Below are 72,089 nucleotides of genomic sequence, written 5' to 3' on the forward strand. Positions count from 1 at the left end.
CGAACAAGAATGGAAGCTGGAACCAAGATACACCACCTTCTAGGCCGTTATTCTAGAATGAATGAGCTGATGTTAATAGAATAAGGCTTGCGATAGATCAGGCAATAAGGATCCTCAACTAAAGCACAAGGGAAAATAGTAATGCAACTGATGGATTGACACCAGGGATAATGGGGAAAAGTGAGATTGAGGGAAAAACAGACGAATACCCTTGTCAGAGCATAAAGTGCATGGTTGACCTGGCAGCAATTGACTCAACTCCAGAGGGGATGGGGACAGTATGACTCGAAGCCAAAATGGGCAACAAAGGATGAATTGTATGCAAATATGGATGGAATACTATGACATGATATGATGGGACATGAAATAGACTCCAAGAATGCAAGGGTGACTCATCATGGATGCTTTGAACAAGGGTGACTCGATGATGCTGCCACACAGACTAGGCCCAGTGGGGACCATCAAAACATGAGTAAGCAATGGTTACTCATGAGGAAAATTGACACATGGTACAACAAGTATTCAGAGGAGAAGGACCTCAAAGTACAAGTGTCGCTTCGTGATGAAATTTGATTTTGAGAGGCCACGAAGTGACCTTTCATGAAAAAATGGTTTCCTCGTGAAGCGTCAAATCATCAGAAACTAAGGAAGAACCATTATAGAGATCAATGAGAGCTTTCCAATGGTGCTGACAGTTCAACAAACTAGAGCTATGGTCTAGTGGCAATGTGCAACAGAAAAACTATGAGTTTTCCTATAAAAGAGTGTTTTCTTTGTTTTCTCTCTAATTTGAGAGGAGGAGAAGGCCCTAAATCTTGTGGAGATCATAGCAGACAAATCGACCATCGGAATCAGGATCTACAACTTTCGGGAAAGTAGCCTTACTTGTCTAAATATGGTCTCAATGCTTCTTGGAACGATGGTTCCTGGTGAAGAATTAAGGGAACATGAAAATGAGAATGAACTACTAGAGGAGGTCTAGAATCATCCTTGCTCACTAAGTCAAACATGGGGACTATGTGGACATAGAGTAGAATATTTGAAGATATTGTAGGTTTTAACCCCGTATAGAAATTACCTGCATACGAATTCTAAAACACAGAAAATAAACAATGCGAGAGCATAACACATAAAACACATATACACATAGATTTTCCCCTGGATCCTAAAACCGGGACTACCAGCTTGATTTTTCATTATATTCCTTTCAATGTTATAATACATATTTATACATGCCGAAGCATCCAATACCATGGACCGAAAACTATTGCGTCCAAAACCATGGACTGAAAACCATAGGTAGGTTCGCGCAACCTAATATAGGGTCCAAAAGAGGAAATTTTCCCAGGGCGCTGCCCCAGACCCTGTACAAGGGGGCTACCTGCCCCCCTCAAACCCCCATGACAGGGGGGCTGCCGCACCCCCTGTGACCCCCCTCGCTGCGCAATCGGCGTAACGAAGGGGGGGCTCCGCCCCCCACCCCCCTTTAACCCCATGGTTCACTACGTAGGTTAGTCGTGGAAATAATATAACACAACCCAACATTCTCCCACTTGTTGTTTTCTTTCCACAAGGGGCCACAGGAGAGCTTATTCATTTTTCCAGCCTTGAAATGCCCATTATTTCTCTACACCAGGAGAACTTCTCAGAGATCACAGATTTTGTCAATGCATCTATAGTATTCTTCAAAGTGTCCACCTTTACCAGCAACACCTTTTTGTCTTCTATCATATCCCTCACAAAGTGATACTGAACATCAATGTGCTTTGTCTTTGAATGATAAGCAGGGTTCTTTGCCAAGAAAATTGCGCTGTGGTTGTCACAGTCTATCCTTATAGCTCCTTGTACTAACCCCATACTTGAACACAATCTTTGCAACCAAACTGCTTCCTTTCTTGCATGAGTGGCTACCATGTATTCTGCCTCTGTAGTTGATAGTGCCACTATAGATTGTTTCTTACTCATCCAACTAACTGCACCTCCAAATAGGTTAAACACATACCCACTTGTAGATATTCTCTGATTCAAATCTCCAGCCCAGTCTGCATCAACAAAGCTACAAATATCCAAAACTCTGTCCAATCCTGGTCTTCCTTGGTAGCACAAACCATAATCTCTAGTGCCATGCAAATACCTAAAAACCCGCTTCACTGTTGTCCAATGCTCCTTCCCTTGTTTTGACATAAACCTACTCAATACTCCCACTGCATATGCAATGTCTGGTCTAGTACAGACCATTGCATACATCAGGCTACCGACTACACTTGCATATGGAACACGAGACATATCCTCTTCCTTTTCTTGTGTCTTGGCACACTACTTAGCAGATAACTTTACACCTATAGGAATAGGAACCTTCACCAGTTTACTATCCTGCATATTAAACCTCTACAATATTGTCTCAACATACTTCCTCTGGTTTAACTAGAGCTTTCTCTTTGCCCAATCTCTTTTAATTTCCATGCCCAAAATATAGTTTGCAGCACCATGATCTTTCATGTCAAATTTGGAGGACAATTGGGTCTTCAAATCCTGGATAATTTCTTTGTCATTTCCAGCAGCAACATACCATCCACATACAAGACCAGATAAAACCAATTAATTTAAAATACGCACAGTGATCTGTTTTGCTTCTAGTGAAGCCAAGTTCCCATATAAATGTACCAAATTTTTGATACCACATCCTTGGTGACTATTTTAACCCATATAGAGACTTCTTTAACTTGCATACCAGTTATTTCTTACCCTTCACCGCAAAGCCTTCAGGTTGCTTCATGTAGATCTCCTCTTCTAGATCCCCATGAAGAAATGAAGTCTTCACATCCATCTGTTCTACCTCAAAATCAAAAGTAGCAGCAACAGATAAAAGTAATCTAATAGAAGTTACCTTGGAAACAGGAGAAAAAATATCACCAAAATCAATTCCCAGCACCTGGGAATAACCTTTTGCTACCAACTGAGCTTTGTATTTCTCCACCTTTCCTTCTACATTTGTCTTCTTCTTAAACGCCCATTTGATGCCAATGGGTTTCCTTCCAGCCGGCAACTCCACTAGATCCCAAAACTCATTTTTGTGCAAAGATGCCATTAAATCAACCATGGCCTCTTTCCAGAGTTTTCCGTCCTCTGAATCTACTGCTTCCTTCACAGTTCTGGGATCATCATTAGTAATAGATAAAGCAAAATTTAAATAGAAAGAATATGGACTATACCTTTCTGGCTGCCTTCTTTCTCGAACTGATCTTCTCACACCTGGAGTTTGTGGCTCTTCATCTTCTAATTCCTCCTCTACTGTAGAGTCTGATTCTTCCTCCTTTAGGTCAAACTCTATCTTCTCAGGTTCCTTTGGTTAGACTTCATGTTTAATAACATCTTTCACCTCTCTGAACACCACATCTCAGCTGTACACAACCTTCCTTGTTTCTAGGTTCCAAAGCTTATAACCCTTTAAACCATCCTTATACCCAATAAAGATGCACTTTTCAGATTTACTATCCAACTTGGTTCGTTTCTCCTTTGGAACATGTACATATGCATCACATCCAAATACCCTCAGATGTGAAAGAGAGGGTTTCTTACCAGTCCATACCTCTTATGGAGTCTTATCCTCTAATGTTGATGAAGGTGATCTGTTGACCAGGTAACATGCTGTCTCCACCGCCTCTGCCTAAAATTCTTGTCCTAACCCGGTACCACTGAGCATGATTCTTGCCCTTTCTATCAACATCTTGTTCATTCTTTCTGCAACTCCATTTTGCTAAGGTGTATATGTAGTAGTCTTCTGTCGTGCTATACCACACTTCTTACAGAATTCTTCAAATTCCTTACTGCAAAACTCTCCACCATTATTAGTCCTCAACACCTTTATCTTCTTCTTTGTTTGGTTTTCCACCAGAGCCTTGAATTCTTTAAACCTATCAAAGACTTCAGATTTCTTCTTAAGGAAATATATCCATGTATTCCTTGAGAAGTCATCTATAAATGATACATAGTACACAGAATTACCTAGTGATGGAACCTTCATAGCTCCAAACACATCAATATGCACAAGCTCTAATATTTGTTTCGCCCTCTTAGCACCAGAGGGGAAACTCACCCATTTCTGCTTCCCATATACACAATTTTCACAGAAATCAAAATCTAGAGAGCTATTACTCATACCTTCTACCATACCTTTACCATGAAGTATTTGAAGGCCCTTCTCTCCAATATGTCGAAGCCTTTGATGCCACAACATGGTCTTCTCTCCAGAGACCTCTAGATTTTCTGCTCCACTTTCAGGAACCACAAAACTGTTGCACCCATCAACAACAGTGCTACCTTGAAGCTTGTACAGAGTTCCAGTCCGAACTCCCCGCATCAATACCAGTGCTCCTCGAACCATCTTGCAGGTATCCTTCTTGAACACTATTTTTACACCTGCATCATCCAACTTGCTTACATAAATCAGATTTCTGGCTAATGCAGGAATATGCAAAACACCCGGAAGTGTTCTAACCCTACCACCTTGCAACTTCGACTTTACTTTTCCACGACCAACAATTCTAACCTTCCTTTCATCCCCTAAGAAGACATCACCACGATTGTATTTATCATACTCGTAGAACCACTCTCTATGAGAATTGAAGTGAAAGGATGCACCCGAGTCAACCAACCATGCCTCATGATCTACATGTGTACTTGAAGATGCCAAGTACACATCCCCACCTTCATCTGAGGTGGTTTTCACCTCTGTAGAAGGAGCATCATCAGATCCCTTTCCTTTATCAGGAGCTTTAGATTTACAGTCCCTTTTGTAGTGCCCTTCCTTTCCGCATTTCCAAGACACCACCTTTACGGTTTTCCTGGAGATTTAGATCTCCCTCTAGATTTAGATCTCCCACTTGATGACTTATATTTGTTTCTGTTCTGGGACTGTCCTCGTAAGGACAAGGCATCACCATTCTGGCTCTCCATATTTTTCCGTCTCATCTCCTTCGTCAGCAAGGATGAGACTATTTCATCAAACTGCAAGACAGTTGCATTGCTACCTATTGCAATAACCAGACTATCCCACGAATCTGGTAGAGAACACAACAAACTAACGCACTTATCTTCATATGAAATTTTGATATCAACAGATGATAACTGACTTAACACAATATTAAATGCAATAAGATGCTTTGTCATCGAGTCTCCATCTTTCATCCTTAGGTTATACATCTTTTTCCACAGTAACAATTTATTCACCAGAGAATCAGATTGGTACAAAGTCCCTAACTTGTCCCACAAGCCTTTGCCGTAGCTTCCCCTGATAAATTCAACAATACTGAATCTAAGACACACAATCGTATTGTGCTCTTTGCCTTCTGATACAACTTCTTCCATCCTTCATCGGTCACCCCCGTTGGTTTAGTACCCGGATCTACCACGATCCATTGATCTTTATCCACCAACAGATCCTCCATCTTGATTTTCCACAACTCAAAACTCTGACCATTAAATTTCTCGATCTCTATCTTTCCACTGCTCGCCATCTTCTTTCACCACCAGAATTGATCCTGCAGATCTCCCACTAAATAGGGTCTACCACAGGCCCGAGCGAAACCCCTCAGCAAAAAAGGCGTCCCCTTGAAGCCAAAACAACTCTGATTCCAAATGTAGGTTTTAACCCCGTAGAGAAATTACCTTCATATGAATTCTAAAACACAGAAAATAAACAATGCGAGAGCATAACACATAAAACACATATACACAGAGATTTTCCCCTGGATCCCAAAACTGGGACTACCAGCTTGATTTTTCATTATATTCCTTTCAATGTTACAATACATATTTATACATGCTGAAGCATCCAATACCATGGACCGAAACCCATGTGCGAAAATCATGCACAAAACCATAGGTGGGTCCGCCCAACCTAACATAGGGTCCAAAACCAAAATTTTCCAGGATGCTACCCCAGACCCCATAGAGTGGGGTTATCTGCACCCCTCAAACCCCATGTGACCCCCTCGCTACGCAATTGGTGCAACGAAGGGGGGGCTCCACCCCTCCTCTAACCTCCCAATTAACTATGTGGGCTAGTCGTTGAAAGAATATAACACAACCCAACATAATCTACCTAACTTCATGGTAGAAAAAGAGACATGAAAATTAAAGGGATGTGCTACGAGAAAAATTTCTTGAGGTAGAGTGAATGGGGATAATTAGGCAGGAAATGACCTTCAAAATACTCCAAATAAATGCCCCCTTGCTTAAGTGCAGGGGTGATCAGTGGTAGACATAGCTTCCATGGTGTCCTCATCAGGTGGGGAGATGGGAATTTGAGAGGAAGACTGACTACATGATGCGGTGGCATTACCTGGTGCATCAACCTGAGAGAGAGGGCTCACATAATCATCATCTGGAATGGTAGACGTCGAGCTACTAGATGGAGGATCTACAAATGTTGAGACCTGGGATTCTGTCAAAAGTGGTTTGATAGAAGTGCACACAGAAACCTCATAAAGGTTTGTCTTCGAGGAAATCAAGGATGATGACAGGTAAATGATATGGCTTGTGGTGTCCGTCATCTCAACATTGATGGGAGGGATCACAATAGTGGGCCCAGAGTCTCCCTGTTCTATTTGACTTGTGGTACTAGAATCCATAGGTAGAGGAGTTGATGATCCACTATGAGTGGCTTCGTATTCACGAATTTCCCCAAGGCAATTGCGAAATTCATTGAGACGAGGGAAACAATGAGAGTAGTGACCATAAAGATCACACAGGGCACAAGGGGGGTTTGTGCACATCCTTTTGAGTTTCTTAGGTGGGACCGGTAAGTTAACATGGACTTCTGGAATATTCGACTCAGGGAACGCTTCATGAACCAAAGGTTTAATTTGAGGAAGTTCATGACAAATGTTGGTGGCATGCCCAACAACTTGACACAAAGTGCATGGGGGTGTCGGCTTTGGGGCCTTAGGGGCTAGAGGAGGTTGGGGAGCCTTGTCCTTGGGTTCTTTCCTTTTAGGTTTGCCCCCCTATCTGGATGCTTGGACAAGATGATTTGGTTCCTGTTGAGGTTGTAATGGAATTAAAGCAGCGACAAGGGTCATGGGGACCTGTTGAATAGGTTTCAAAACGTGATATGGTCTTGGTCGACCAGGAGAAATGTTTGCAAGGGGATCGATGTACCATACTAAGATCCCTAGAGTCATGTTAGGAAGGACCAGTGAAGCCATGATAGGTATAGAAAAAATTCCCAGAGGGGGGGATAAGAAAGATATCTGGCTGGGAGTATAATGTCCCAGCGGAATAGCTCCTAGATGGTTGAGACTTGGAGGAACAGTTCTTGGTGGGAACATAGGAGAGGCACCCACAAATGGAGGAGGTCTTGGGGTAGTAATTCTAGAGGGTTCAGCTAGAAGAGAAACAAAAATGTGCTGAGGAGATGGTAGTTGGTCAGATGTACCAGACTTCTTAAGGGCATCTTGTGACGCTTGTAACATGCAAACACTCATGGAAGTAGGTTCTGAAATGGGAGGGGGAGGACCAGGGAAAGCACCCAACAATGAGGAATCCTTATATACTCTAGGTAAGACAATGGTGCAAGGAGTTGAATACTGGTTGTCGGACATCAACGAGATAATGGACTCAGGGGAGGTCACAAATGTCAGCTCGTAGTAAGTCAACTGGTTGATGGTAACGATCTTCCATTCATGGGGGAAGCACATCTTGTGGAACAGATAGATGCGATAGTTGACATGGCATATGTGTAACTACGACCTAAGAGAACATTGTAATCTAAAGGGGCATCAATGACTTTGATATCGACATGGATAGTCTTGCTCGCAAGGGTCGCTGGACAGTTTTGGTACATGCCAAGGGGCTGGGAGGGTTGTCCATCCCAAGAACGCAAAGTGATGGTGGAGGGGGACAACTCGGGTGACTTAAGTTGTTTCCAAGCAAGAGTGGACATCACATAGGTGGATATGCCTTCGTCAATAATGCATCTGGAGATGATGGCATTACAAACTCTAACTGGTATCTGGAAAGCAACCGATGAAGGCAATGGGGGTTGCACTGATGTATCAACTTGGAAAACAATCAAGCGATCATCAAAAGGATCCACTACACCCAAGGAAGTTAGTAGAGCTTTGTTTTGGGAAGGGCGGGACTAGAGGACTTCCAGTGTTGACATGGCGACAGGTGATTGCACCAAGTCGTCTACTATATTGTATGTATGAGAAGCTTTGTTAGAAGTCACATTGCGACATAATGTCCCTTTTGGGATCTTGGGAATCGCCTAAAATTTCGGTTGATGGATATGTAAAGGACCATTTGGTGTCGTAAGAGGCTCAGCGGATACTTTGGTTTTGGACTCAGTAGCTGACGAAGTGGAGGGCTTTTCATATTGATGCAACCGAGTTTGTAGGTTGATATTGGAGGGGTTAACCTCATCAGAGTTCATCATAAGAATATGGTAGTCACCGGGACTAGAAGGTTGGGGGAGATGGGCTACTTGACCTGGCTAAGTTTGAGCAACAAAAAATCTTACCGAGGGAAAGGATTTGTGAGAACTACCGATTGAGATGGCGTAGGACTTTGAGGTGATTTTTGACCTCTAAAAGCGGCTTGATCTTCCCACATTTGGTGCATTTGGGGTAAAAGGGGACACTCATGTGTATAATGGCCATGTACACCACACCATGCACAAGGATTGTTCATAAGAATAACCTTGTTATGCTTGGGCTGGCTGCCTTGTTACTGATTGTTAGTGTTAGGTTGGTTCCCCTTGGATTCACTAGGCTGGTTACTTTAATTACCTTGGTTACCCTTGTTACCCTTCCCCTTATTATTTTTCTTCGAATTTGGGGGATTGGTAGCACTCTACTGTGCAAACACTTGATCTTGAGGGGGCAGTGGTTGTTGGGGCTGAGGATGCATGGGAGGCTGCGACACTAATGCTTGAGGGGTTGGAGCACTCAACTGTGCATAAGGAGGAGCAACAATTTGATAGACGGGTTGGGGCCCTAGAAACATGTTGCTAGTAGGAGGGGCATAAGTGTTAGAGGAATTTGTGCCCCCCTACGGGTAGCCATAAATCTGCCGAGTATATGGCGAAGAGTGTGAAAGGGATCCAATGATACCATTGATGGCCTGAGATGCCCCCAGTGCATTGGCACTTCTAGGATGAGGGAGGTCTGGAATGATGGTATAGACATAACCAGATTGTGCATAAATCAGAACATATCCAAGGTGGTTTGGAGAGATTATTCCTTGGTATGAGGAAAATGGGACGCAAAATATTTCCCAATGGGGGATAAAAGGCTCCTAAGAAACCAATCTAGGTAGACACGGTCTTTGAAAAGTAGGGCACAACATGTGCTCCTCCTTCGTTGCCACTCTTGAAGATGGTCAAAAAGGCGAGTGGCGGAGGACTAACGGAAAGTGGTCAATAGCTCCGTACCAGTGTCATACCAGAGAGGCAACTCAAAATATGAAATGAACGCTTTAGCAAGGATCACGAAAATGGAATGAGATGCGGAGTGCTGGTCAACATACCATTTTGCAGTGTCCCTAGTGAGTGTGTGTTGGAAGAATAGAAGATGAATGGAGTTATCGGTTATGGCGTTGGACAAACACCACATGTGGAAGGATCAGACATGGTTGGTAGGATCCTCTCCAACATTACCCTAAAACTTCAGGATGTCTGAAGGAAGCTCAGTCAACATAGAGGGCCAACCAGCATCATGGTGTATGGGGTCGTTTATCAACTGGTTAAAATATGGTAGACTTAACCTAGCCATAAAATGGATCATGGGGGCTGTCAAAACGGTTCCTGAGACTATTCCGCTTGATGTGACCACCAGGATAGAACATGAGCCAACACCCGGTTGGGTTCCTGCACCAGCTGTGGGTGCAGACATGGTGATGATATGTAGTGAAGAAGGCTCGAAATCAAATGAGGAATTAGAAGAACCAGGAAAATAGTTGGTGTGGGGACTTGGAGGGCTATGAACTCGAACCCGATGGGGAGGGGTAATATGCCCGAGTGGAAATTGGGGGTGAAGGCCTAATAGTCTCCGCGATAAAAGCCTTGGTGGTGCAATGGTGGTAAGACACACGTGACACAAAAATGGTGAAGGGAGATTCAACAATATATCTTTGTCACGATGCAGGGAGATAAATTTATTATGTTAAGTCTTAGCTTGGTGGTGTAAACCAAATGCCCTTTGCTTAAGGTGTGCTTGTGTGTGTAAGTGTATTAATTGATTAAGCCCAGATCGGGTTTGTAAAAAAGAAAAAAGATTGCTGAAAATAAATTGAAATTAATAATAGAAAATGAACAACAAAACAATTAACTAAACCCCACCCAAACTGGGTTTGCAAGCACTGTACTGCTTGGTGGCTAAATCGATGGAAAATACACTAAAACGGTGAAGAGATCTAAATTTCCATGTGACTGGGATCAAGTCACACGAAGCTACTGGAAAGTGGTGCAACAACAACAAAAAACTAGAGGGGAAGATCGTTGCAAAAAGATAGGGAGATGGGTGAAACACCTAGGGAAACCAATGGGACCCTAAGACAAATGACCAAACAAGTGTAAATGCAACACAATGGTTGGTAACAATCTATCTTAACATATTTGGAACAAAAAGGTATAGATCTAGAAAATGTGGCTCAAAGTGCTGCAAAAACTCAAACTACTCACTCAGCGAAACTCCTCCTAGAAAGGTGAAAGTGTACTAGAAGCCTTAGGGGAGGCTAAATTCGACTTCGATGAGTAAATCAGAGTTTATCAAGACCTAAGTGGGATGAGACTGAGGTCAGACAACCCAACAAAAAACTCTATGCAAAACCCAGAAACAGATATGTGAAAAACCCTAAAACTTAGAAATCGTAGGTACTAACCTATTTTGCTATAGGGATCACACTTTTTGGGCTGAAAGGTGCGTTTTGGACCCTAGATCACATTTTTTGGGCTAAAAACTGCGATTTCTATTCCGTGGATCCCGGTCAGCAAATCTCAGAAAAAAGTGTCATGTTTGTTGCGGCTGGTTCCTGTGACCTACATAAATGAGCAAAAAGCTTGCGGAAGTTAGAAATTTATTAGATCTAGGGTCAAAAAACTCAGAAACATTAAGAGAATTGAAAAAAGAAGAAACCCTAAGTTGAAAACCAAAGGTCACCCAGGTTTCTAGATCTGAAGTATGAAAACCTAGTGGAGTCGCTAATTTTGTATTGGGGACCCAGGTTTCTGAATCAGAATTAATCCCCAGTGGAGTCTCCAATTTTGTTGTAGTGTTTTATTCTCAAAGATGTACGAAAAAAACCTACTTAAGATTGTGGATGACAAACAATCTCAACACTATAAGTGGCAGCTAAACATTGTAGATCTGCACCAACTGATAGAAACAAAACCTGCCAAAGTTCAGATCTATGCCACAATCATAGTTAAACAGCGAAAAGAAAGAGTAATAACTCCAATCATCTAATGGAAACCATATATGTAAAGAATAATTTTATTATAACACATGTGAAGAGAACAGATAAATGTTACCAGTACCTCTCTATGGGATTGGTTCTTGCTATCTTCAGCCTGTGTAGAGTCTCTCTCCTCTATAATGTGTAAACCCAACAAAAACATGGTGTGCGGTGATGAAAATAATCAGAGTTACAATAATGAGTGCAACAATGAAAATGATCAAAAGTGAATAATAAATGGAAAACTCTTCTATTTATAACACAATATTGAGTTATCCTCGAATAACGAGCTATAATAATATATTATTGATCCCATTCTTGGAATAACCACTTGGAGTATTTTATTATATTTGTTTGGGAGGGAAAAAGTATTTAAACTTTTATTTAGAAAAAATAAATAAATAAATAATTTATTTATCATCTCAAGGAATTAGTTAAGGAATAATAAACAAATAATGATTTATTTAATTATTCCTAAGACATTTAGTCAAATTTGACAAAGAATAATAATTAATTAGTGATTAATATTCTTTGAGAAAAATAAGATAATTAATGATTTATCTGTTTATTTTTTATGATTGGGTCAAATATGACAAGGAATAATAATAAAATAATGGTTAAATTAATTATTCCTAGAAGAAAATCAAATAAATAGTGATTTATTTAATTATTCTTCATGGGTTTAATTATAAATTACTTAACAAAGGTGGTTTATTAAATAATTTCTGATGGTGAAAGCAATTTTACTATGGTAAAATTAGCTTTACATGGTGTACTTCGATCCATCTAGTAAATTAGGCTAGATGATCAATTTTTTGGTGATAACAGGTACCCCTTAGATCAGGAATTAATTTTTTCGTCCAACGAGTACTGTCGCTTGAAATTTGAGTAAAACCTTAGGGATATAAGTTGAAAATACGAGTTGAAAAAAGGTTTTATTATTTTTATTGTTTTTTAATATTTTTACTTTTTTACTCCAAAAATGGTGAATCATTCCCCATGGTTGACATCATCATCTTGAATCCTATTGGTTCTTATAAAGTCTATTTTGGTTGTACATTTTTCTTAGGTGGGCCATTTCAGACCTCAAAATTCTCCTAATTAGTATGTGCTTGTTTCTCTTGTTGTGTATGTGTGTGTGTTTATTTATATTGCTAAAAATTATATGTTTTTGATGGTCACATGAACGGTTGCCAAGTTTAAATGTGAAAGTATAAATTGGTAGAAATTTTTTAAATTAGCCTTAATATTGATGCATCCCCCTCTCAGTATTAACATTTTTCCTAACAGATACAAGGCATACATCAGTTGACATCAATGGACACACTAAAATGCTAACAAGCTCTCGCTTTGCCAATGATGTCAACCTAAAAATTCCCTCTTGAAGATAACTTTTGAAGCTAAGCACACACAAAACTCTCCCCCCCCCCCCCCCCCCTCCTCTCTTTGACGTCAATGACAAGGGGCTATACATGGAAAGACAAGATACATAAATATGACAAGATACATGGCCATTGTTAACATACTCCCCCTGAGGGGTTGCATCATACACTCCCTCTAAGTTGTTGAACACACCACCCTTGCATACATGAGAAGCTATACATCTTGGAGAAATGGGAAAGAAGAGGCAAGAAAAATAGTTCATAATAAAATGAGGTACATGTGGCCAAGCAACCACCAACGACTCTCCAAACATTTTGCAACTAATTTTTTTCTCTTGAGCCAACCTTGAGATGGTAGCTATCTCCATTGAAAAACACCTCAATGCCTCTGAAATGGAATCACACCCATATGATCTCTATGATATTTATAATGCTCTCTTGGAAGTGGCTTATTGAAGATGTCTGCAATTTGTACAATTGTGGCCACATCCTCTAACCTTACAACCATTTTGAGCACCTGATCTCTTAGAAAATGATACTTGATTGGTATGTGCTTTGTCTTTGAGTAAAGAATCAGGTTTTTGGAGATGCTTATTGCACTTTTGTTGTCAACCATGATAGGAAGGGGATCAATGTACTCAATCTGCATGTCTTGAAGAGTTTGCTCCATCCATAGTATATGAGTGCAATAGGTGTTTTCTACTATATATTTAGCTTAAGCAGTGGATAATGAGATTCAAATTTTCTTTTTTCTTGCCTAGGAGACCAAGAAACCTCCCAAAAAAATGCTGCTCCTAAAGTGCTTTTCTTGTCATCAATACTACCAGCCCAATCCACATTAGTGTAAGCAATCAAATTTAAATTTCTACCTTTGGGATACCATAAGCCACAGTCAAGAGTGCCTTGAAGATTCAAGATTCTTTTAACTACATTTACATGACACTCGTTGGGATTAACTTTAAATCTTGAAACCATTCATACAACTTGCATTATGTTAGGCACAGAAGCAATTAGATACAATAATATGTCAATTATTAAACAATAAATGGACTAATTTACTTCTTGAGATTCATCATCTTTACTTGATTTATAGCTAGTCACCATAAGTGTGCTCACCGGTTTGCAATCCTCCATGCCAAATTGCTTCAATTTATTGCTATGAAAATTCCTTTATCTGTTTGAGTAACTTGTAACCCAAGGAAAAAAGTTAGCTCACCCAACATTAAGATCTCAAATTCCTTTTTCATATCTTCTGCAAATTTGTGTCCCATCTCCTCCGAATTGCTCCCAAAGATGATATCATCTACGTACACAATAATAATTAGAAAATTATCACCTTCAAATTTGATGTATAATTTTTTTTTTCATTGATCCATTTTTTAAGCATAGAATAAGTTGTGTTTCGAACTCTATGTCATCATAATTACAATTGGGCGTTTTGAGCTGGCGCAGGAGTGGAGCACGTAAGGGGAAATATGTTCGAGCATATAGCGCCTGCAGATGCTATGTTTTTGAAGGTACTCATCCTGCCATCTCTGTTGTGAATGATATGGTTTATGTATGGGACTAGTGGTAAGGGTGTTTTGTTTGTGTTTTTAACGAAATACCGGTTTGGTTTGTTTGTGTTTTTAACGAAATAAATTGCAGTCTGTTTTGCATGACTGGAAGGACGAGCAGTGCGTGGAGATTTTGAAGAAATGTGACGAGGCTACAGCGGGCAACGGGAAGGTGATAGTTGTGGAAGCAATTGTCGAAGAGGAAGTGGGGTGTGTTAAGCAGATGGTATTGAGGTCTGACATTGAAATGATGGCTTTCACCGCCGGTGGAAAGGAGAGGACGGAACACGAATTCAAGGAGATCTTCCGTTTAGCGGGTTACGGACGTTACGTCATCACAAAATTGCCTTCTTCCCCTTTTAGTATTATAGAGATATTCAAAGCTTGAATGGTGTAACGTATCGAAGTTAAAAAAATAAGAGTCAAGCGGTGGTAACGTCACCGCCTCTGTCTGGTTCTTGTATTTTTTCATAAAATTGCAGTAGAGAAAAGTTGTTTTAATTTTCAAGATTTCAATTTTTTAGTCGTCATTTTTGTATTTCAATTTATCAAAAAATCTGGTCAGTTTAAGTTTTTTCTTTTTGTTTTTAGTATTGCCTTCTTCCCCTTTTAGTATTAAAAATATTATATATGTATTTAATATAATTTTATTAAAAAAACCGTAAAATCTATCATTTTTTGAAAAATATATCCACTTCAAACTATAAATCTTAATATAATTAATAATTTAATTATTAATTAATAACTAAAACATAAATTTCTCATTGCAGATTTCGTCTTTTCACTGTATCTCGTTGAATGTGCACTTTGTTCGTCCAGTTAAAGGTTGTACATTCCACTGAATCCAAAACAGACTCGAAGAAAGAAACACACCCAAACTTTAAATTATAATTTTTGATTTCTTTACCAATGGGGAAGAACATTGAAGTGTACCAAACATAATTACCAAATTTGAAAAAAATAGATTGAAAATATGGAAAAAAAAAAAATCAGATTATAAATTTTGCAAATATTTATAAAAAACTTATTATTCAAGTTTACTGTTTTTAATAACTTTAAATTTATTATCTTTTATTTACTATTTTTTACAATATAATTTTTTAATATATAATTTACTATTTATTATACTTTTTGATATAAAAATGTCTGTTTTTACTTTTTGATATTAACAGCTTTTTACAAAATTAAACAAAATTTTTAATTTTTTCCATTTTAATATAGAAAATTCCACTTTTTATTTTGTAAATATTAAATTTTATATTAACAAAATTCTTTAACAAATTACCTTGCAGTTTATTTTAATTTTTTAAATACTAAAGTTTGACGTTAATAATAATCGGTAGCTAACTCGAATAACCGAATTTTAAGCCGAACGAACCGAACCGGCATATTTTCGAACTTTTCAGACCAGTAACGCCGAACATGGTAACTAGGCTTGAAATGACGACATACCAACTTTGCTATTTTCATAGTTATGATGAATATCGAAGTAATGATAAAATTTTAGCTTAATTTTTCAAATATCCTTTATAACCCAGTTACAGTATATTTCAATATTATAAATTAAAAATGAAATTATCTTAATTTGGTATTTTTTTTTTTTAACTTTGAAAACCTGGGCAGAGAAACAAAAATCCATTTTTGTGAATTGAAAAATAAATAGAACAGTTTCTTGATTCATTAAATACCATATTGTCACACTCCCTTTCCAAAACCAAAATTACAGTCATAAAAAAAAAATTATGGTATGGTTATTACACGGTTAACCTTATATTTGTAATCTCCTAGTTAACATGCACTTGTCATAGTCCATCTAACACATATCCACAAGGAGGTTAGCGTAAGTAATAAGGGTCGAATGTTCCTTATTTGGTACCAAGGATATACTCCGGTTAATAAAGTTCGACCGCACGCTGCCCAAAACCTTTGTTAACCTTATATAATGATACAGCAATTACGAAAGGACGGCATTCATTTGAGTTTACTGCCATTTGGCAGAGCATTGCGCCAGCTCACCACAATCTAGACCAGGTGGCTCCTTATCACGTGAAGGCCATGTGGTCTGGGAGGGTTGACCAACCCCGGGTTTTGTGCACAGCTTCCCGCCCACAATTGACGATGGAGATCACTCGACACCATCGGACGGTCTGGCTTCACTTAGGGTTTCATCGGGTGTATAAAAGTGCCAGGGTTTCATTTCATGGATCATTTGTTCATTCGTTATTCATTGACCTCCTCCGCTGGTTACGCTGCAACATCCAGGCCCCTTCGTTCTGCACCGGATCGTCACTCCTCTGCCTTCTCCAGGTTTATCACGCCTCCCTAACTCATTTATTTGCTGGTAATGCTTCACTTCGACTTGTTTCAGTGCTAATATTTCTCGTTTATATCCCACTGGATGAATAATAATCCGACATGGTTCATTTTGAACGTTTGCTAGGTTTTCTCTTACACTACAGCTCGCATGCATCAACTGCTGAAGGATTACGCAAGTCTGTTTCAGGTATGCCCCTTAACTCCCCGAGTTTTCTTCTGTCTGTATAGTGCGTTTCAGGGTTATGTTATGGCTGAGGCAGCCTACTTCTACCTGTGTCACAGGTGGCTCCTGGACCCATCCTTATGCGGCTATGTTTGACGGCCTTTCTGGAATGGTCGTTTTCTGCTGTACCTAGGTTATGGCTTTGATACTTAGATTCTTTTTACTGTTAAGCTCTGTTCCAAACTATGTATTCTGAAGCTTAATCATACCTAGGTTGATTCGGTGCTTTGTTGTTTACGAACAAGTTACACAGTTGTATAAACCCAACTTTATTCATCGTATTTAAAGATGTGGTTATCATGGCGGACTGGGTTTCCAAAGATCCCTGTTTCGGACTGAGTTTTATAATGGAAGTTCTGTTTTATTTTAATGTCTCAACTCCGTCACTAGAGAATGATATCGGTTTGTTTTCTGTTATTAATATTCACATAATTGCTATTATGTTAATCAGCGACTATTCATAGCCTCGCTGCGACATTTGATGTGTCTGGTCACGGTTAAGGGTTTCATATCTAATCTGTTCTTATAGAATAAATATATGCCTCTGATTAGTCTCTGTTACTGCTAGGCTATTTCTATTCCGTGCCATGTAGATTATCAAGCTGGTAATGAGCTCTTATATGTACTGTGGTTATATCATTGTTCGTTTGCTTCACAGATTTAATACGCTCTGGTTTAAGGTTCCTCCGAGTTAAGAAAACCTATGATTTCTCTACTGTATTGTTTTCTATGGCAATGCTTTCGGCCTACAGCGAGAGGATAGACTTACCTTCATTCCATGAAGGTGTAGCCTATCCCTTTCCGCGCACAGTCTCACCATATGTGTACTCATATGTCTGGTTTATGCGTTTATTGGGTTTCTGGTATCTGTCTTTCGACATGAGATTTACTTCTCGAATGCATTGATATTTCTTCATTTCTTTCTGCAACTAGGGATTGATATAAATGTTCATTTCAGCAACTAGGGTTTGATATAAATGTTTCTTTACTTCCGTTCTTCACTCGCCCGAAATACTTACACACATAACTGGAAGTAACTAATGTATGAAATGCTATTCTGTATAAACTAATATATTATCACAAATACTGTTTAACTGGTTTGGACGCATTCATAATTTCCATCCTTATAGTTCTGTCTCTCTTTAATTACTCTGTTGATTAAATGTACACCACAAGGTTATCTCATCGGCTAAGAGTTATCAGACACTTCGGTGTCGGATTGCCTATGCCCTTGGTTAACAGCCCACTCGGCCCTTATCTACTCAGACCTTTACAAGCAAGGCTAATATCTTCCTGGTTAAACTATCGAGGAAATTAGCCTTTCTGTTATACAGATTTCCTGTGTTATTTTGTTAAATATTTCACCTGAATGTCTGAGACATGGTTTCATTCTATTTGTTTAATAATAACAATCTCACTAAGCTTCTATACGGTAACTCTTTAGTAAAGATATACTAAGTACTTCAATACTAGAACCTTTCTGAACTTAAAGTCTAAGATGCGTACCTGGTACTCGATTGCAGGGGTATATACTGTTTTCTGTAGTCACCTGAGAGTTTTCACTCTTAACCGCCCAACCTTGAGATCCACTACGCTGGATTCTCCCCCCTAGCCGTCTTGCAGGCCTGCAGCCCTCAACAAGACTTAAGCACCACGGTGCTGAGTTATCTGATCACAACCAGACATAACCCGTTTTACTTTCGCTCTGCAACTCCTCTCTCTGGAATCTCACCTCTGCCTGTTCCCAAACAGCCCAGAGGTCTCCTTCCCCAACCCTCTTCAGGGTGAGAGGCAGTTGTCTTTCTTTTTCAGTTTCTTAACTGATTCATTTCTTTTAATAGAAAAGCCTCTTTTAGAGGCTGCCAGCATTTCATTCCACACATGTGTAAAAATAATTCATTTCATTTCTTTTAACAAACAATAATGTCTTTTAACAAAACAAGTTATCACCCAAATTGTTTTTACTGCAGCATTTACCGGAAATTACAAGTTACCAGGGTTATTACATCTGCCCCCCCTGGGATTGGACGTCGTCCCGATGTCCATTCTTACTAAAAAAATTAGGATAAGCTTTTCTGAAAAGTTCCTCATCTTCCCATGTAGCCTCTTCAGGGCTGTAATGCTGCCACAGTACCTTAATTTGGGTAATAACCCGTTTCCGCAGCCGCACTTCTCTCCGGTCGAGAATGCTCTGTGGTTCGATTAGGACCCCGCCTTCCGGTTCGACCTGCAAACAACCAGCACTTAGTCAATTTTCATTAAGCTTGGTTGTATAATTAAGCCAATTGAGGTAATTCTTACCCGTACATCTTGCCATTGGATGACATGTCTGGGGTCATACACATACTTCTTTAGGACAGAAACATGAAACACATTGTGAATCTTAATGTGACTGGGTAAAGCAAGTTGGTAAGCCACCGGCCCCACCCTAGCTAGAATCTGAAAGGGTCCAACATATCGGGGAGCCAGCTTGGCGCACCCACTCCACTGCAGTGTGCTCCTTCTAGTTTGAATCCTTACAAACACATGGTCGCCCACGTTATGTTCTGCAAATCTTCTTTTCCTATCTGCGAAACTTTTCTGTCTGTCTTGTGCAATCTTTAAGTTCGCTCGCACTTTCTTCACCATCTCTTCCATGTCTTGTAACATTTCCGGACCCAAACTCAATTTATCCTCTAACCCACCCCAACTTGAGGGTGTGCGGCACTTCCGCCCATACAACACCTCAAAGGGACTTAACTGGGTGGAGGTATGATACCCATTATTATAGGCAAATTCCACTAAATGCAAATACTCCTCCCACTGATTAGGCTTGAGCATCACGTTTGCCCTTAACATATCCTCCAATACCTGGTTGACCCGTTCCGTTTGGCCATCAGTTTGCGGGTGGTAAGCTGTGCTGAAATTCAGCTGGGTACCCAACTCAGCGAACAATGTTTTCCAGAAAATAGATGTGAACTTCACATCACGATCCGATATGATTACCTTTGGCATTCCATGCAAGCGGAACACATTTTGCATAAAGAGGTGTGCAATTTGTACTGCCTTGTAGGTCGACTGCACAGGTATAAAGTGTGCTGCCTTACTTAGTTTATCAACTATGACCATAATAGAATCATTACCCTTTCTTGTCCGCGGTAACCCGGTTATAAAATCCATGGAAATGGTTTCCCATTTCCATTCCGGGATAGGCAAAGGCTGTAACAGTCCCGCTGGATGTTGGTGCTCTGCCTTGATTTGTTGACATTCCAGGCATTTTGCCAAGTATTCCACCACTTGCCTCTTCATCCTTGGCCAGTAATACTCTTTCCTGAGTGCTGTAATCATCTTTTGATATCCTGGATGTCCAGCATAATGACTGGTGTGAAATTCGTCCAGGATCAACTTCTTAAGATCATCGGAATTAGGTACATACATTTTCTTGTTGAAATACAGCAATCCAACATTATCCAATGTGTACTCTTGCTGTAACTGTCCATGGTCAGACTGCTGTATCTGCTGCTTCAGCTGCTGATATGCTGAATCGCTGTCCGCTGCTATTTTTATTTGTTCTATTAACGAACTCCGCCACCGGCTGGCTGAAAGTTCACACAAACAATGAACTTTCCGACTTAAGGCATCTGCCACTCGATTTTCCTTGCCCTTTAGATGTTTTATATCAAAATCAAAACCACTAAGAAAATCTGCCCAACGACCTTGTCTCGCATTCAAAGTGGGTTGATTGAAGTAATGCGTTAAGCTATGATGGTCAGTCAATAACAGAAATTTCTTTCCGAGTAGGTAATGTCGCCACATCTTAAGTGCATGAATTACGGCAGTTAATTCCAAATCGTAGGCAGAGTATCTCTGCTCGTGTTCCTTCAACTTCCTTGATTCATATGCAATTACCTTACCTTCCTGCATTAATACTCCCCCCACGCCCTCTTTGCTTGCATCAGTGCATACCACGTATTCCTTATTAGGATCCGCGATTCTCAAGATGGGGGCGGTGGTGAGTAAGTGCTTCAAGCGGTCAAAGCTTTGCTGGCACTCTGCTGTCCACTTAAATGCCCTTCCTTTCTTTTGCAATGAGGTAATGGGGTAGGCTATTCTTGAAAAGCCCTCCACAAATCTTCTGTAATAGCCAGCTAGCCCCATGAAAGATCTGATGTCTGAAACATCCTTGGGCGTAGGCCACTCCATAATCGATTTAATCTTCTCAGGGTCAACCGCAATTCCCTCATTTGTAATTACATGACCCAAATACTGAATTTCCTCTTTAAAGAAATCACATTTGCTAAATTTAGCATAAAGCTGATGCTCTCGAAGGGTCTGCAACACCAATCTAAGGTGTTCCTCATGTTCCTGCTGAGAACGAGAATATATCAATATGTCGTCGATAAATATCAGCACAAACTTGTCCAAAAACTGGTGGAACACGCTATTCATCATACACATAAAAGTAGCGGGTGCATTGGTTAAACCGAAGGGTAGCACTACGAATTCGTAGTGCCCGTAGCGTGTTCGGAATGCAGTTTTGGCAATGTCCTCATCCTTGATCCTGATCTGATGATAACCAGATCGCAGATCGATTTTGGAGAACAACTTTGCTCCTTTCACCTGATCAAAGAGTTCGTCTATTCTGGGTAGGGGGTACTTGTTTTTGACCGTGAGCTTGTTCAGCTGTCGGTAATCTATGCACATGCGAAGGGTCCCATCCTTCTTCTTCACAAATAATACTGGAGCCCCCCAAGGTGACACACTAGGTCGAATGTACTGTTTATCCAGCAATTCCTGGAGCTGCATCTTTAATTCCGTTAACTCCGGAATGCTCATCCGATATGGTGCCCTTGATACTGGGGCTGCCCCTGGTATCAACTCAATAGTGAAATCTATGTCCCTCCTTGGGGGCAGACCCGGAATATCTTCAGGAAAAACATCTGTGAACTCCTGCACCACCGGTATGTCATTTATTGCAGACATCTTATCTTTCTGGTTCACATAACCAACTTGTACAGCGTAAATCTGGCATTTCTTTCTCACACATTTGGCCAGCTGGGTTGCAGTGATAGGTCGGATCTGAACAGGATGCTTAATTCCTTGTAATTCCTGCTGCTGGTCCATATCATCTTTATAGTATATGGTCTTGGTCTTGCAATTTACTAATGACCAGTGCTTTTCCAGCCAATCCATGCCAATCAGAATGTCATAGGATCCCAATGGAAGTACATTCAAGTCTGCTGTCACAGGCTGTCCAGCTATACTGAAAGCGCAATTATTAACTTTCGCTAGAACTCGCCTTTTTGCTCCCGTAGCTAGCTGGACTAGCCATGGGTTTTTAAATTTTTCTGATGGTAACTTACAATATTCCACTATTTTTGGACTAACATAACTTAGAGTAGCTCCTGGATCAATAAGCACAGCTACAGCAAGGGTTGAAATCTTACCTTCAAATTCCACCATGGAAGGTTGATATTCTGCCTGTCGGTCCTCCAATGCCGCATTGATCCTCGGTACGCTGCGTGCCACATCCCCTACAGTGGAAGCTTCATGGACTTGGGATATCTGATCTGTTCTTTTTCGCTGTGGACAGTTCCTAGCATAGTGCGGCCCCTCGCATACCCAACATTGAACTGGAGGTCTGGTTCCTTCCACCTCTGATTTAGCAGGGAGCTCACTCATCCTACTCTCGTTTGGCTTAGAACGGAAAATACCCTTACTTGTGCTTCTATTCAACTGCCCTTTTCCAACCCCTTTGCCACCATTTCCGCGGCTGCCCTTGTTGCTTCCGACATTTCTGCTACCTTTTCTCTCATTCCATTTCCTGCCTGGATTTTCTCCCTTTTGTTTGTTCTGCTGGTAGCAAATTCTGGCTTTCCTGATTGCCTCATCCATGGTTCGGGGGTTATCAAACTCAATTCGTTCTCTTATATAAGCTGGCAGACTACTCACAAACCTCTGCACCTTGGCCTTCTCCTCTTTTATGTAGGGCACATAACGCAATAGTGAAGTAAAGCGATTTATGAATTCATCCATGGATTGTTGTCCTAGTCGTAAATCATGAAATTCTCGCGCCTTCTCATCATAAAAGCGCTCAGTTAAATACCTCTCCTTGAAATATTTCTGGAATTTTTCCCAGGTTATACTCTGCTCAGTTACACCTTTCACGATTTTAATTTCTTCCCACCACAAGGTGGCTTTGCCCTGCAACTGGAAAATGGCCAAACGGGCCTTCAGATTTTGGTCATATTCATACAATTGGAAATATTTATTAATATTGATCAGCCATGCTTCCGCCGCTTCCTCCTGCTCCCCATCGAAAAGCGGGGGCTTGATTTTACGAAATTCACCCTGCAATTCCGTTTTCTGTCTCTTGGTAGCCTGCTGCTCTTGTACATTGTCAGAATGATCTTCATGTTCTTCTGAAAACTCAGGAGCGTAGTTCCGTTCCTCAGTGCCCCTTCGTTGCTCTGCACTAGGACTGGGTAAGGGTGGATTTTGTTTTTCAGATAAGCTCTTCAATATTCGTTCTTGTTCCATGGTTAATCGTGCATTGTCTTCCCGTAAGCGTGCCATCTCACCTTTCAGTTCCTGAACTGTTTGAAGTATTGCTTGATTAGTACTGTGTGTCTCAGCACCAAGCTGAACCCACATTCCTGCATTATCTGCTGGGGTGCTGCCAGCTCCCGGCATATCCTCCATCTTACTGTATAACTGTCAGCTGTTGAATGTCTCAATATGCTCCTGGTTACACAAAAACATGATTAATAACATTGTACTGTATACATGTATAACATAACTGTTCTGCTGTTCCCATTGTTGTTCCAGAGGTCTCAGCTTTGGAACTTGGCTCTGATACCACATTGTCACACTCCCTTTCCAAAACCAAAATTACAGTCATAAAAAAAAAATTATGGTATGGTTATTACACGGTTAACCTTATATTTGTAATCTCCTAGTTAACATGCACTTGTCATAGTCCATCTAACACATATCCACAAGGAGGTTAGCGTAAGTAATAAGGGTCGAATGTTCCTTATTTGGTACCAAGGATATACTCCGGTTAATAAAGTTCGACCGCACGCTGCCCAAAACCTTTGTTAACCTTATATAATGATACAGCAATTACGAAAGGACGGCATTCATTTGAGTTTACTGCCATTTGGCAGAGCATTGCGCCAGCTCACCACAATCTAGACCAGGTGGCTCCTTATCACGTGAAGGCCATGTGGTCTGGGAGGGTTGACCAACCCCGGGTTTTGTGCACAGCTTCCCGCCCACAATTGACGATGGAGATCACTCGACACCATCGGACGGTCTGGCTTCACTTAGGGTTTCATCGGGTGTATAAAAGTGCCAGGGTTTCATTTCATGGATCATTTGTTCATTCGTTATTCATTGACCTCCTCCGCTGGTTACGCTGCAACATCCAGGCCCCTTCGTTCTGCCCCGGATCGTCACTCCTCTGCCTTCTCCAGGTTTATCACGCCTCCCTAACTCATTTATTTGCTGGTAATGCTTCACTTCGACTTGTTTCAGTGCTAATATTTCTCGTTTATATCCCACTGGATGAATAATAATCCAACATGGTTCATTTTGAACGTTTGCTAGGTTTTCTCTTACACTACAGCTCGCATGCATCAACTGCTGAAGGATTACGCAAGTCTGTTTCAGGTATGCCCCTTAACTCCCCGAGTTTTCTTCTGTCTGTATAGTGCGTTTCAGGGTTATGTTATGGCTGAGGCAGCCTACTTCTACCTGTGTCACAGGTGGCTCCTGGACCCATCCTTATGCGGCTATGTTTGACGGCCTTTCTGGAATGGTCGTTTTCTGCTGTACCTAGGTTATGGCTTTGATACTTAGATTCTTTTTACTGTTAAGCTCTGTTCCAAACTATGTATTCTGAAGCTTAATCATACCTAGGTTGATTCGGTGCTTTGTTGTTTACGAACAAGTTACACAGTTGTATAAACCCAACTTTATTCATCGTATTTAAAGATGTGGTTATCATGGCGGACTGGGTTTCCAAAGATCCCTGTTTCGGACTGAGTTTTATAATGGAAGTTCTGTTTTATTTTAATGTCTCAACTCCGTCACTAGAGAATGATATCGGTTTGTTTTCTGTTATTAATATTCACATAATTGCTATTATGTTAATCAGCGACTATTCATAGCCTCGCTGCGACATTTGATGTGTCTGGTCACGGTTAAGGGTTTCATATCTAATCTGTTCTTATAGAATAAATATATGCCTCTGATTAGTCTCTGTTACTGCTAGGCTATTTCTATTCCGTGCCATGTAGATTATCAAGCTGGTAATGAGCTCTTATATGTACTGTGGTTATATCATTGTTCGTTTGCTTCACAGATTTAATACGCTCTGGTTTAAGGTTCCTCCGAGTTAAGAAAACCTATGATTTCTCTACTGTATTGTTTTCTATGGCAATGCTTTCGGCCTACAGCGAGAGGATAGACTTACCTTCATTCCATGAAGGTGTAGCCTATCCCTTTCCGCGCACAGTCTCACCATATGTGTACTCATATGTCTGGTTTATGCGTTTATTGGGTTTCTGGTATCTGTCTTTCGACATGAGATTTACTTCTCGAATGCATTGATATTTCTTCATTTCTTTCTGCAACTAGGGATTGATATAAATGTTCATTTCAGCAACTAGGGTTTGATATAAATGTTTCTTTACTTCCGTTCTTCACTCGCCCGAAATACTTACACACATAACTGGAAGTAACTAATGTATGAAATGCTATTCTGTATAAACTAATATATTATCACAAATACTGTTTAACTGGTTTGGACGCATTCATAATTTCCATCCTTATAGTTCTGTCTCTCTTTAATTACTCTGTTGATTAAATGTACACCACAAGGTTATCTCATCGGCTAAGAGTTATCAGACACTTCGGTGTCGGATTGCCTATGCCCTTGGTTAACAGCCCACTCGGCCCTTATCTACTCAGACCTTTACAAGCAAGGCTAATATCTTCCTGGTTAAACTATCGAGGAAATTAGCCTTTCTGTTATACAGATTTCCTGTGTTATTTTGTTAAATATTTCACCTGAATGTCTGAGACATGGTTTCATTCTATTTGTTTAATAATAACAATCTCACTAAGCTTCTATACGGTAACTCTTTAGTAAAGATATACTAAGTACTTCAATACTAGAACCTTTCTGAACTTAAAGTCTAAGATGCGTACCTGGTACTCGATTGCAGGGGTATATACTGTTTTCTGTAGTCACCTGAGAGTTTTCACTCTTAACCGCCCAACCTTGAGATCCACTACGCTGGATTCTCCCCCCTAGCCGTCTTGCAGGCCTGCAGCCCTCAACAAGACTTAAGCACCACGGTGCTGAGTTATCTGATCACAACCAGACATAACCCGTTTTACTTTCGCTCTGCAACTCCTCTCTCTGGAATCTCACCTCTGCCTGTTCCCAAACAGCCCAGAGGTCTCCTTCCCCAACCCTCTTCAGGGTGAGAGGCAGTTGTCTTTCTTTTTCAGTTTCTTAACTGATTCATTTCTTTTAATAGAAAAGCCTCTTTTAGAGGCTGCCAGCATTTCATTCCACACATGTGTAAAAATAATTCATTTCATTTCTTTTAACAAACAATAATGTCTTTTGACAAAACAAGTTATCACCCAAATTGTTTTTACTGCAGCATTTACCGGAAATTACAAGTTACCAGGGTTATTACACATATCGTATTATTTATTCAATGGACTAAGCAACATGCAATATTAATGAACTTAATTTCATTAAGTGCACGATATAGATTTCAAATTTGAAACACTCCATTATGGTTTTTGCAATTCCAACATTGGTTTGGTTTCAAATATTTTAACAAAGAATGTTGATAAACAGGAAAAAAAATGTTTGCTATTTTCGACAAGCAAATTACTTGGAATTTTTATCCATCAAATTTTATTCCTGTTTGCCTATATACCACCCATTAAACAATTAAAGGCTGCTTGAGCTGGTGAATAGAAACTACTTACGTTATACAAGGTTATTAATCATTATTTTTTAATTTAATTTTATAAAAAAATTCCAATATATATTGAAAATTTCGTATAGCATTTTCCCAAATTAACCTAATAGAAACCGATCAATTTGTGTAACTAAGAATAATATCATTAAAATAGATCAATTTGTGTAACTAAGAATAATATCATTAAAATATTATAATAATTGATATATATTTGTTGTTTTATATATTTTCGGTACGATTGTCATTGGGTAATTAAAGACCATAAATATCAAATACTATGCCTTAAATTAATCATTAAGCAAAATTATTGTTTATATTTTATTTTTATTTGTTAAATGCAGTGTGCACGGATATAATGCTTCTGAGAGGTAAAAAAAAATGATTTTTTTGTTCTTGTTTATCAAGATTCTTTGTTAAAATAATTGAAACCAAATCAACATTGGAGTTGCAAAACCCATAACATAGTGTTTCAAATAAACTGTTGTATCCAACTAACTGTTCTTAAACCCATAAGATATAGTATTTAATGAATCAAGAAACTGTTCTATCCAACTTTTACTTGCACTCTTCATCAAATTTTATGAACATTTAGTTTTCAATCCATAAAAATGGATTCTTGCTTCTCTACCCAAGTTTTAAAAATAAAAAATAAATGATAAATTACGATAATTTTTTAACATTTTTAAAAGTAGCCAAAGTTAAAATAAAAAAATTAAAATCTATAAAAGTCGCATTTAAAAGTAGCCTAGGTTAAGAGTTCAACCGTTTTTTCCAGTGTGTTTTGCTGCATTGCTCTGACTCTTGTGCTCAAAGTCTTATAGATTTTAACTTTTTGATTATAGATTTAACTTTTTGATGCATTGCAGTGTATTTACTTCCCATTAATTTAACAGTCAACTTAACTTTCTCTTAAAAAACCGCATTGAGAAAGTGTTTTGATGTTCTCTATTTTTTTATCTAACCTCTCTTAAAAAAACCGCACTAAGAAAGTTCATGACAATTGTTGGTGGCATGCCCAACAACTTGACACAAAGTGCATGGGGGTGTCGGCTTTGGGGCCTTAGGGGCTAGAGGAGGCTGGGGAGCCTTGTCCTTGGGTTCTTTCCTTTTAGGTTTCCCCCCTGTCTAGATGCTTGCACAAGATGATTTGGTTCCTGTTGAGGTTGTAATGGAATTAAAGCAGCGACAAGGGTCATGGGGATCGGTTGAACTGGTTTCAAAGCGTGATATGGTCTTGGTTGACCAGGTGAAATGTTTGTAAGGGGATCGATGTACCATACTAGGATCCCCAGAGTCATGTTAGGAAGGACTAGTGAAGCCATGACAGGTACAGAAAAAATTCCCGAAGGGGGGGATAAGAAAGGTATCTTACCAGGAGGATAATGTTCCAGCGGAGTAGCTCCTGGATGGTTGAGACCTGGACGAATAGTTCTTGGTGGGAACATAGGAGAGTCACCCACAAATGGAGGAGGTCTTGGGGTAGTAAGTCTAGAGGATTCAGCTGGAAGAGAAACAAAAAGGTGCTGAGGAGATGGTAGTTGGTCAGATGTACTAGAGTTCTTAAGGGCATCTTGTGACTCTTGTAACATGCAAACACTCATGGAAGTAGAATCTGAAATGGGAGGGGGAGGACCAGGGAAAGCACCCAACAATGAGGAATCCTTATAGACTCTGGGTAAGACACTAGTGTAAGGAGTTGAATACTGGTTGTCAGACATTGACAAGATAATGGACACAATGGAGGTCACAAATGTCGGCTCGTAGTAAGTCAACTGATCGATGGTAACAATCTTCCCTTCATGGGGGAAGCACATCTTGTGGAACACGCAGATGCGATAGCTGACATGGCATATGTGTAACTATGACCTAAGAGAATATTGTAATCTAAAGGTGCATCAATGACTTTGATATCGACATGGAAAATCTTGCTCGCAAGGGTCACTAGATAGTTGTGGTACATGCCAAGGAGCTGGGAGGGGTGTCCATCCCAAGGACGCAAAGTGATGGTGGAGTGGGACAACTCGGGTGACTTAAGCTATTTCCAAACAAGAGCGGACATCACATAGGTGCATACGCCTTCGTCAATAATGCATCTGGAGATGATGGCATTACAGACTCTAACTGGTATCTAGAAAGAAACCGATGAAGGCAATGGGGGTTGCACTGATGTATCAACTGCGAAAATAGTCAAGCGATCATCAAAAGGATCCACTGACCCAAGGAAGTTAGTAGAGTTTCCTTTTGGGAAGGGCACGACTAGAGGACTTCCAACGTCGACATGGCGATAGGTGATTGCACCAAGTCGTCTACTATACTGTATGTATGAGCAGCTCTGTTAGAAGTCGCATTACGACATAATGTCCCTTTTGGGATCTTACGAATGGCCTAAACTTTCGATTGATGGATATGTAAAGGACCATTTGGTGTTGTAAGAGGCTCAGAAGATACTTTGGTTATGGACTCAGTAGCTGACGAAGTGGAGGGCTTGTCATATTGATGCAACCAAGTTTGTAGGTTGATAATGGAGGGGTTAACCTCATCAGAGTTCATCATAAGAATCTGGTAGTCACCAGGACCAGAAGGTTGGGGGAGATGGGATGCTTGACCTGGCTAAGTTTAAGCAACAACAAATATTGTTGAGGGAAAGGATTTGTGAGAACTACCGGTTGAGATGGCATAGGACTCTGAGGTGATTGTTGACCTCTAAAAGCGGCTTGATCTTCCCACATTTGGTTCATTTGGGGTAAAAGGGGACACTCATTTGTATAATGGCCATGTACACCACAACATGCACAAGGATTGTTCATAAGAATAACCTTGTTATGCTTGGGCTGGCTGCCTTGTTGCTGATTATTAGTGTTAGGTTGGTTCCCCTTGGATTCACTAGGCTGGTTACTTTAATTACCCTGGTTACCCTTGTTACCCTTCCCCTTATTATTTTTCTTCAAATTTGGGGGATTGGTAGCACTCTACTGTGCAAAAACTTGATCTTGAGGGGGCAGTGGTTTCTGGGGCTGAGGATGCATGGGAGGCTGTGGCGCTAATGCTTGAGGGGCTGGGGTGCACGACTGTGCATAAGGAGGGGCAATAGTTTGATAGACGGGTTGGGGCCCTGGAAACATGTTGCTAGCAGGAGGGGCATAAGCGTTAGAGGAAATTGTGCCCCCTTGCGGGTAGCCATAAATCTGCTGAGTATATGGCGAAGAGTGTGAAAGGGATCCAATGATACTGTTGATGGCGCGAGATGCCCCTAGTGCATTGGCTCTTCTAGGATGAGGGAGGTTGGGAATGAAAGTATAGACATAACCATATTGTGCATAAATCAGAACATATCCAAGGCGGTTTTTAGATTTCTTCCTTGGTATGAGGAAGATGGGACGTGAAATGTTTCCCGATGGGGGATAAAAGGCTTCTAAGAAACCAATCTAGATAGACACGGTCTTTGAAAACCAAGGCACGAAATGTGCTCCTCTTTCGTCGCCACTCTTGAACATGGTCAGAAAGACGAGTGGCGGAGAACTAACGAAAAGTGGTCAATAGCTCCGTACCATTGTCGTATTGGAGAGACAACTAGAAATATGAAATGAACGCTTTAGAAAGCATCACGAAAATGGAATGAGATGTGAAGGGATAGTCAACATACCATTTTGCAATGTCCCTAGTGAGTGTGTGTTGGAAGAGTAGAAGAGGAATGGAGTCATCAGTTATGGAGTTAGACAAACACCACATGTGGAAGGATCAGACATGGTTGGTAGGATCCTCTCCAGCATTACCCTCAAACTTCAGGATGTCTGAAGGAAGCTTAGTGAACATAGAGGGCCAACCAGCATCATGGTGTATGGGGTTGTTTATCAACTAGTTAAAATATGGCAAACTTAACCTAGCCATAAAAGGGATCAGAGGGGCCGTCAGAACGGTTCTTGAGACTGTTCTGTTTGATGTGACCACCAGGATAGAACAGGAGCCAACACCTAGTTGGGTTCCTACACTAGCTGTGGGTGCAAACATGTTGACGATATATAGTGAAGAAGGCTCGAAATCAAATGAGGAATTAGAAGAACCAGGAAAAGAGTTGGCGTGGGGAATCAGAGGGCTATGAACTCGAACCCGATGGGGAGGGGTAATATGCCCAAGTGGAAACTGGGGGTGAGGGCCTAATAGTCTTCGCAACAAAAGCCTTGGTGGCGCAATGGTGGTACGATACATGTGACACAGAAATGGTGAAGGGAGATTCAACAATATATCTTTTTCACGATGCGGGGAGATAAATTTATTATGTTAAGTCTTGGCTTGGCGGTGTAAACCAAGTGCCCTTTGCTCAAGGTGTGCTTGTGTGTGTAAGTGTATTAATTGATTAAACCCAGATCTTGTTTGTAAAAAAGAAAAAATCTTGCTAAAACTAAATTGAAATTAATAATAGAAAATGAACAACAAAACAATTAACTAAACCCAACCCAAACTAGGTTTGCAAGCACTGTATTGCTTGGTGGTTAAATCGATGGAAAATACACTAAAACGGTGAAGAGATATAAATGTCCGTGTGACTGGGATCAAGTCACACTAAGCTACTGGAAAGTGGTGCAGCAACAACAAAAAACTAGAGGGGAAGATCACGTGCAAAAATATAGGGAGATGGGTGAAACACCTAGGGAAACCAATGGGACCCTAAGCCAAATGACCAAACAAGTGTAAATGCAACACAATGGATGGTAACAATCTATCTTAACAGATTTGGAACATAAAGGTACAGATCTAGAAAATGTGGCTCAAAGCGCTACAAAAACTCAAACTACTCACTCAGCAAAACTCCTCCTAGAAAGGTGAAAGTGTACTAGAAGCCTTAGGGGACACTAAATTCAACTTCGATGAGTAAATCAGAGTTTATCAAGACCTAAGTGGGATGAGACTGAGGTCAGACAACCTAGCAGAAAACTCTATGCAAAACCAAGAAACAGATATGTGAAAAACCCTAAAACTTAGAAATCGCAGGTACTAACCTATTTCTCTATAGGGATCACACTTTTTGGGCTGAAAGGTACGTTTTGGACCCTAGATCGCACTTTTTCGGCTAAAAATTGCGATTTCTATTTCGTGGATCTCGGTCAACAAATCTCAGAAAAAAGTGTCGCGTTTGTTGCGGCTGATTCCTGTGACCTACATAAATGAGCAAAAAGCTTGCAGAAGTCAGAAATTTATTAGATCTAGGGTTAAAAAACTCGGAAACATTAAGAGAATTGAAAAAATAAGAAACCCGAAGCTGAAAACCAAAGGTCACCCATGTTTTTGGATCTGAAGTATAAAAACCCAGTGGAGTCGCCAATTTTGTATTGGAGACCCAGGTTTCCAAATCAGAATTAATCTCGAGTGGAGTCTCCAATTTTGTTATAGTGTTTTATTCTCAAAGATGTATGAAAAGAACCCACTTAAGATTGTGGATGACAAACAATCTCAACAATATAAATGGTAGCTAAACATTGTAGATCTGCACCAATTGATAGAAACAAAACCTACCAAAGTCCGGATCTATGCCACAATCATAGTTAAACAACAAAAATAAAGAGTAATAACTCCAATCATCTAATGGAAATCATATATGTAAAGAATAATTTTACTATAACACTTGTGAAGAGAACAGATAAATGTTACCAGTACCCCTCTATGGGATTGGTTCTCGCTATCCTTAAACGTCTTCAGCTTGTGTAGAGTCTCTCTCTATAATGTGTAAACCCAACAAAAATATGGTGTCCGACGATGAAAATAATCAGAGTTACAACAATGAGTGCAACAATGAAAATAATCAAAAGTGAATAATGAATGAAAAACCCTTCTATTTATAACACAATATTGAGTTATCCTCGAATAATGAGCTATAATAAAATATTATTGATCCCATTCTTGGAATAACCACTTGGAGTATTTTATTTATATTTTTTTAGGAGGGAAAAAGTATTTAAACTTTTATTTAGAGAAAATAAATAAATAAATGATTTATTTATCATCTCAAGGAATTAGTTAAGGAATAATAAACAAATAATGATTTATTTAATTATTCCTAAGGCGTTTAGTCAAATTTGACAAAGAATAATTGTTAATTAGTGATTAATATTCGTTGAGAAAAATAAGATAATTAATGATTTATCTGTTTATTTTTCATGATTGGGTCAAATATGACAAGGAATAATAATAAAATAATAGTTAAATTAATTATTCCTAGAAGAAAATCAAACAAATAATGATTTATTTAATTATTCTTGATGGGTTTAATTATAAATTACTTAACAAAGGTGGTTTATTAAGTAAAAGAAATTTTACTATGGTAAAATTTGCTTTACATGATGTACTTCGATCCATCTAGTAAATTAGGCTAGATGATCAATTTTTTGGTGATAATAGGTACCCCTTAGATCAGGAATTAATTAATTTTTTCATGCAACGAGTACTCTCGCTTGAAATTTGAGTAAAACCTTAGGGATATAAGTTGAAAATACGAGTTGAAAAAAAGTTTTATTATTTTATTATTTTTTAATATTTTTACTTTTTTACTCCAAAAATGGTGAATCATCCCCCATGGTTGACATCATCATCTTGAATCCTATTGGTTCTTATAAAGTTTATTTTGGTTGTACATTTTTCTTAGGAGGGTCATTTCAGACCCCAAAATTCTCCTAATTAGTATGTGCTTGTTTCTCTTGTTGTGTATGTGTGTGTGTTTATTCATATTGCTAAAAATTATATGTTGTTGATGGTTACATGAATAGTTTCCAAGTTTAAATGTGAAAGTATAAATTGGTAGAAATTTTTTAAATTAGCCTTAATATTGATATATCCCCCCTCTCAGTATTAACATTTTTCCCAACAGATACAAGGCATACATCAGTTCACATCAATGGACACACTAACATGCTAACAAGCTCTCGCCTTGCCAATGAAGTCAACCTAAAAATTCCCTCTCGAAGATAACTTTTGAAGCTAAGCACACACAAAACTCCCCCCGCCCACCCCCCGCGCCCCCCCTTTGACGCCAATGACAAGGGGCTATACATGGAAAGACAAGATACATAAATATGACAAGATACATGGTCATTGTTAACATACTCCCCCTGAGGGGTTGCATCATACACTCCCTCTAAGTTGTTGAACACACCACCCCTGCATACATGAGAAGCTATACATCTTGGAGAAATGGGAAAGAAGAGGCAAGAAAAATAGTTCATAATGAAATAAGGTACATGTGGCCAAGTAACCAGCAACGACTCTCCAAACATTTTGCAACTAATTTTTTTCTCTTGAGCCAACCTTGAGATGGTAGCTACCTCCATGGAAAAACTCTTCAATGCCTTTGAAATGGAACCACACTCATATGATCTCTAAGATATTTAAAATGCTCCCTCAAAAGTGGCTTATTGAAGATGTCTGCAATTTGTACAATTGTGGCCACATCCTCTAACCTTACAACCATTTTGACCACCTGATCTCTTAGAAAATGATACTTGATTGGTATGTGCTTTGTCTTTGAGTAAAGAATCAGGTTTTTGGAGATGCTTATTCCACTTTTGTTGTCAACCATGATAGGAAGGGGATCAATGAACTCAATCTGCATGTCTTGAAGAGTTTGCTCCATCCATAGTATATGAGTGCAATAAGTGTTTTCTACTATATATTCAGCTTAAGCAGTGGATAATGAGATTCAAATTTTCTTTTTTCTTGCCTAAGAGACCAAGAAACCTCCCAAAAAAATGTTGCTCCTAAAGTGCTTTTCTTGTGATCAATACTACCAGCCCAATCCACATTAGTGTAAGCAATCAAATTTAAATTTCTACCTTTGGGATACCATAAGCCATAGTCAAGAGTGCCTTGAAGATTCTTTTAACTACATTTACATGACACTCGTTGGGATTAACTTTAAATCTTGAAACCAATCATACAACTTGCATTATGTGAGGCGCAAAAGCAATTAGATACAATAATATGTTGATTATTAAACAATAAATGGACTAATTTACCTCTAGAGATTCACCATCTTTACTCAATTTATAGCTAGTCACCATAGGTGTGCTCACCGGTTTGCAATCCTCCATGCCAAATTGCTTCAATTTCTTGCTTATATTCTTGGACTAATAGATGAAAATTCCTTTATCTGTTTGAGTAACTTGTAGCCCAAGGAAAAAGGTTAGCTCACCCAACATTAAGATCTCAAATTCCTTTTCCATATCTTCTACAAATTTGTGTCCCATCTCCTCCAAATTGCTCCCAAAGATGATATCATCTACATACACAATAATAATTAGAAAATTATCACCTTCAAATTTGATGTATAATTTTTTATTTTTTTTTCTTCGTTGATCCATTTTTTAAGCCTTATTGATGTATGCTTATCTAACTTTGCATACTAAGCTCTTGGAACTTGTTTCAATCCATGTAGAGCCTTTTTGTACCTACAAACTCAATTCTCATCATCAGTCAACTAAAATCCTTCTAGCTATTCTATGTAAACTTCCTCTTCTAGATCACCATTCAAGAAGGCTGACTTAACATCCATTTGATAAAGTTTTACATTTTTGTAACAAACAAAGGCCAAAAACATTCTAATAGCATCAATCTAGCTACCGGTGCAAAATTTTCATCAAAATCAATGCCTTCTACTCGAGTATACCCTTTGCCTCATTTCTCACTTCGCCTTCGAGTATACCCTTTGCCTCATTTCTCACCACTTCGCCTTTTTCATTGAGCTTGTTCTTGAAGATCCTCTGGGTCCCAATAATGTTATTGTCCTTTGACCTTGGTACAAGCTCCCATGCATTGTTCTTCTCAATATGATCTAACTCCTCATTCATTGCGTTGATCTAGTTCTTGTCTTCACTTGCCTTGCCATATCGGTTGTCCTTGCACAGAAGGATCACTTACGCACATTAAATTTCTAGGCCTCCAAGAGGTTTTGGTAGATTCTCTATGTCAAATGAAGGGACCGCATTATGTTAATACTATATTGATCTCCAAACCAATTACTTTAGGTGGAAACTCCTCTGTGCACACGTTGCAATGTATATAGGCGATATGAACCATGTGCATGTCCTCTTATGTCGACCTTCCCAAGGGAATGTAAATCCACCTGGTGATAGTCATTAATTCTCTTGGATTTTAGAGTCATGTATTTCACACGATGCAACCTCCTAAGTTTCCACATTAATCTCAATTGCATTCAATGGATTGGAGCCGAGGAACTTGATCAATCGTGGTATTCTATCATTCCTTTCTCAAGCTAGGAGCCAAGCTTGGCTAATTTCTTTGCCTCGTCATTCAGATTTCTAAGAATAAGCTAAAAGGATTATGGCTTCCACTCACACTCGTGCGGTTATGGCTTCCATTGCGAAGGTTTATGCTGATGGGTTTAAGAATATAAAAACGGTGGTGGACGTTGCAGGAGGAACGGGATCGGCCATATCCATGATTGTGGAGGAACACCCCCACATTTGCGGTATCAATTTGGATCTCCCACATGTAATATACACTGCCGCTGCTTTTCCTGGTAATCTAGAATTCCAAATTGATGATATTTGAGTAGAGGTGCATAGAATAAGTTGTGTTTCGAACTCTATGTGATCATAATTACAATTGGGCGTTTTGAGCTGGCGCAGGAGTGGAGCACGTAAGGGGAAATATGTTCGGGCATATACCGCCTGCAGATGCTATGTTTTTGAAGGTACTCATCCTGCCATCTCTGTTGTGAATGACATGGTTTATGTATGGGACTAGTGGTAAGGGTGTTTTGTTTTGTGTTTTTAACGAAATACCGGTTTGGTTTGTTTGTGTTTTTAACGAAATAAATTGCAGTCTGTTTTGCATGACTGGAAGGACGAGCAGTGCGTGGAGATTTTGAAGAAATATGATGAGGCTACAGCGGGCAACGGGAAGTTGATAGTTGTGGAAGCAATTGTCGAAGAGGAAGTGGGGTGTGTTAAGCAGATGGTATTGAGGTCTGACATTGAAATGATGGCTTTCACCGACGCTGGAAAGGAGAGGACGGAGCACGAATTCAAGGAGATCTTCCGTTTAGCGGGTTACGGACGTTACGTCATCACAAAATTGCCTTCTTCCCCTTTTAGTATTATAGAGATATTCAAAGCTTGAATGGTGTAACGGATCCAAGTTAAAAAAATAAGAGTCAAGCGGTGGTAACGTCACCGCCGCCTCTGTCTGTGGTTCTTGTATTTTTTCATAAAATTGCAGTAGAGAAAAGTTGTTTTAATTTTCAAGATTTCAATTTTTTAGTCGTCATTTTTGTATTTCAATTTATCAAAAATTCTGGTCAGTTTAAGTTTTTTCTTTTTGTTTTTAGAATGATGTAAAAAAATTATCAGATCAAAAAAAAATGGTTAATTGAATATGGCAAATAAAAAAATCAAAGTCAATTGAAATTATAGTTGTTAAATTTAATTTTGAATGCCAATTCGAAATCGAAATCCATTTTGGAAAAAAAATCATCAGGGAAAAAATTAGAAAATATAGATCTTACAAAACTAAATTATTTTTTAAAATCCAAAAAACTTTTATATATTTTTATTTTTTAGATTTTTTAAACTGTTTTTTTATAAATTAAAACAATTAAAAATATTATACATATATTTAATATAATTTTATTAAAAAGATTGTAAAATTGTATATTTTTAGAAAAGTATAACAACCTCAAATTATATATTTTAATATAATTAATAATTTAACTATTAATTAATAACTAAAACATAAATTTCTCATTGCAGATTTTGTCTTTCACTGCATCTCATTGAAAGTGCACTTTGTTCGTCGAGTTAAAGGTTGTACATTTTACTCCATCCAAAATAGACCTCATGAGGAAAACACACCCAAACCTTGAATTATAATTCTCAATTTCTTTACCGAAGGGGAAGAACATTGAAGTGTACCCAACATAATTACCAAATTTATCAAATTTGAAAAAAATACACTGAAAATATGGAAAAAAAAATGAGATTATAAATTTTACAAATATTTATTAAAAAAATTATTATTCAAATTTACTATTTTTAATAACTTTAAATTTATTATCTTTTATTTACTATTTTTCACAATTTAATTTTTTAATATATAATTTACTATTTATTATAGTTTTTGATATACAAATTTCTGTTTTTACTTTTTAATATTAAATTTTTTTACAAAATTAAATAAAATTTTTAATTTTTTAAATTTTAATATAGAAAATTCCACTTTTTATTTTGTAAATATTAAATTTTATATTAACAAAATTCTTTAACAACTTACATTGCAGTTTATTTTAATTTTTTAAATACTAAAGTTTGACGTTAAAAATAATCGGTAGCTAACTCGAATAAACGAATTTTCAGCCGAACGAACGGAACCGGCATATTTTCGAATTTTTCGGACCAGTAACGCCGAACTTGGTAACTAGGCTTGAAATGACGACATACCAACTTTCCTATTTTCATAGTTATGATGAATATCGAAGTAATGATAAAATTTTAGCTTAATTTTTCAAATATCCTTTATAACCCAGTTACAGTATATTTCAATATTATAAATTAAAAATGAAATTTATCCTTAACTTTTAAAACCTGGGCAGAGAAACAAAAATCCATTTATGTGAATTGAAAAATAAATCTTCATAAAAATTGATGAAGAGTGCGAACGAAAGTTGGATAGAACAGTTTCTTGATCCATTAAATACTATATCGTATTATTTATTCAATGGACTAAGCAACATGCAATATTAACGAACTTAATTTCATTAAGTGCACGATATAGATTTCAAATTTCAAACACTCTTTTATGGTTTTTGCAATTCCAATATTGGTTTGGTTTCAAATATTTTAACAAACAATGTTGATAAACAGGAAAAAATGTTTGCTATTTTTGACAAGCAAATTACTTGGAATTTTTATCAATCAAATTTTATTCCTGATTGCCTATATACCACTCATTAAAACATTAAAGGCTGCTTGAGCTGGTAAATAGAAACTACTTACGTTACACAAGGTTATTAATCATTATTTTTTAATTTAATTTTATAAAAAAATCCAATATATATTGAAAATTTCGTATAGCATTTTCCAAAATTAACCTAATAGAAACCTATCAATTTGTGTAACTAAGAATAATACCATTAAAATATTATAATAATTGATATATATTTGTTGTTTTATATATTTTCGGTACGATTGTCATTGGGTAATTAAAGACCATACATATCAAATACTATGCAGTAAATTAATCATTAAGCAAAATTATTGTTTATGGTTTATTTGTTAAATGAAGTGTGCACGGATACAATGCTTCTGAGAAGTCAAAAATAATGATTTTTTTTTTTTGTGTATCAAGATTCTTTGTTAATATAATTGAAACCAAATCAACATTGGAGTTGCAAAACCCATAACATAGTGTTTCAAATTTGAAATCAGTATCTTGAGCATAATGAAATTAATTTTGTTAATATTGAAGGTTGGTGAGTCAATTGAACCAGGGCAACTGCGTAGCGGCAGTCTCTACCTATAGGAGACTACTTTATAAGAGCAGTACGCCTGTATGAGACTCCTTTATAAGAGCAAGTACATATGAAAACAATTGTTTGTAAATTACCGTTGTAAATGGACAGACTTCTATGTCTCATTGTGGTGTGTTATTGTGTGCATGGACCTATTTATGTGTACGTTATGTTCGGTTCAAAGACTTGTATCCAGATTTGTTAGCTTCAACATTTGGCATGGCACAGAAAACACTATTCTCACAAAAAATAAGACTCCAACACCGTGCTATAACTGATACCATAACTACCATTAAAACAGGTAATGATGTTTGATACCAATCAAACTAGGCTTTATAGTTATTACTATGAAAAGAGGTAATGATGTTTGATACCAATCAAACTAGGCTTTATAGTTAACTTCACAATCGAATTTGGCATTTGGCATGGCATAGCAAAAACTATTCTCACAAAAAATAAGACTCCAAGGCGGTGTTATAACTAATAACATAACTACCATGAAAAGAGATAATGATGTTTTATACCAATCAAACTGCAAAATGAACAATCCGATGTGGGATTTTTAGCAAAAAAAACATGTCTTGCAAAAATTCCCGTGCAGGACAGGGAGTTCAGGGACCGAGGCAAGCAGGCCTCCTGTAAAAGTGGAGACATTGGGTCCAAATAGGGGATCAGGAACAATTAAGTTGGCATAGAGCTATCGCTATTATCATCTGGGGGTGAGTCATTATTATCAGGAGGGTTGATTCATTTTCTCTCAGACATACCAATTCAGACATATCCAGTAAAACCATCTATCTAGTAAGTTAGACGGGGATAGTGGAAAAATACTAACTGTAGGAAAGGACTTTCGGTACAAGGAGCATGATTTCACTCCAATCTTCTACTGCTGCTTCGGCATGTCATTGATGTGAATGAGCAGGTTTACTTATCAAAACAATTGGTGTCAATTGATTTATTTTACAATTTTAAGTAGGTCTTGATAATATCCATATACTTGTAGGACAATACAAATAAGAGGAATTACAGGAATTTGGCCTTTAAAAGATTCAACTGCAAGCGATTACGATAAATATATCATTTTGAGCTTTGTTAATGGGACTAGTATATTCTAGATGAATTCACATAATGAGGTGGAACAAATAGATTGCCGAGACAACATTTTGCCAAAATGTTTATTATGACCAACTTACTCAGGTATGTTTACAAATAAATTTTAGTGTATTGTGAATCTTTATAATATAAAAGTAAAAGTAAACTTCGATGAATCCTAATAAGCAATTTCTCTGGATCAAGATATTTACGAGGATAATGTGTGTAGTGTAACTCCTAGACTTTGGCCGAACACTTCTGCTTTGATTTATGGTCATATTGCTGGGGACTTGGCAAACATCTACCATCGAACAACTTTAATAAGAAAAAATGACAGACTACCAACAAAAGATACGCTACTCTCGACCATCTTTACATAAAAAAATGGCAGCAACGACAACTAAAAGGCACCCTCCATAAACATGCATGTTGATGTATCTCACTGTGGACGAGTGGTCGACAGATGGGCCCACGTAGTGTTGTAGCTGTGCACCTATGCCGGTATGGTACCATGTGTCTAAAACATGATGTCGTGTGACCTAAAATATGTTTAAAGAAATGAAAACTTGTTAATTTATTAAAACAACTTAATTATTACTCAAGCATTCAAATATGGAAGCGCCATCTGAAAAACATGTCCAACTTGTAACTGAATTTCAACTTTCAACTTCACTGCAAAAATATTATAATCCCTTTCTCCTTTTTGGGTGATTAGATAGGGGGAAAGCACAGTATCTTCTGCCACGATCACATTCAAACATTAGATAATTTTGGCGTGGTTAGGAAACATAGCTAATTACAGGAATAGGATATCGAGCTAAAGTTTTCATGCAATTGTGTTCTTTTCTTCTGCACAGGGAAATTATGAAAATTCCATTTTAATTGTTGTCAAGATTGCGAAGGAAGAGACGAAATCAAAATGACTAATGTAAGTCTCAGCATCAAAATGAGTAATGTAAGTTCATAATTCCTTAGTTCTCAGGTTTCTAAAGTAGGTCGGCTTCTTTTAAATTAGGTCTTTTTTTGTGATTTAGGTTCTTTATTAGATCTGCTTCTTGTGAATTTAGGTTTCTGAATGTTTATCTTAACTTTTTTTATAAATTCCATGCTGAATCTGGAACATGGTCGGTTTATTATAGACAAGGATGTTGAATTTGGAACATGATCTGTTTATTATAGACGGGTCAATGAAGATATTGAAAAGCACATCAAACAAACAATTAAAGTGCGTTAAAAACATGTTTGATTACCATTCTCATGGATTTTAAGGAAAATAAAAAACATGGCATGCTGGTTCTGACATAGATATTAGACAGAGATTAATATAGCCCAGGTTGCTAACACCTCAACATTCTTCTCTTAAATCCTTTGAAAGAGACAACTGTAACGCATGCATAGATGGTCCCATACAAAATAAATAGAAATCAGAGATATAATCTTTTGTTGGTCCCATACAGAGATATAATCTTCATCTTTGGTCAGGGTTCGATTCCTGCCACTGCCATTTTCACCCCTCTCGTCTCAAATTCCATGTATACATCCTACTATTTTGTGGGATTGAGCGACATAAGCGTTGGAGGCTAGAGTCTCTCAATTCTGCCTGTTGTTCTTGGAAGAGGAGGCACGATTGTGGACTCTGGAACCGTCATAACTCGGCTCGTCCCACAGGCATACAATGCCCTGAAAACTTCATTTCGGTGTAAGAGACTTTCATATTCAAGATATAATCTTCTTAACTCCGCCATCAAATGAAAGTCTGAGGCAGGGAAACGCTGTCCTCCCAGGCTGCAACAATATTTGAAGGGATTCTGCCTGCTAAGTATCGGGGTTTAGTGAAAAAGCTTACATCGACAGCCTCAACAAGCTGTAGCAGGCGGTTCCACAACAACCAGGACTAACTAAAATAGGTTCTCGTCAAGCCTAGCCACCTAGTATCAACCATCAGCCTACTCGCGCAGCAGGTTCTCAACCAACACAAGTTGTGATTTCAAATCCTCGAGAGCCTATGAAACTAGCTGCTCACTAGTTCATTTCAAAAGCAGGTCCAGTTCATTTCAACAGCAGCAAGTGTAGTGCATTTCAACTGTAGGTCCAAGAAAAGAAAAGAAACCATTTCCAATAGTCACCTTAATTAAAGGTACACACACTTTGCCTGCTTGTTTTATGAACTCATAAGCTTCATCCTCGAGGTATCATATGCATTTAATTAGTTCGTGCATCTTCATATTATTTTACTTGTACAGGTAATAGATGTAATAATAGAGGTAATAGAATCAACTATACTTACACAAAGTTTTCCCTCTTGGCCAATGTAAGAGCTTCGAAGATTTGTTCTCTCTGCAAATCTCCCCTCATCCATTTCAAGCAACAGTAACTGGCCAATGCGTAGAGCAAGGCCTCCAATGGTGCCTAGCTTTCCAGGTAAATCTTTCATGGAGAATACCATAGGGTCGGGCCTTCCTCCTCCCATAAATCATGCTCATTTTCAGTTTGGCCTCCAATCTGATCATCCACGGTGTGGGGAATGGAAAATGGAGGTTGGGGGAATAAAGAGGAGGCAGGAATGAAATGTGGATGGAGGAGGGTGGGGGAATGAAATGTGGATGGAGGAATGAAGATGAGGCAGGAGCATAGAAGAATGGTGGAATGAAGAGGAGGCGGGAGTATAGAAGAGGTGACAGGTAGAAGAGTGGTGGAATGAAGAGGAGACAGGAGCGTAGAAGAGGTGACAGGTGACCAAAAGAAATGGCAGATGAGAGCTCACTTTCCACTGGAAGTGGAGGCTTACAACCTTTGCATAAAATAGTAGAAGAATGGTGGAATGAAGAGGAGGCGGGAGTATAGAAGAGGTGACAGGTAGAAGAGTGGTGGAATGAAGAGGAGACAGGAGCGTAGAAGAGGTGACAGGTGCCCAAAAGAAATGGCAGATGAGAGCTCACTTTCCACTGGAAGTGGAGGCTTAAAACCTTTGCATAAAATAGTAGAAGAATGGTGGAATGAAGAGGAGGCGGGAGTATAGAAGAGGTGACAGGTAGAAGAGTGGTGGAATGAAGAGGAGACAGGAGCGTAGAAGAGGTGACAGGTGCCCAAAAGAAGAGGTGACAGGTGCCCAAAAGAAATGGCAGATGAGAGCTCACTTTCCACTGGAAGTGGAGGCATAAAACCTTTGCATAAAATAGTTTACCTGCGCAAAACATTTGTTTTGAAAAACTTACGATAAAATAACTTGCCCCTACTGAAATAACATCAGGACACATGAGGCTTGTAATAAAACCTTAAATTTAAATTCACAAGTTTGGTTATAAGTTTCTTACAACGATATTTTCAGGGATAAACTTTGGTTAAAGCATAAAAGCTTACTGTCAACAAAGGATTTAATAGCTCATCATAGTCCCTGCTATGTGAGAGGGAGGGACTAATAAATAATAAGATATAGTATTTAATGAATCAAGAAACTGTTCTATCCAACTTTTACTTGCACTCTTCATCAAATTTTATGAAGATTTAGTTTTCAATTCATAAAAATGGATTCGTGCTTCTCTACACAAGTTTTAAAAATAAAAAATAAGTGATAAATTATTATAAATTTATAACATTTTTAAAAGTAATCAAAGTTAAAATAAGAAAATTAAAATTTATAAGAGCGGTATTTAAAAGTGGCCTACGTTAAGAGTTCAGCGTTATCTTTACCAGTGTGTTTTGCTGCATGTTAAGAGTTCAGCGTTATCTTTACCAGTGTGTTTTGCTGCATCGTTCCTAACTGTTATGGTCAATGTTTTATAGATTTTAATTTCTTTTTGATGAATTGCAGTGTATTTAATTCTTATTAAATTTTCTCTGTCTATCTGGATTGCCGATTCCTTGAATATTAATTCTTATTAAATTTTCTCTGCCTATCTGGATTGCCGATTCCTTGAATATTAGGCAATCAGATAGATATAGGCGGGAAAAAAGCCGATTTCTTGAATATTAGGCAATCAGATAGACATAGGCGGGAAAAAAAAATTGACCACATCTATTTTCGATGAATTGCCAAATTTTCGGAGAATCGGCAACCAAGATAAAGATGCTCCATCAATTTAGCAATCAAATCACTTTTAGCTTATGTAGATTGCTGATTCCCCAAATATTCGGAATCAGATATACATAGGGGCGATCAAAATGAGCAGCGTCCATGTGTGTCTGATTCCCAAATATGCAGAAAATCAACAATCTACATCAAAATACCTGTCAACTCAACCTTCTCTTTAAAAAAACCCAACTGAATAAATATTTCAATATTCTCTATTTTTAATCTAACTATAATTTATAAGGGTTAATTTTGATTTGATTATTGACATAAATTTTGTGAGTAATTCTGTAACGATGCAATTCGCATGTCCATTTAACTTCCAGCGAACTTAGGGCAGTCGACTTCCCATCTTTTTCCCTTTTGCACACGGCCCACCATTCCAAAGACTTTAATTACTTTTAATTAACTTTAATGATACATTACCTTACCTGACAAGATAGGAGTTTGAAAGTTCTTTGTACTGGACAAATTAAACTTATGGTTATCTGGGTAGCTGCCAAAGATGATATTCATTGAGCCACTCCGAATCAAGCACAAGGTGCATTGTTCAAGTCAATATGACTGAACTATTTTTTATGCATTTTTCAAGTCAATGTGAATAAACTATTTTTGTTAGTGAAAGTGACTTGTTAGGTCAGTGAAAGGGATTATGATTCCAGTTATTTATATGATTCAAAATTTAATAATAAATATAAGCTTAAGCGTCTGCATTGGATAATAATAAATACAACTTCAAGTGTTTTCATTATATTGGTGTAGTAGAAAATCTGTGGAGTTTAAGTCCAAACTTCTTTCAGGAAGTTATTGTTCATCTTAATTTTACTACATAGATACAATTTGTAGTTCAAAAGACCACGGTTTTGATCATTTCGTAACGTAGTTTTGGGAGGCCGGTGAAGTGACGTCAAAACTCCAGTTGTCATTAAATTCAGTACCATTTGATTTACTTGGTTATAATAGTAAATCCAATCCATATATAATATTAATATGAATGCCATAAATCCTTTAGTCCTTTCATGGAAATATTTATCAATCGTCATGTCTACTCCATTTCCTCGGCAATGCATTCCAGCTGAGGGTTTGGATTTGTGGATAGAGTTTGCCCACATAGATTTGTTAGGATTTGTGGATAGAGTTTGCCCAAATATAACTAAAGGAGAGCTGACGATTCCTCATTTGGAGGTGCAAAATATATTTGTGTAGATATTTAATGTAGAGAATACATATAGAGAGAAATGATCGCATAGAAATATTATAAACTAACGGATTATGAATTAGTTAGAGAGTTAATAGATAATCAGTTTGAGTATACAGCCAGCTTAAATGGTAAAGACTATCTTGAATGATCCTTATTAACTATACAGCTTCGATTTATCATTAAACATATTTGAGTATTTTAAATAAACAGGTTGTATTTTTTAAATTCTATTTAAGACATCATATCGCAATTGTAAAATGTTCTCACGAATTACATACCAATTTTGTAAGAATAAAATGATTTTATTTTTAATTGGTTATATAGAATAAAATGATTTTATTTTTAATTGGTTATATATTAGATCGTTGGAGGTCTTTTGGATATAGATTTTGGTTTCATGTGTTTAAAATTTGGTATTGATTTTTGGAACTAAAAATATGTGTAAAAAATTCTCTACAATTTAATTGTTTCCCTGGTTCTTCAGAGCTTTGAATCTATATATGTAATTAATTATTTGATTTAAAAAAAAAATTAACTAATTTTTTTTGGCTAAATTCTACCAAAAAATTTAAAATTTCTGCTAATTAAACCACTCCTTGAAAAAATAAATTATTTTTATTTTTATTTATAATTATTAATTTTATATTTTATTTAAATATATATATATATATATATATATATATATATATATTATAAAATATTAAATTAAATATAAATATTTAATTTTTACTTAGTTATATAATAGTTATCTTAACTCTTACCATCATGGAAGAGAAATGCATAATTTAAAATGGTTAGCGAAGTGTTTAAACATTTTTTTTAAATATTTATTTATTGTTGTAAGTAATTTTTTTACTAGATTGAGCTGAATAATGTTTGCATTCTAATGGAGAGGATTTTAATTTTAATACATAATTTGAAAGGATTAGTAAAGTGTTTAAATAATGGTAAGTATTTATCGGTGTAAGTAAATTTTTTACAATATTGAGATTATATAAATAATGTTGGTTATTTATGATATTGAAATGATTAGTAAAGTGTTTAAATAATGATAAGTATTTATCGGTGTAAATAAATTTTTTACAATATTGAGATTATATAAATAATGTTGGTTATTTATGATATTGGAATTATATAGACAAAGTACATTAAATAAATTAAAATAAATATTAATAAGTTTTTAAAATGGTTTATATATTTTAAAATAATAAAAATAAAAATGGATGGAAGGTTAAGAGGGTTGGGAGCAACTGTGAAGGGCGAAATCGCGAAATCTCATCAACGAAAATGGTATATGTAAGGAGTTGTGAGAAATGGTATATGTAAGGAGTTGTGAGATGTGGTTGCATATCGATCTTGTATGTAAGGAGTTGTGAGATGTGGTTGCATATCGATCTTGTCACGAGATGGCATTGGTCCTATAGTTTGAAATGTGGGTTGGAGTGTATTGGAAGTTAGGGCTAAGTGGGTTTAAGATGGAAATTGTCGCGAGAAGTTTCGACGGTGGTGTTTCATGAAACGAAGGTTGGCATTTTAGATCTGATGTTAGATTAGTATCCTAAATAGATTAGTCTCATAAAGGGGTTTTTTATTTTTAAATATGGATACACGACAAAATACTAGTCTCACAAAGGAGATCCATAGTATTATGGGTCTTTTATGTGTTTTTTATCTTTAAATATGGAGAAAAAGACAAATAGAGAAAGAAAAATATCTTATTTTCCTCCAAACATTAATGAAAAGATATCGATCCCCTAGATCCAGGGCTTGAGTCTAGCAAAATACCTCAAGCAACACATTCAAAATGACTTGGGAATACTACCAACTCTTTAAGTTTTGTTAATTTTTTTGAAAAGTTCTCCAAGATTATTTCAAGGTGAAAGATAATAGCATGGCAAAGGATTCTATCATAATATTAAATATGAGGCTATGTGGTGGAGCTACAGGTTTCACAAACACTAATACAAGTTCTAGAAACCCTAATGGATCAACCTCATTTAAGGATGTGATGAAGGGGAGGCTTCCATTCCTACAAATCAAATCCAAAATATGTTAGGATCTTACATAGTTGAACAAGTTGAAAAAGCACCAACAATGGATGTTAAACCCCTAGAGGTAAAATCAACTTTGATACGCAGATTTTTATGCCCTCTAATTGACAAATGAAGACATACATCTATGGGTATATTCTTCTTGGACACCCAATTATGAACTTTAGTTATGTTCCAAGGTTTTCTTCATAGTTCAATTTGACATGTAGAAAGCTAGGGAGAAATTCTTAAATGATGGGCCATGGTTTTGGGGTAGTGTTGGGCTCTTTATTACCCCATGTTTCCCAGAATTTGATGCCACAAACATGGTGGTCACTACAATGCTGGTATGGGTGAGATAACCAAATCTCCCTCTCCCTTTTTGGCATCTTCAAGTGGAATACTCCTAAAAAATAAAAAATAAAAATGACACTGATATAATAGAAAAATGTCTCTTTATATTTGCTAGAATTTGTGTGGAGATAGAACAAGTAGTAAATGTTTGCGTGATTGTATTCATCTAAAACGTGAAAACTTTGAGTAGACTCAGTTTCTAGATTATGAGAATAAGACATTTAGATGTCAAATCTACTTCCAAATAGGACATTTGCAAAACACATACCCACAGTAAAAAAATGATCTTAGAAAGGAAAAAGAGGTATGCCTGTAAGCCAAAGGGATGGTAGGTACCTAATGGTTATGAGGATGAATAAGAAGAGCTCATGAAAAATACTCCCAATATGGATGCTCAAGCACAACATGGAATCCAGGCAGATGACAGAGTTAGGAACTAGTTAGGAATATTGACCCATATCCAGAAGAGTACATAATTAGCAAAAATCAAAGCACCATAGCAATATAAAAGGAATACACTGATTGAAAATGGTTTGGGTGGGGGGTATAATGAATTTGCATGTTTTTCTTTAGAAAAAAAGTCAGTGTGCAAGAAGGTGGAAATCAACTAGCAATAGTAACAACCTATCCCAGTCATTGAGTTTGGAAAAAAGTTAAGAAACACAAAGGCAAAAACAGGTTGTTAAATGATTATTATCACACTTAATCCCTAAGAAAATTATGTATTTTTTTACAATATTTTCTTTTATTGTGCATTAACCGAAAAATAGACATCATCAAATGCCTAATAGCATTTACGACATGTGAGTTTGTTCTTTATTTATAAATTAAATAAAATTAAAAATTAAAAATAAATAAAAATGATTAAAATTAATTATCATTTTATTTAAACTCTAACTTTTTTTCTTTAAATTAAAAATTATTTTATCATTTTTTATTTATATAAACATTTAAGCCAATGATCTATTGCAAAAGTTTTCCTCACAATACATCCATTCATTCTTAATACGAAATCTTAGAAACATAATTAGTAATAACATTACTTAAAAAAAATTTAAATTTGTATTATTTAAACCATTAAACTTTTTAAGTTATTTAATTTTTTTTTTTTATATTTTTTAAATTTAAAATAAACTTTCACAAATAAACCAAATATTTTTATACATAAAATAAATTGCTCTTTATGACCTTGTCCAATTATTTTTTAATTTTTAAATTGTGAAATTAATGTATATAAGCAAACTAAATACATATATAAATAAAGTAATATAAAGTTTTTACAATTTAAATTTAATATAAATTAAAATAAAAGAATAATTACATATCTCTGAATTGAGGCTTCTGTGATTCATATCAAATTTTTAAGATAACTTAATTTTGATGTGATTATGGCTAAAAATGTGTTTCAAAAATTATATATTCTTTTGAAAATAAATATTTAAAATAATTTTTTTAATAAATATATAAATAACCAAAACAAAAATCGTATTGATAAGTAAATATAAGAATTTTTATTTATGTAAATGAAGATTGAAATAATCTTCTGCTAATAAACTGTCACATACCCCGATAACCTCGTAGGTAAAAGTAGGGAGTTAGAAATTAATTTATACAATTACCACAAGTAAATAATCAATTCACAACTCCACAATCATCACTAACCATTAGATATAACATTCACTAATACATCAAGTAAATTACAGTGAAAGACTATAAGTTATATATCCATTTTCATAACCATTAACCATCCATGTGGTAGTGTTCTGACATAAGCTGTCTCATAAATCCTTGCATCCATTACTTAATATCCTTAATCATATTAAATAATCATGCACTAAGACATTATGCTTGCCATAACAAATAAAGAACCATCATCATCAATGACCCATCATCATTATCGGACACATAAGGCAATCACATCAATCACACCATTTGAACACGGATATACCCTGGAAACCCCGTAGGGTGAAAACCAACAAACGTTTAATCTTCTTATTAAACGCTCGTGAGGGATTTCACCCCTCACTCAATGGCTTATAAGGGATTCCATCCCTTAACCATTGTTATAAAATCATTACAATAAGTTATCATTAAGTTATCATATAACTAGCTACCAGCTAATACAATTTACATACTGCCACTTGCAATCATCCTTGTGGCATAATTATTCTAGCAATGGATAATACTGCAGCTTGGACTTATCTATATGGAGGAATAATCCTTATCCCGTCAATGTTAAACATCACCTTCCTTTGGCACCAACCGTCATGGTGTCCTGTCAATGCTGTTAACAACAAGCTTGGCAACAATATTAGATACATTATCAATAATTTATTACACAACCTTTAAAAAGGATCTTTTATCATCTACTCATCTGCATGAGCAAGCATGTCATAATAACAATCTTGGCGACAAGATTAGCTACAATATGATTCAATCAATAATCAACATCTAAAGAGATCTTTTCATTAGTCTTGCCAGTCCATATTTCCTTTTTAAAACATATCACACATTGCTTATGTTTATATACCAGGTAATTGTACTGCTTCCTTGCACATGTATTCCTTTCTCAAAGTTATATTTCAACAGTTTCACATAGTTTCGCTAACATGCAGTTAACATGCATAGAACACAAACCTGAAGTATGCGAAGCCCACTTTATGGCTCTGCGTTTTCTAATGTTCAGGCAAACTGCCGAGAGAAGCTACCCAGAAGGGCTATATTAGATATATGGAACGTTTCGATTTCCAGAAAAATGAACCTCTTTCAGAAACAACAAAAACAATAGACATTGTGATTGTAAGCAGAGGAAAAGGAAGAGAGAATAACTATTCTGTCTCCCTACAGTAAAATATACACAAAAAGAATCCAGCGATACACTCGAAGCAGAGATCCTCTGACAGTGATCATTTTGTGGAACGAAACCATGATACTTAGAATAACCATGCACACAACCAAAGAATAGCCCGTTTAGGGGATGCATAGAGTACCCACCTGGACAGGGAAGGGATCTATTTGTATATGCTAGAATTTAACTGAATCGCAGTTGACAGGAGCTACGAAGGTGCAACAGTAATACCTGACAATTTTTATGAAGTGGGTCTTCCATACTCACGCAAGCCGGGAACGAAAGATGGAAACTGAGCTCCTTAACACTGGAGAGGTCGCCACAGATTTGGCTGTTGGAGAGTCCAAGAGGCATGTAGTTGTCGTTGCCAATCAGAAAGGATTGATACTACCACAACGAACCGTGTAGAAGTGATAATAGCTACCTGCTCATCATCGACGAGGTCATGAGCGATCTGGTGATCCCAGGCACTGTCAGATGAGGGTGACGCCATGTCTTCGTCATTAGTTTCAGCAATCTGTTTCCTTTCTCTTTACTCCGCATGGGATTCGAGGTTGTAACCTCCAAACCAATCAAGAAAACCTAAGTACCAGGCCGGCTCTGGACCTCCGAGAATAGCATAGCTCAACCTCCGTCATAAGCCGTATACACATGCATCTTAATCCGTGGCCTCCTATCGTTGCTCATAATAGTTAAGGCGATTTTTACAGCCTGTGCATTGCCATGCAGCCAATAAACCCTAGGCTTGGAAAATCCTTCCCAATGAAAATCCTCCTCCGGCTATATCCATAATGGCCTTCATAAATTCTCCGCCATATCCAAATTCAAGAATCAGTTCTCAATACCAAACATCAGTACCGAATCCAAGAATCGGTTATTACCCATGGAGAGGACGAATGGGTTCCATGCACCATTCCCAAAATAGTCTCCATAATTAGTTTCATGAATACCAGAAATTAGTTCTTAAACCGATTCGTAATCTTTTAAAGAATTACTATTTACTGTCTAGATTTCACCGGGTTATTTAGGGACATTACATACTCCCCTCCTTAACAGGAACACCGTCCTCGGTGTTCATCTTTCATTGAGAACTTGAGATTTTACTCATTGATATACCATCTAAACCACAGAAAATGTGATCCTTTCCTTTTAAAATCAACGATTTCATTCCAAGGAAGGACGACAAACAAAATAGTATTGATATAATCATAAAAAGAGATCATTAGTTATAAGCATCAATAGTCATAAGCGTTTGTAATTGCAAAAAAATATGCAACTTCTAATCGCCACCACTTGGCCCTTATTCATTCATAATAAACAATTCTCTGTGTCAACTTACCATTACTTACCATATATTTTTTTGAAAATCATGAATACTCTCATGTAAGCCTTTTAATAGTGGTTGGACAATTCTTCAATCCTCCACGGTAAGTAATTCCTGTAACATATGACTAACAAATTCAATCACATTAGTCACTATATTTTGAGTCAAATGAAATACGTTTGACTAGCAATCAATTGTGCAATGCTAAATGATTTCTAAATCACGGTACTTTTACAAGTACTTAAAGAGCACTAACACTAATCAACCAATGATAAATCACTGCTCACGTGCACACTGCATGAATTTTCACTAAAGACATCCATAATGTACTTCTAGAAGTACCAAAAGAGCACCTAGCTCTCTAACCATCAAAACTGTCAATCACTGCATCCAGCAAGAACTGTCTTAGCTCCCACTAAGATGTTCATAAAATTAATAATACAATAAAGGAATTAAAATTTCCAATTACTCCTTATTGAACATTAAACTCATTTCCTGTTAAAAGTGCATAACACATTTCACACAACTATATGTAAAATTTATTTCTAACATAACATATAGCTGATTAGTTATTCCCTTTAGCCATGAAACCACAATGGACTAAAGAATTCCCAACCCATGGGAACTGGTTTCCACAACCAAATCGAGTCATTTTCTCATCCAGACAGTTTCTTTGATAGAGACCTTACCAGGTCTAACATAGAATTCCACTGGCCAACCAGCTCAAGAATTCTAGGGAGAGGAGATCTGGGCAGACAAGTACCATCAACCCTTCCGGGCAGGTAGCTGCCATCAACCCAACTCCGAGCAGACAAGTACCATCAACCCCTCCGGGTAGGTAACTGTCATCAACCCAAGGCATTCAATTCTTTCACAATCCGGGCAGACAAGTACCATCAACCCCTCCGGGTAGGTAACTGTCATCAACCCAAGCACTTGCAGGTCCTACTCGACCGCAATTACACTGGTCTCGCCAGTAAACGCTATCTGATCCTAACCAGACATAGCGTACACAGGAAAATTCTTTCCTCTTATGCCATCTGATCCTAACCAGACATAGCATGAATATTATCATTAGCACAACAAACATGCATGTATGCCATGCATTTACACTTAACCCCCAACATGGGTCCACAACATCAAGATTGATGGGAAACATATCCATCATACACGTTGTATGCATGCAAATTTTCCAAATAACATAATTCATGCATATCATATAACATCATTCTTTCTCATTTATAATTGCATTTCACATTGCAACAATTTATGTGATGAGTTTTCTTGTTGCCATTAAGCTACCACTACTTAATCCCATCAGCAACGTTAGTTATAAATATGCATCAGTTAACACGTATTCCATTTCCAAGAATGTTCATGCATACAATATTGTCATGTATAAAAGCATATGCAAATACTCATTAATGTATAAATGTCAACAACAGTTGAGTTAATAATCTAAACATTTCCAATTTTGCCATAGTCTGTTGTTCCAATTCAAATCATCATTAATGGAGTATTAGCTTACGTTTACTATGGCTAGCTTTAGTCATGCATTGTTAATGTAATTAAACATAATCTCTCTAATATACAAAGATCATAACTCTATATCATAATGACTAATCTTTGTGCATACCATTGCTTATCATATAAGCCTTTCTTTAATGTATGCAACCCATATTCCTTTCACTAGAATACTACCAGCATTTTATACAACAAACCGCATACCTCTTTCTTAAAGGAAGTCATTTTAATCCTCATTTCTCTATCTTCCGATGTGAGGGTTTCTCAAGATTCCCTTTCAAGAAATGATTAAAGATATCTATCTTTAGGCATAAAAATCAAGATGCAAAAACAAGGTTTACTTATCGTTTATGCATCAAAATCAAGCAATCGACACAACTCATCCAACAAGACAATCTCTCCAAGAGATTATTATTTTCAAAGAAGCTAGCATGACCACTTTCTCTAAGTACACACCGACTTACAATTTCAACGTCACAATAGCTACTCATATGCAACATGTGTTCTCCTAACACAATTACCTTACTTCAATGCACACAGTTCTTTTCATGAAACAAGTAAGGATTTTGGTTCTTGTATGATCACTATTCTAATGTGTCTTTAAGGAAAGAACCTCTACTTTTATTTTCAAGAAAATTCTCATAAAATCCTGCATCTTCATACATGAAGCATGCATACTCTTAGGATGAGACTATATTTATGTATATATGTAATATACTCTTTCCTCAAGAAGTTACTTTGGCCATATTTAGCAAGGATTTTATAGACAAGAGACAAGCATTTCACATACAAGACTCACGTGGAGTCTTCCCAATAAGAACTACTTATTTGCTTTATTAAGAAAGCATACAAAATAATCAATCTTTAATTGCATGCATTAACACATTTTCTTTACCAAGAAAATCTAGAAAAGAACCATTCTTTCATTGCATGCATTCAAATACTTTCTCTACTAAGAAATCATATAAACATTCATATGTATTCTTCAAGAAAGTGAGCAAGATACTTATCTTATCCTTGGATCAACATGCATAACTAACAAATTAAACCACCCTTACCGGAAGCAATTGCTCTACTTATGCAATTAGAAACATAGTCTCCTAAGTGTCACACATGCACCAGAGTTACCACTTGATGCTAGATGCAACAAATATCATAACACTACTATGTATCCATTTCAGAATAATGACTTCAAGGAGACATTACGAAAATCATTAACAGCAACACACTATAGTTATCATTTTCCAACTCCTTAAGCATGGTCAAGGGAATACTCACATGCACATCAAGCGCTATCTAGTCATTCCCAGACTCTTTTTTCCCATCTCTGTCTGTCCCTACAGCACGGTCTCCTTCCTTCTCCTTGCTTCCATTTCCTTTGGAAGCATCTATAGTTGGGGAAGGTAGTTAGAGTTTACTGACAACTGTATTAACACAGGTAGTATATTTATGAGTAATTATCATACGTAATTATACCCTGAATGGATCCTAGAAATGTTACCCACCGAACATGCCTCTCCAATTAAGTTCACACTGGAATGAAACATGCATAAGAAATCCACCATTCCCATAGTAGAGATAAATTCAACCATCATTAAATCGAAGCTCAAATGATTTTTATCTCCCAACAAGTAATGATTAACATAAACACATACCATGCTAGTGAATTTCGGTTAATTAAAGGGTAACATCATTAAATCTATGAAGACATAAGCATATACTATTCATCATGCATTCTCATGGTGAATAAAATTAAGAACTCTTCTCATAAACAACCGGAACTATAGCACAAGGAGAGTAAGAATCTTCATACACACATTCCATGCATGTAACATCAATCAACCTTCACTTGTTTACAAATTGTAATAATCTTAAGTCCAATTCAATTAATGCATATGAGTTCTATGGGTTAGTCATACAACACTAACCAAATCTCAACTACCAATCGTCTTCATGTATCCATGATAAGACTGAATCAAAAGTTAGTTATTACATTCAAGTCTCACTACTTGACTCATTGTTTACTTTCAAGTCTAAGGGGTGCTTACAATGTTTTTTTTTAAACACTATATCATCATATCCAAGGGCATTCCCCATACTCTACATTTATGCATTGACTCATTAAAATTAGTTCATTGTAACTTCAATCATGTTCATTAAATGCATCATTGTTATTGCCATATTTGCAAATCAAAACTTGGTAGTTGATTGTTACTTCCCTCAATGAGTGTTCAATATTGTTCTTAAGTGTGACAAAAGTTTCATTGTCCTTTATCCTCATCAGGAATCCAACATTATGAACGTAGTTATACAACAACTTATTACTTACTTCTCAAAGAAGTTATAAACATGAATCACATCTACCATTCCAAAAGTAGTGTATGACATAAATGAATATGCGAATGATTAAACTCATACCTGAGTTAATGCCTACTGATGGCGTACCTCAATATCCTTTTCGCTTACCAATTCCCAAAGGCGCCAGTACTGCAACCTTTAGCTCTGATACCACTTGTCACATACCCCGATAACCTCGCAGGTAAAAGTAGGGAGTTAGAAATTAATTTATACAATTACCACAAGTAAATAATCAATTCAAAACTCCACAATCATCACTAACCATTAGATATAACATTCACTAATACATCAAGTAAATTACAGTGAAAGACTATAAGCTATATATCCATTTTCATAACCATTAACCATCCATGTGGTAGTGTTCTGACATAAGCTGTCTCATAAATCCTTGCATCCATTACTTAATATCCTTAATCATATTAAATAATCATGCACTAAGACATTATGCTTGCCATAACAAATAAAGAACCATCATCATCAATGACCCATCATCATTATCGGACACATAAGGCAATCACATCAATCACACCATTTGAACACGGATATACCCTGGAAACCCCGTAGGGTGAAAACCAGCAAACGTTTAATCCTCTTATTAAACGCTCGTGAGGGATTTCACCCCTCACTCAATGGCTTATAAGGGATTCCATCCCTTAACCATTGTTATAAAATCATTACAATAAGTTATCATTAAGTTATCATATAACTAGCTACCAGCTAATACAATTTACATACCGCCACTTGCAATCATCCTTGTGGCATAATTATTCTAGCAATGGATAATACTGCAGCTTGGACTTATCTGTATGGACGAATAATCCTTATCCCGTCAATGTTAAACATCACCTTCCTTTGGCACCAACCGTCATGGTGTCCTGTCAATGCTGTTAACAACAAGCTTGGCAACAATATTAGATACATTATCAATAATTTATTACACAACCTTTAAAAATGATCTTTTATCATCTACTCATCTGCATGAGCAAGCATGTCATAATAACAATCTTGGCGACAAGATTAGCTACAATATGATTCAATCAATAATCAACATCTAAAGAGATCTTTTCATTAGTCTTGCCAGTCCATATTTCCTTTTTAAAACATATCACACATTGCTTATGTTTATATACCAGGTAATTGTACTGCTTCCTTGCACATGTATTCCTTTCTCAAAGTTATATTTCAACAGTTTCACATAGTTTCGCTAACATGCAGTTAACATGCATAGAACACAAACCTGAAGTATGCGAAGCCCACTTTATGGCTCTGCGTTTTCTAATGTTCAGGCAAACTGCCGAGAGAAGCTACCCAGAAAGGCTATATTAGATATATGGAACGTTTCGATTTCCAGAAAATGAACCTCTTTCAGAAACAACAAAAACAATAGACATTGTGATTGTAAGCAGAGGAAAAGGAAGAGAGAATAACTATTCTGTCTCCCTACAGTAAAATATACACAAAAAGAATCCAGCAATACACTTGAAGCAGAGATCCTCTGACAGTGATCATTTTGTGGAACGAAACCATGATACTTAGAATAACCATGCACACAACCAAAGAATAGCCCGTTTAGGGGATGCATAGAGTACCCACCTGGACAGGGAAGGGATCTATTTGTATATGCTAGAATTTAACTGAATCGCAGTTGACAGGAGCTACGAAGGCGCAACAGTAATACCTGACAATTTTTATGAAGTGGGTCTTCCATACTCACGCAAGCCGGGAACGAAAGATGGAAACTGAGCTCCTTAACACTGGAGAGGTCGCCACAGATTTGGCTGTTGAAGAGTCCAAGAGGCATGTAGTTGTCGTTTCCAATCAGAAAGGACTGATACTACCACAACGAACCGTGTAGAAGTGATAATAGCTACCTGCTCATCATCGACGAGGTCGTGAGCGATCTGGTGATCCCAGGCACTGTCAGATGAGGGCGACGCCATGTCTTCATCATTAGTTTCAGCAATCTGTTTCCTTTCTCTTTACTCCGCATGGGATTCGAGGTCGTAACCTCCAAACCAATCAAGAAAACCTAAGTACCAGGCCGGCTCTGGACCTCCGAGAATAGCATAGCTCAACCTCCGTCATAAGCCGTATACACATGCATCTTAATCCGTGGCCTCCTATCGTTGCTCATAATAGTTAAGGCGATTTTTACAGCCTGTGCAATAAACCCTAGGCTTGGAAAATCCTTCCCAATGAAAATCCTCCTCCGGCTATATCCATAATGGCCTTCATAAATTCTCCGCCATATCCAAATTCAAGAATCAGTTCTCAATACCAAACATCAGTACCGAATCCAAGAATCGGTTATTACCCGTGGAGAGGACGAATGGGTTCCATGCACCATTCCCAAAATAGTCTCCATAATTAGTTTCATGAATACCAGAAATTAGTTCTTAAACCGATTCGTAATCTTTTAAAGAATTACTATTTACTGTCTAGATTTCACCGGGTTATTTAGGGACATTACATAAACTTTATCTCTCTTAAAACTATAAAAATTATTAATTTTTTATTTTTTTTATTTTACTAAATTGTAATTTTGATAAATAAAAAATTTAATATATTTAATATCATAAAGCATTACATTAAAATAATTTTAAAAACTTTATATAATATAATAAAATATAGTAAAATATTTTATGTATATTTAAAGGAAACATTATACATTTCAATGTTTCAAAACATTACATTTAAGTCTATTTTGTAAACTTTATACAATATAATAGGATAAAATGTTTATGTTTATATTTAATGTAAACCTTTTATATTATAAAATATATGAAAATGAAAATTACAAAATTTATCATTTATATTGTATAGATATAATAAATAAAAAAAAATAATACGATTTAACTATAATATAATGATAATATAAATATATAATTACTATATAATTAGAATTTACTATGAATTTACTATAATATTTTTTTAATTGAAAAAAAGAGATGAACTAATTTAAAATATAATCCAACAAAAATAATGGTATTGGTTAAGTCAATGTATAATATTAAGTATAAATTGTGTTGTTTTCTTGTCGCTATCAAAATCATTTAAATCCATTATCTATCTTTGTAAATTTCTACGCTAGTAGAGAAGATGATAATAAACAATGAGTGTGCCAAATCGTACAACAACCAATCCCTATTATATTATCAAATGAAAATACACTAATATGGACAAACAAAACCAAGTTTCTTAGTTTCGAAATAAATGTATTGTATTTGTTTTAAGTAAAAATATTTATACACTAACATGTACAAACACAACCAAGTTTCTTTGTTTCCAAATAGATGTATTGTATTTGTTTTAAGACAAATATTTTGATTGATTAGCCATGATGTAATATTGAAGATGATAGTTGAAAAATTGGTAATGGGGTGGAATGGAATGTGTATAGGCACCCATGCATGAGTGTTCATGAAAATGTGCATGCATTTTCTAATTCACACATGCTTTCCATTTAGAATTTTTAAGAACATGCATGTATTTTTATGTTGACCATTGACATTCTTAGGAATGTGCTTACGTTCTTGTGTTAAAAATGTATATACTCGTCAACATGTGTGTATTATTTAGTAAAAGTGTATACATATTTTTAAGTAGGATCATAGGTGTTCCTAATAAGTTTTAACCCTTCGATAAATAGGATCATAGGTGCTCCTAATAAGTTTTAATCCTTTGATAAAGGGTGAGAAAAAGGGAGGGAGGGAGAGGTAGAGAAAGAAGGGAATGAGATATAAATGAAGGCAGGGAGGGAGAGGTAGAGAAAGAAGGGAATGAGATATAAATGAAGGGAGGGAGAGGGACAAAGAAAGTGTGAAAGAGAGTGAGTTAGAGGGAGTGAGAGAGACAAATATATGGAACAAGTAAGGGAAGTAGGGATGGAGAGAGAGAGAGGGGGAAGAATGGGGACTAAGATAGGGACTAAGAGATGGTGGGCTAGAAAAAGAGAGGAGGGAGAGAATGAGGGAAAGAGGGGACCAGGAGAGAGGGGAAGAGGGGGAAAAGAGATAATGAAAAGGAGAGAGCAAGAGAGTGAGTCAAGTAGAGGGGATAGGGAGTGGTGGGAGAAGGGTAGATGCATGCGCATGAGAGAGAGAAAACAAAATTAGTGTGAGAGAGAAGAGGGAGGAAGAGAAAGGTAAAAAATGGGGGAAAGAGAGAGGGGAGTAGGCAGAGAGAAATAAATGGGTAGAATAGGGGATATAGAAAATGTTAGGTTGGAGAGAGAGTGGGGAATAAAGGAAGGGAATAGAGTAGGGAGTGATAGAAAGGTTCACGTAGGGGAGGGGTAGGGGAGCGATGGATGGAAGAGAAAGAAAGAAAGGGAGGATGGAGGAGAGGGAGGGGAAGAGAGGGTGAGGGGAGAGGGAGAGAAGAGGAGGAAGAGAGAGGGGTAGGGGAAAACTTAGAGAAAGGTAGAAATATTGAAGTGAGTTAGATAGATCGAGAGAGAGGTACATAATGAAATGGAGAAAGAGTGAGGGGTGTAGAGAGAGGTAAGGGTGGAGGAGTGGGGTAGATATCAAGAGGTAAAGTGGAAGAGAGTTATAAATTTAGGACTAGAGAGAGGAGCACAAAGAGATTACGTGAAGTGGGAGAGATTTAGGAAAGTAAGTATAAAATTAAAAATGTCATTACATCAAAATTTAGGAAGAAATTGGGATGTGAAAAAGAGTTTGATGGAAAATGGAAATTAATATATTATAAGGAGGAGATCAACCAAAATATGGAAAATAAAAGGTATGTCTATGCATTGACTAGTGTAAAGAAGAACATAAGCATTGCTAAAATAAGAATAAATTCTCATGGGATCCATATTCAAATCGGGTATTAGTCAATTCCCAAAACACAATGGGATGAAAGATTCCATCACGTTTGTGCGTGTAAGTCTATAGATATATATGCCAACATAGTAGACATATGTTGATATATATAATATCTATATTTTTGATGTTTTTTTTCCCTTAGAAAAAAACATAATTTTATTTTATTAGCACGATGATGCAAAATTGCATTCCTCAGATGCATGGATCTGCATTGTTGTAGGAATTTTTTCCCCTATATAAGTGACTCACTATAAATTGATTCCATACAAGATACTATATTGTACACAATAAATTCAAAATCTATATGGGATTCTGTGTCCCCATAATATACAAAATCGGTCTTGACACAAAGATTAACTGTTATAATAAGCACAAATAATATAGTCTATAGGATTACAAGTACTCGTTGAGCATTATAACAGTATAAATATTTTCGATATCATTAGGTATTTGCAACCTGCTGATCTGGAGGACCACCATCTATGAAGGGTCGATGATAGAAATCATAGAAATTCCTCGATCTATTTTCCTTTATGAGCCATTTCCCATAATCTAGCAAAAGACCTTCTTTAACCAAGGAATCTACCTATGTGTTTTGTTCCCCATAGACATGACAACAAAAGAAAATTTCATATGTGGATTTTATATGCAAAATTTCCTATAGCAAAGGAAAAAGTTGTTGATTGTGACATATTTGATTTCCACTAACCTCATTAACAACATTCATGGAGTCACCAAATATTTGGATGGATCCACAACCCATTTATTTTAGAAAAAGGATGAGGAGCTTCAGTGCCCTCATCTCAACATAATTATTTGTACCCATCCACAGACCCATTCATAAGGAAAAAATATGATTCTTTGAGAGGTGAAGGACCACACCTTCCCCACAAGCTCTATTTATACCCTATGAGGACTCATTGAAGACAACCCAAGTTTGGGAAGTGTCTATGAATTCTTTAGTAATGGCTTGAATGCCTTGTGGATTTTCTTTCTGTAGGAGAAGGGAAAATATGCTTGTAACTTATGTTCCATTCCTATTCAGTGTTCATGCTTTTCCTTCGAAGATAACATTGTTTCTTGAAATCCAAATACTCCAACAATGAGTAGTGGAATAGTGTATAAATGCCTTAGGACCTTGTCACTAGCCCATCTCTATCAAGATTCTACAATATTTTTTCCTTGCCACTCACTTCCTAATCTTAGATATAACTACATAGACTCCCAGACTCGAATCACAAAGGAGAATATTATGAATAAACGTGAGATGATTTCTTCGTCAACCTTACAAAGGGTGCACCAACTAGGACCTTATAAGATCCACTTATGGATATTGTCCCTGGCGGGGACATTATTTACGATTCAGCACCACATCAATATATGAGACTTTTCCAGACACTTGAGTTTCTAGAGATGTTTCCACCACCAAGCCTAATCACCCACTATGTGGTTGTAAATGAGATGTACATAACCTATATTTGGGGTATAATCTCCAAACGGGGTATGTTGCCAATATAGTAGATCTTTTGTCTCCGACAATATGAAATGGGAGTTGCATAGGCAAGCAATATAGTTTTCACAATTCTCAAAAAATACATTTGGGATTCCAAGTTTCCACATTGAGGAGAAACCTTAAATCCATATATTCTTGGTTAAAGGGTTTAAGACCTAATTTATTTTTAGGATACTCTTATCATTTAGGAAGGCCAAAGGATCCTCCATGAGGCGAAATTCTTCCGCTACACTAAACCAAGGATCTATGCCTATTCTAACTCATGTGTTGTCACTAGCCTTCCATGCATAACCTTCCTCAATAAGTGAGAAGGTGTCTAGAACTGCCTTCCATATGCCCAACACATTATTATGTGACCTTCTGGGATTTATAATCAAGTCATCAATGGTATCTAGGTATATGTACTTCATATCTACTATAGTCATCAAAATATTTTTTGAAGAGATAAGCCTCCACAAAAATTTTGTTGCCAGAGCCTTGGAAAAAATAGGGTTATTTTTTAGTTGCCACCCTCCCCAAGCCTTTGGAATGGAAACTATGTCCCATTTTACCCATCATGCAACAAATTGGTCCTTTTTTCTCACCCATAGAAAGCGTACATAGATATTTCATAATTTCTTTAGCACTCCTTTGAGGATCCATGAGAGGGACATATAACATACCGAGATGGCTTCTAATAAATATTTGATGAGGAATGAATGGCCCACCCTAGAAATAAATTTCAAGCTCTAGGTTTTTGACCTTATTTTCAACATTGCTAGCAACTAATTCTAGTTATATTTCTCATAAGAGTTCAACTTTAGATGGAATCGTAGATAGTTTAGGCCTTCATCAAATAGTGTCAGATTAAAAGGGAAAAGATTATGTAAATTTTACACTTCTGCATCTTCTCAATAAAATGGGTATAGAGATTATTTAGAGGCATTTATATGCATACTAGTGGCTCTTCCAAAGATATCTAGTGTTGAGTCCAGAAAACTAACAGAGTTCCTATATCCAACACAGAAAATTAGGATGTCATTGACGAAAAGTAGATGCATGATTGACAAGGATTCTACTACCTCTATCCCTAAAAAATATCCCCTTCTTTTTCCATCTTCCATCAACTGACTTAGGCCCTCTAAAATCAGGAGAAAAAATAGAGGGGATAGGGGACATCCCCACCTCAAACCTATTTTTGCATGGAAAAATCCTAAGGCTAAACTATTAATGAGAATTTCAAAGGAAACGATCTAGTGATGCAACTCATGACCCATGTGATAAATCAGACTTCAAACCTTAAATGAGTGAAAAGGAGTAAGGGATATAGCTAGATTAAACATTCATATGGTTTAGAAAAATCAATATTTAGAACCACCAATTTGAGATTTCTAGTTTTGAGGTTATGAAGGCACTCCTATGCAACTCCTATTACCTCATGAATTTGTCTCCACTCCATGAATCTAAACTACTCCTTTGAGATAGCTTTGGAAATTATAGGGATGTTGTTGATGGTTAGCATCCACCAAGATCAAATGTAGTTTATTGGTTGTTAAAAAGGTAATATATTACTTATAAATATTTAAAATTTTATTTCTATGCTTGAAAAGAATTAAGAGAAGCATTCCATTATTTCTGTAGTTTTGCTGAGTTAAATGGTCAATAACTTTGTAATGTAGAAAATGTTTTGAAATTTGGAACTAATTTCAGTATATTTTGGACAACCAAAGAGAAAGATACTTTTCATTTTCGACTCTCTTAGTATCACAAAGGTGGCAAACTCTGTAATCCCATGGTGTTTTGGGAATTTACCAATGCCTAGTTTCACTATGGAGCATCCTTAAGCCATCCCGACCTGAACTGAAACTATATATATCATATGTATATCAATATATATCCTAGAAAATATGTCAATATAGGTTCCTACCATCATATCTAGTAGTATCTCTCTCTCTCTCTCTCTCTCTCTCTCTCTCTCTCTCTCTCTCTATATATATATATATATATATATATATATATATATATATATATATATGCGCACTCTCACACACACTAGCATAAATGCTGGTTTATGTAGTATATATATTGACATATATGCCAGTGTGTGTGTGTCTATATACATACCAAATGATACAATGAACTATATATATATTAAACATATATATGCTAATATATATGTCAATATTATAAGGACATACTATATTAGTATAGAGACTGGCACACACACACATATGTTGGTATATGCTGACATATATACCCACATATATGACAGTAATATAATAGCATTAATATATATAGTGACACACACACGTGTGTGTGTTTCGATTACTTGTATATTGGTATATATATTGACATATATATGCCAATATATATGCTAAGATCAATTTATATTCTAGCATATTATGTTGGTACACACTAGTAATATAGTATAATATACATACTATTATAGATGTATCAACATATATGTATGCTAATGTATATAAAAATATATATACCAATCTATATATGAGTATGTAACCTTAGTATATATACGAAATAACACTGTGTTTATACAAAATACATTGGTAAAATACCATAAACCTAACATATATTTTAGTATACATACCAATAGTATATCAAATTGTATAACTATTGATATATGCTTGCCATTGAAATTTAATGTACATTTTGGAATTTTTAATTTCCATAAATCAAAGGAATGTGATTAATAATAACATTAACAAACGTGAATTAAAACATCATAAATTAGTAATAATGTTCATTATTGTTAGAAATATATGTAAATAACACCTTCTAGTCCACATAGTCTAAATAATATTATATACAAATTAGTGATATTATAATATTATATAAAGTAAAGACATGCAAAACGTTCTCCCTCCTCACCTAATCCATGAATTTCCCATAACTCACTCCTTGGAGTTTCCATGCCTTTCTACATTACAAATTATTGGTTAAGGTGTGTGGAAGTTGTACTCACTTTTCTTCTACGCAACAGTCATGGGTCCTTTCCCCTTGCACTTGTGTGCATATCATATGTCTCAACATACAACCTGTTAGTACATTTGTCTTAAGCATGATTATTCCTTCTTGTAATATCGTAATCACATGCTCATATCATGCACTTAATAAAATGTTCAAACAATACTTCAAATGTGTCTACAATTAAAGAGTCATAATCAATATTTTTAAAACACTTATTTGGAGAACTGATCATTGATAGGCCACCGCTACATAGTGCACTTACTAGGTTGGCACAACATGCATGTCAGCTAGCAGAGGTGTCACTTGTATCATTCTCTTCATGAACACCTTGTTTTCATAGCCTTGATTCCTCAAAGACTACATACAATGATTTCATTGGTTCCCTAACCGGATGTCAACCTATTCCTAGTCACATGTTTACCATTACCCACTATTAGTCATCTAACTCATGTAAGAACAATAGAATCCTCAGATTATTTATGCATGCATATCCCTTACCATACGTACTTAACATACCTACATGCACTTAGAATCTCTTTTAATATTTGTTTGGTGGATATGCATCATTGAACTAGTTCATATTTTACATTTTTATCATGCCTATACTATCATTCATTAGCTCATGGAAAATTTTCACACATTAAATGAAATGATCAAACTAACGAGAGTTAGGTTAAGATTTCTCCTTCATTGTTATGGCTGCATCACTTAGCCAAAAACTTTTTTAATTCTATTTTGTTTCTCCAAAGAATCTAGTTGACATCTTTCTTGCTTATCTCACTGCATCAACTCCACACAATCTTTAAGTATAGGAACTATAAACAGTTCAATCATTTTAATAAATAAAAAATTATCAACTTCCTTATCATTTTTGTGCCCATATACTCCTAGTTAATTTTTATTTTATTTTATGTGTGAAGCTGTTATGCAATAGGCCATCTTAAAGAAACCTTTCATGAATTTACAATAATATCCTATAATCCCCATAAAGATTTTAGGTCTAATACATCTTTTAGGTACATGCCAATCAAGGATTCATTTTCCCTTTTCACGGTCTAATACAATTCATTCATTATAATTTACATGCTCTAAATATTAATTTCAATTCTTACATTTGCTGAATGTGGTGTAAATTTGATGTTTTATGAGTGGTTACAATATTATTCCTACATGTTGTTCGCGATTTCCTAGAACCAAGATGCCATAATCACTGTCCTTTTTTGTTTTAGAGTCTCAAGATGCTTTTCTCGCTTTGTCATTTCTTTTTTTGAGATTTATTTTTCTCTCAATGATGAAATGTTGTGATAATCTAACCCATCTTGCAATCATTATAATGTTTTCAAACAATATTTTTTAAATTTGAAATTCTTTTGCAACCTACAATTACTTGCCTTCTTATGTTTATTTTTCTTTGAAAATATCAGTGGACATGCTTTGTGCCACAATTATTAGCTTATTCAAGTGTGGTTGTACCACGAAATCTCCAACGCACAATCACGTACTCTGAAACTTAAGAAAATTAAGCTATAAGAAAATCAATCTTTGTGATTCCTTTATCAAGGAGATAAAAAAGAAATTCCCTTCCAATTCCTTGAAGCTGTAAATTTCCAGGTGAATTTCTCTAAACAAAGAAAACATTACAACTTTCAAATGGTTTCAGATGAGAATATTTCTTATTTCAATTTCTATTCTATTGGTTCTTACCAATATTCTTAACCATTATACAACTATAACAAGTATCCTATGGTTACTCTCAAGGAAATCCTCCAGATAAGAAAATTTCTTAATTCATTAATTCTTGTATAGGTCTTACCAGTCATGAAAACTAGGGACTACTCATAGTAGCCTTGGTGTTTTATTGATATCCATATGTTATATCATTTAACATATTCATACTCGAGTTATGTTGTTAGTATATATATTTTTTCCTTTATATAGATGATGTATATATCTAAACAAGTTTTTACAAATGTTAAATTTGAGTATTCCTAGCCAGAGTCTTTTTTAATGCATCATATTTTATGCTATATTTTATTTTTTATACTGGAGGGTTCTCAACCCTTCTGCTAAGCACATTTCCAATTGGTATATACATATATTTTTTTTTCTAGTTAAGACTAACCTAAGTACCCATGGGGGATTTGAACCAGTGACCTATCGCAAGGAGTGCCTTAACAAGGCACCCATTCACCGTCAATCCAAAGCCCCATGGGCTGGTATATACATATATTAACAATGTCTAAGATACATTTTATTTTATGTTTATACTCTATGTTTCCCTTCAATCCAATCATAATTCTCAAACTAGATCTTTTATAGAGAAGGTTTCCAAACATTCGTAGCATATGTCATGTGAATTTTCTTTTAACTGAACTCCTAGGTATATAATTATGTAATATTGTAAATATTTAAAATTCCATAATTGTTCTCACATATCTTTCACTTAAGATACACATACATAATTATGTTATCTATTATATTATTTATGTTTGAGTGTAGAAACTCTCTATATTTCATATCATTGTTGTAAGCTTCGTCCCTTTTTGGCTTACTTCTTATGATTCCTTAGTCATGTAAACACATTATTATTTCTTCACTAAGGTCAGTAACTTCTTATTTTTCTTGTAAGTATTTCCTTGATTTTTTTTCTTCGTTAGTTCTTCCTTCTCACTAAATCATTTAGTCAAATTCGGGAGCCGCTTCTCTAAGAAGGATTTGTGCAAAGAGGTAGTCATGGAATAACTGTACCCATAAAGTTATATAACTATTCTCTAACCATGATTACCCTCTTAAGTTTATCCTACCTCCCTTCATGATAGGTTGTAGTAGATATATAATATAAGACATCAATGCATATTAATCTTATAAGTTATGACAGAAATTAGTTTTTTTCAAGTCAAAAATATTTTACTAATATTAATAGTATAGTTTTGTGCAATTCAAAAATATTTTACTAATATTAACAGTAAAACAGAGGGCTTCATGTACAACATCTAGAACTCCATCAACATATCCTACGTACTAAACACTAATAAGTAACCAACATACATGTAACATCAGACCTTTTAGGAATAGTTTCATATGTAAACATCTCAATTTGTATCCTAAACATTTCAATTTTTTGTTACTGGCTCTTTAATAGAGTAGTGTAGGTAACTTTTAGTTACACATATATACATATATGTATTTATTGACTTGGATATGTAAGCGCTTCTTTGATTCCATAATTTATTAATTTCTTTGTCTATTTAATATTCAAACAATCATGCAAAAGAGTTCACTAGTTAGCATGTATTACTACTCAATTGAACTTAGCATAATCTTGTTTGCATTCCTCGATGCCCTACATACATATTCCTATAGGTAGGGGAAACAATGAGTTAATATTTTCACAAACCTAATCCACATAATAAAATCATATCAATTACTCATAGTACAAGAGTCTTTTACTTATCTCTACCCTTGCTGTGTAAGATAAACATTTACTTTGTTCCTCATCATGTAAGAAACATTTACTATGTTTATTTCTAACTATGATTGGGCTCATAGGTTGTAGTATTGTAACCTAATCTCTCATACCATATGTAATGTAGCTCAAAAATATGATTTCAAAAAGAGTTATATCTATTACAAACATTAATAGAGTTGTGAGAATATGATCTTCCTTTTATTATTTTTATTTACACATTAGTCACATAGCCTTTAATTTCTTTTTTAATGACACCTTGACATTTTGAGGTTAAACCTTCATAACTATCTCTTATCTAAGAACTTCTCCTTGAATCACAAGGTTCTATTTACTATGTTGGCTCATATTTACCTAGGCAAGAAGAGTAATCAAAACACTAGGGTTATCCTGAAAACCCCCCTCCATTTCTTTTTCAAAAAATGAGGATATTTCCATACTTAAGAGAAGTACTTAATAAATATTTATTTGACAATAATTAAAAAAAAGTTATAGAAACATGTGACTAGCATTGATATGTAACAAATTTAATTTTGTGTCAATCTATGGATCATATGGAATTTTTTTTGTAATGCTTTAACCTTATGAACCTAAACCACACAACCTCAAATACATGGTCTAACCTCGAAGGTCACGGATGGCCTACCACATTATTCTCAAGTGATCTACAAGTTGGACATATTCTCCTCAATCTCACAATGGAGATTGAGAGGTGGGTATTTAGGGTTACTACCCCCAATTATTTTTCACTTCCGCCATTTTCACTGTAGTGCTTTGGTGGTTAGGAGATCTGTAAGCCTTGTCAAGGGTTTTCAACTTTCTTCATTTTTGCACACCGGAAGTCTCCAATTCCTATCCTAAGTGACTAAGAGCATTTTCCCCTTCATTGCACACTCATTGCACGTGCCTGTTGTTGATTATTTTGTGGAGACTCACCACTCGATTGATTGGTGTGCAAGGAGGCAATATAGGTAATTAACCATGCATTACCCTACACAGATCCTTGAATTTATTTTTTCACTTTAGGGTTTAATAATTGGAATTTGTTATGCAAGTTGAGGTTCTGTATGGACAATCAGACAAGGTGTGCTCAAGAGTACATTCTAGTTTCAGTTTAATTCTTGGCCCTTCTCGCTACCACACGAGTAAACTCATGAGTACTTCTTGGAATTTTTTTTTTTGTTTTTCATTTTTGTTCTAGTTTCAGTTTAATTCTCGGCCTTGCTCACTACCACACGAGTAAACTCATGAGTACTTCTTAGAGTGTTTTTTTGTTTTTGATTTTTGGTTTGTAAAGAAGTCTCACTCCTCCTCCTCCTCCTCCCCAACTCTTCTGATGGTGTTCAAGTGGGGCTCAAAAGTTTCTCCATATTTTGGTTTAGGTTGAGGGTTTCAAGACTATAAATCTCAAGTAATTTACACTTGCAACTAGTATAAGAGTTTTTATCTTTTCTCTTTTCTCGCATTATTGCTTAAATATTCAAAGTATACCTTCGGCAAGTTCACATATTTCTTTTTTTTTGTTAGAAACCCTTAATTCATTTACTTTGTTCTAAGGCATTTTATGTGTTCTTCCCTTATAGTTTTTCTCCCTAATTATACTTCAAAGTTTAAACTTCCTCAATTATTTCCTATCATAGGTAAAAACATAATATATAATTTTTCTTGGCAACCCTTAAGGGTTTTACTTACAATTTTATCAATTCTTATAATATTACCGACACTTAGTGAAGGATTCATACACATGTAACCTTTCTCTCATATTTTTCCTTCTTTCCTACCTGGATGAGTATTTGGCTATATATATACATTTCTTATTTGACTTCTCTTGTGTGTGATGAAGGTTAGTGCCTTCTCCATCTTGGTTTTCTGGGATTATTTTTTTCCCCTAGTCACATTCTAGGTATTTAGGGTTATATAACCCTCTTTACCGTCTTACTTGTACATTATACTTTAGTTCAAGAGAATCAATTGGTAGCCCGGAAAGGCTATAACCATACTTGGCTTAATTTACTTGCCTTTGATTTTTTAATCTGAAATTTGAAACTTCAGAACAAAGACTGAAGCTTCTCAAGTTCACATAGGGTTTTCTACCGATATCTTGCACTAAAACATTATATATGTATATATATTTGTATTAAATCGATTTCTAGTAATTCTCCTTTATGTTTTTTACTTCTTGAAATTGTTGTTCCGTTATAGTTCCTTGACGGCTAACAATATTGAAGAGTCATATTTATTTTTCCGTATTTATCATGTAGTTATTATTTTCCATGAAACCTATGGGCATAAATGTGTGTAAAATATGTTTGATTCTATTGGTTAACTTCACCTTTAAATATAATTTATTTCCTAAAGAAACGTCTTGTAGATGCATGCATTTACAGTTTGTTAAGTCTTAACATTCTTCTTTCCAGTTACGGACAAAGGTCATTTTTCCTTTAACTATGGTTTCTATAACTTGTCTTTCTTTCGATTATAGTTCACTTTCTCTTAGGTTTACTCAAGTAGGTTCAAATGATTTATATTTAATAGAACAACTTAAGTACTTAGTTTTCACTTCTTTTTTTTTTTTTATAATCACCTCTTGGCCTCTTTCTTCTGTAGCTTGTATGCGATAGAGATGGTGGTTGTACCTTTATTCTATTTTTATTTTTTATCTTTGATTCTTTGCTTGATCATTTCTTAGTTTTCTCTCTAGCTCCTGTTATATTGTTAAAAGTATTGTTAAGATTATATGCTTAGTTTTCATTTTTACCCAACATATTTATTTGCACACATGCTTTCATAGTATATAAATGGGTATTTATCCCAGTTTACCTTAATCCAATACTTAGCTAGATAAAAACCATTGTTACACAAAGAAATTGATGTTTGACTCTTAAACTTGTGTTTCATCATCTATTTCTTGCAGGGATACATTAAATAGGGACTACATGTGTTTAACGAGGTGAACATAAGTTTTTCTTTAGTGTTATCTTATACCTTGTTAACCCTACTTATATACACATCTTTTTCCTTTTTATTAAAATTGTGACAAGAACTTGTTTTGCTATATTTTTTTTGGAGAAGCACAC

The 72,089-nt window shown here is 36.3% G+C and overlaps 4 protein-coding genes across 5 annotated transcripts; 3 read left to right on the plus strand and 1 right to left on the minus strand.

Annotated features, from left to right (window-relative positions):
- Positions 1-13,755: 13,755 nt before the first annotated feature.
- LOC149167053 ((RS)-norcoclaurine 6-O-methyltransferase-like) lies at positions 13,756-14,950 on the plus strand. 2 transcript variants are annotated; one of them, XM_089431451.1, is made up of 2 exons: positions 13,756-14,411; positions 14,487-14,950. In XM_089431451.1, exons 1-2 carry the CDS (start codon positions 14,400-14,402, stop codon positions 14,781-14,783), a joined length of 309 nt encoding a protein of 102 aa, XP_089287577.1. In that variant the 5' UTR covers positions 13,756-14,399; the 3' UTR covers positions 14,784-14,950. The 2 variants fall into 2 exon arrangements, with proteins under 2 accessions (XP_089287577.1, XP_089287576.1); XM_089431450.1 differs by having other exon boundaries at positions 13,756-14,356; positions 14,487-14,867.
- A 1,413-nt stretch (positions 14,951-16,363) lies between these two features.
- LOC149167054 (uncharacterized) lies at positions 16,364-17,302 on the plus strand. The gene is made up of 3 exons (XM_089431452.1): positions 16,364-16,702; positions 16,836-16,898; positions 16,994-17,302. Exons 1-3 carry the CDS (start codon positions 16,451-16,453, stop codon positions 17,078-17,080), a joined length of 402 nt encoding a protein of 133 aa, XP_089287578.1. The 5' UTR covers positions 16,364-16,450; the 3' UTR covers positions 17,081-17,302.
- Positions 17,303-19,136: 1,834 nt separating this feature from the next.
- LOC149167055 (uncharacterized) lies at positions 19,137-23,615 on the minus strand. The gene is made up of 4 exons (XM_089430347.1): positions 21,654-23,615; positions 20,823-21,278; positions 19,693-20,729; positions 19,137-19,161 (listed from the first exon to the last, which is right to left on the minus strand). Exons 1-4 carry the CDS (start codon positions 23,613-23,615, stop codon positions 19,137-19,139), a joined length of 3,480 nt encoding a protein of 1,159 aa, XP_089286473.1.
- A 12,648-nt stretch (positions 23,616-36,263) lies between these two features.
- LOC149167056 ((R,S)-reticuline 7-O-methyltransferase-like) lies at positions 36,264-37,169 on the plus strand. The gene is made up of 3 exons (XM_089431453.1): positions 36,264-36,449; positions 36,559-36,623; positions 36,755-37,169. Exons 1-3 carry the CDS (start codon positions 36,278-36,280, stop codon positions 37,049-37,051), a joined length of 534 nt encoding a protein of 177 aa, XP_089287579.1. The 5' UTR covers positions 36,264-36,277; the 3' UTR covers positions 37,052-37,169.
- The last annotated feature ends 34,920 nt before the right edge of the window (positions 37,170-72,089 follow it).

Source organism: Pinus tabuliformis, chromosome 5_1, assembly GCF_031772625.1.
Source record: "Pinus tabuliformis cultivar Carrire ecotype Pingquan chromosome 5_1, CPIR1, whole genome shotgun sequence".
Classification (NCBI taxonomy): domain Eukaryota; kingdom Viridiplantae; phylum Streptophyta; class Pinopsida; order Pinales; family Pinaceae; genus Pinus; species Pinus tabuliformis.

Coding starts and splice junctions, on each gene's coding strand:
- LOC149167055 (XM_089430347.1), bottom strand. CDS start 23,615: ATGGAGGATATGCCGGGAGCTGGCAGCACCCCAGCAGATAATGCAGGA. Junction 21,279..21,653: donor TGTCACCTTGGGGGGCTCCA/GTATTATTTGTG, acceptor CGTTCTCAGCAG/GAACATGAGGAACACCTTAG. Junction 20,730..20,822: donor TATTAATGCAGGAAGGTAAG/GTAATTGCATAT, acceptor CATGCACTTAAG/ATGTGGCGACATTACCTACT.
- LOC149167053 (XM_089431450.1), top strand. CDS start 14,315: ATGTTCGAGCATATAGCGCCTGCAGATGCTATGTTTTTGAAG. Junction 14,357..14,486: donor CAGATGCTATGTTTTTGAAG/GTACTCATCCTG, acceptor AATAAATTGCAG/TCTGTTTTGCATGACTGGAA.
- LOC149167054 (XM_089431452.1), top strand. CDS start 16,451: ATGTGGTCTGGGAGGGTTGACCAACCCCGGGTTTTGTGCACAGCTTCC. Junction 16,703..16,835: donor CACTCCTCTGCCTTCTCCAG/GTTTATCACGCC, acceptor AACGTTTGCTAG/GTTTTCTCTTACACTACAGC. Junction 16,899..16,993: donor ATTACGCAAGTCTGTTTCAG/GTATGCCCCTTA, acceptor CCTGTGTCACAG/GTGGCTCCTGGACCCATCCT.
- LOC149167056 (XM_089431453.1), top strand. CDS start 36,278: ATGGCTTCCATTGCGAAGGTTTATGCTGATGGGTTTAAGAATATAAAA. Junction 36,450..36,558: donor CACTGCCGCTGCTTTTCCTG/GTAATCTAGAAT, acceptor GAGCTGGCGCAG/GAGTGGAGCACGTAAGGGGA. Junction 36,624..36,754: donor CAGATGCTATGTTTTTGAAG/GTACTCATCCTG, acceptor AATAAATTGCAG/TCTGTTTTGCATGACTGGAA.